Genomic DNA, 72,089 nt, shown 5'->3' on the forward strand with positions numbered 1-72,089 from the left:
CATTGTTAGTGTTGAAAACACAAATTTAACTAACTCAATATGAAAAAATGTTACTTTTAAAGACTTTTTAAAGGGGATGAAAAAGAGTGAAGTAAGATTACAATGAGACAATCTTTTAAAAGAAAATTGAAGTGTTTAGAGAAATGCTAATGTTTGAGTATAAAAGAAAGATAAGCTTATCACTCACTATTTTGAATTTAGGTTTGATGACGAAATAAAAAATATTTGTGAGGTGATGTCTATTCTAACTAATTGAGGAAATAAAAAGTTTTTTATAAGAAAATTGAGGAATTTTAGAGTTAAAATAATTAAAGAAAGAGTATTTTAGTAAAAAATATGATATTTTTATTTAAAATATTGCTATTTATAAATAATTAGTCAATATTGTAATTAAAAACTGTGAAAGATATATAAGTTTATATTTCTTTAACTTAATTATTAGTGATTAAGTATGATTTTTTAAGTTTCACTTTAAATATCTTGACTCTCTTAATAAATTATCTTTCCTAAAACTATTTCTTAGCTTCAAGCTTTTTTTAACCAAGTTATTAAGTTGTTTGAAATTCTTTGTTGGATATCAAAATATTTTCACAAACATCAATCTATTCGGATCAATTATTAAACTAAACTACACTCACGCGTGTTAGTTGTCCCTATCAAAAAATGTGATTTTGCAATAATTGAAACAATTTTTAATCATGTAAAAATGTGCAAGATAATGTGTTATCTAGATTTTATTTCTATTAATATTTTAGTTTATCCATTGCATAAGTTAAATATTAATTTTATATACTTAAAATTTATAACAAATAATTTTTATATATCTTTTTTAAGAAAAAAAACTACTCACCATTTTATTTTCTTTTTCTTATTTATCTGTTTTGTTTTCACTATACTCTTTATTTCTCACCCTGACTCCAACCTTCAACATGCAACTTTTAGCATCTCTGCAACTTCGAAGGCTTCTCTTCCATTTCGTTTCTTTTCATTCAAATCTCCTTCACCTGTTTTCATCTCTTCTGGTATTGGTGGTGGTGTTCAAGTTGAGATAGGGTTGGGTTAGATTGAGAGAGAAAAGGTACAGGGGCAAAATTAGGAAAAAAATAGATAACTAGAAAAAGAAAAAAAAAATAGCCATCGGAAAAGATTATTATATTGAGTGTACTTTTAGAAAAAAGACCAAATTAAAATATATAAACAGTGAAATGAAACTAAAAAACACAAATAATAATGAATCAGTCTAAAATATATTTTAAATTGATAATAAATCATTTATATTTTGATATATCATCTAAATCATTGATCACTTCTTTTTTAAAATATTGAATTTCAAGTCAAAACTAAACTATAAAAAAAAAAAAGCGACAAATCTTGGTCTTTACTCTTGAAAGCCAGGATTCTTAAATCAAAATATGAATTTCGAACGGTTTATAGATCTTCTCTTTGGCTTGGAATTAAGCAATTTTATTCTACCATACTTGACTATACTTATTGGACGGTTGGTATAGGTTCTTTTATTAATTTTTGGAATGATAAATGATGCTCTACTACTTCTTTAGTAAATATTGCAGGGTTATCTGATGGTGTTAGCATTCCGGATACAGTCTCTCAATTTTGGACAGGTTGTGATTGGAATATTCCCTTCTCTTTACAGCAGATGCCTCTTTTTTTTAATCATATCATGATTAGAGAGGATCAGGATATTCATAATTGGATTCTAAATGAGTCTGGTCGTTTCACTCTTAAATCGGCTAGGACTTTTTTCTTGGAACCAGGAGTTCCAGGTGGTTGGGGTAAATTCATTTGGTCTTCATTTATTCCGCCTTCCAAAACTCTAGTACTCTGGAAAAAATTTTCATGGGCGACTTCTTACAGATCAACATATTCAGAATAAGGGTTTGCATATATGTTCTATGTGTTCGCTTTGTGAAAAGCAAGAGGAATCTATTCAACATCTATTTTTTGAATGTTCTAACGCATTGCATATTTGGAGTTGGGTACGACAAATATTTCTTACTTCTCATTTCTCTAATAAGGATGATCTACTTTCTTTTATTAAGAGTGATGGTAGTCATTTGGTTAAATTGATTAAGCTTGCGGGGATAACCTTTTCTATATGGATGATATGGCGTATGAGGAATTATGCTAGATTTCACGATAAGATTGGGGTTTCTGAGGCTATTTCGATAATTAAAGATTTAACTTGTCTAGTGGGAAATTCGTCTAAAGCTTCAATGAAGAATGATATGTTGGACTTCAACGTGATTAAGTTTTTCGGTATTACGACTCGTAGTGGTAAAGTTCTTCGTCCTCTTTCTATTAGATGAGAATTTCCTTCACCAGGCTGGGTCAAAATTAATATTGATGGGGCTGCTAGGGGGTATCCTGGTCTTGCTACTTGTGGAGGTATTTTTCGTGGGAGTATGGGAGAATTTATTGGTGTTTTTTCAGCGTTTCTTGAAGTTCAAACTGCTTTGGTTGCTGAGTTTTATGGAGTTATACATGCTATGGAGGAAGCTCAAAAAATGGGACTTACTAATGTCTGGCTTGAATGTGATTCTGCCTTGGTTTGTGCTGCGTTTACTGCTAGGACTAATGTTCCGTGGATGCTTCAGAATCGATGGAATACTTGTCTTAATTTTTGTGGGACAATCAGGTTTAAGGTAACTCATATTTTTCGTGAAGGGAATGTGTGCTGATAAGTTGGCTAATTTAGGATTTATTCATAGAGAATCTTTTCATTGGTATAATAGACTCCTAGCTAGTCTGTTCTTAGAATTCTTTATGAATAGGTATAATTTACCTATGTATCGTTTGTGTTAACATATGGGTTTTGGTCTAGTCCTCCCATATTTTTGTATTTTCTTTCTTTTTTCTTTTTTTAATAATATTTTTTTTTCATGTGATGGCAGATGATTGTTGTTACTTGAGGTGTTAGCTTAGCTGAGATGTCAAGTTGCATAGTGATGCCTAACACGAAAACTTTATAAAAAAAAAAGAAAATAAAATTTTCAAAAAATCTTTTGTCAATGTTAATAAAAATAATTAAAAGAGTTCCCCTAAAAAAACATAATTAAAAATATTTTTATTCAAGATGATTTTAAATATATAAATAATTAAAAATAATAATAAATTAAATTTATTAACTTATTACATAATATATTAATAAATTTGTTAAGAATCTAAGAAGGTTTTCATTTTAGAGTTTTTGTGATCATGTTAGGATTAAAGAAAAAAAATATGTTTATAAATTATTACTGAATGTGATTTCTAGGGAATGAGACTAACACATTTTTTCAATTGAAATCTAAGGAGTAATAATATTCATTTTAAAATTTTGTTTTCTATTTTATTTTAAAAATTACTTGTATCTTTCTCTTAATGCAATTTTAGAAAAAAAATTATAACGAAATTATTAAACTTTAAAGTGGAAAATATTTTTAATATATATATATATATATATACATGAAATAGTAAAAGAAAAATGAAAAGAAATTGTGATTCCGTATCTACTTTATTCGATTTGAATAAAATGACCTCCAATAATAAGAAAAAAAGGTTTGGAAACATAAAAAAAAGTCTTTGTACTTCGTAGGTCGTTGATGAAATATTTAGCTACTTGCTTAATCCAAGATTATTCCATCAGATAATATCACTGCACGATGATTGGGCACCCAACAACTTTAAAAACATAAATTATTTTTTAGAGAAATAAATGCATAATAATAAGTAGTATAAAAAGAACGCCATTAATGACACTGATGAGGAGAAGACACGTTATGAAGTTATCTTACTTTATCATGAAATGGTTAAAACCTCTAAAAGTCCAACATCAATTACGAACTATTCCCCTTAAAGTTTTACCATTATGAGTAGTTGAGCGTGTTTTCCTGCAACCATTTCTTCTTGGTTGATTGGTGAAGTTGCTGCTACTCCAGAGGAAGGGTAGTGTTGGAATATTAACCTTTGAAGAAATTTGCAGAAAGGTTCATGGACCTTTTCGAGAGGCTTACTTGTGGTCCGTAACTGCTGATGGCAACTGCTCAGTGGTCACAGGAAGCAACCTCCAAAGCCAGCACTTAACTTTCCTCTTCCTTTAACTTCCCTTCCCTCCCCTTCCCCCATCTGCTTATTAACAATGCAATAAGAGGAGAAAGACCAAAGCTTAAGCAATGGAACTGAACAAGCATTTTCTTTTGTGCCAAGGTAATGAAAATGGCTTCACAGTGAAAACTTTTTTTCCTCTCTTCTTAATAAACTTTTTTTTTTATGTGCATGCTAATTCTCTCTCGGATCATGTCCAAGTGTTCATCTTTGTTGTTTCTTTAAATTTTGTACATTTTGAGTTAAAATATGCGCATGCATGTCTACCCTTTTGAGCTTTCTGCTTGTCTTTTGGAGTCACGGTTATGGATAGCTTGCCAGACCCGTTTTTTGGTGTAAAGTCTTCTTCTTTTGTTTTTCTGTCATGTTTGTTTTGGTCGTCATGTCATGAGATTTAATTACTGGGAAGACATATTTGTCAGTTTACTGTTCTGTGAAAGCGGAATCAGCAATGGATATTTAGAATGCAAAAGGAGAGTCTTTGATTCTGTTTTCCGTAGAAAATGCTTGCTGAAAAAATTGGTGGGATTCTGATTTTTGTGATTTTCCAGCTGTTTCATTGATGATCAAAGGGCATGACAGTTTTGATCTGAACCTTGTTTCGGGGCTGACCTATAGGTCTGATGCCACTGTTCTGCATTTTCTGTTGGCTATTTGGGATCTGTTTACCATTTTAACAAAATTGAGTTTGCAATGGATTTTTTTTGTTTTGTTTTTAAATGTTATGAAGTCTTATGCTGAAGCCTAGCCAACTGAATCAAGCTTGTGATCTCATGGTTGTGCTGAAGGAATTGGACTTTGATATGCGGTATTGATCTTTTACTTTCTGGGGGAGACTGAGAAACGATGCCAAGCCAGCTATGGTTTTCACTGCCAATGATTTACAAGAATGGAAAGATTTTCCCAAAGGACTCAAGGTTCTTCTTCTTGAGGGAGACAGCATTTCTGCTGCCGAAATAAGGGCAAAGCTCGAAGCCATGGACTATAATGGTAAGACTTTTTGGATTCCATCTTTTTGTTATGGCATGGCTCACTTCTTTATCTACATCTAACAATTCCCACGTATGGCCCATAGTGGGTAAGTTGGTCCCCATCTTTCTATCCGATGGCATCTTGTAAAGCCGCATTGCTTTACAATCCTTATATGGTCAATTGGTATAATTGTGGTTCAGATTTTAGTTGCTCTTGGAGCCTAGAAAATTTGACAAAATTTAGTTGCCCTTTGGAGCCTTGAAAATTTGGAACAATACCTTTATCTTTTCACATATGGTATTTCTTTGCACCTTATGAAGCTGATATAAGTGTTTTTAAAACTGAATGTGGTCTAAATCGTAAAGATATAAAGTATTAAAATTTGTCAGTTATCTTACTCGTATGGGTTAAATTGTAAAGATCTGAAGTGTAAAAAATGGTCAGTTAACTGTGTCTGAACTATCGAATCTACACTAATTTTGTACATTGGCTGTCATTTCAGTTGCCTAGACAGGAATTTAGTAGTAAAAAAAAGTTTCATGAAACAAGTTTAACTGGAGTTATATCTTATGTCTTGGGGATCAACCTAAGTATAATTTGGTCTTTATTGAAGTCACATGGTTCTTTTACTCTCTGCTCCTTGTCTCCCGCATCTCTCCCATTCTTGTTTCCCGTACATGCTTGTTCTGTCTATTAATTTGTTTAGTATGTTTCGAGTTTCTGTACAGTTTCTACATTCTGTGATGAGAATGAAGCCTTGTCAGCAATCTCAAGTACACCTGAAAGCTTCCACATTGCCATAGTAGAGGTAATGGATTTTCATTTTCTATATAATGAAAAATCATTATGATGTAATTGCAAAATTTAAAATTAGAAAAAGAAGGTCCTTGTTGCTGCCAAACTTAAGAAAATAAAATACACTTCTTTCTTTGGTATAACTTTAAAGTTCTTAAATCTAATCACAAGGGATGACTGTAGTCATCCTGTATATTTTGCTCTTTCTGAGGATACTTGTATCTTTGTTGAAGTTCTATATCTGAATCTCATGATTGGTACAACTTTGATGAAATCATTTTTAACCGAATGTATTCATCCTAATTGCAGGTGAGTTCAAGCAGTAGCGAGGGAGGTTTCAAATTTCTTGAGAATGCCAAGGACTTGCCAACCATTAGTAAGTATAGAGACCAAAATGAATTTGCTAGTTTAACCTCTGTTAGATCTTTAAATCTCCAATCTTTACTCTATAATAATGGTCATTTGCACATCAATTATCTCGTCTGAATGCGGAACCAAAACCAGTTGCAGATAAGGAGATAAACATCAATATGCCTTTGAAGTCCAATTCGGGAGAGTTTGTATTGCATTGCATGCTGTTGTTTTCATACCTGCAACTTGTCATTTTTTTAGTAGCTTTTATCAATTTAATTTATGAATGATCTGGAAGAGAACATGGCATGGAAAATGTGGGGTAAAGTTTGCTTCAAAGCTGTTTTCTGCTCATTGTAAACTTTCTTACGAGTGATACTTCCAATTTTTCATGTAGTGACTTCTAACAACCATTGCCTGAACACAATGATGAAGTGCATAGCGGTAAGCTTACATCCCCATTGTTTAAGCTATATTACTTGAACTAAGCTAAATGCAATCTTGTTTGTCATTGTTTAGGATTTTTTCTTAATGGTAGTTAGTTAAATTCAACCATTTGATTCATTCAATATTTGCGCAAAATATGATCTTTAACTCACTAGACACAGTACGTTTTCCTTTTGTTCTGATTGGTAATGGAAGCTTCTTGACTCTTTGCTCCATTTTGTTTTTAAGCTTGGTGCAGTTGAGTTCCTCAGCAAACCACTCTCCGAGGACAAGCTCAAAAATATCTGGCAGCATGTGGTTCACAAGGTCTGTGATGTTGATGATACTACCATGGTATTTACTATTAACTTAATATCAGCAAAATAATTTCTCATGTGATTGAACTCAAGCAGGCATTCAGTTCTGGGACAAGTATCCTGTGTGAATCGCTTAAACCTGTCAAGGAATCTGTAGTGCCCATGTTGCAGCTCCAAAAAGACAATGAACAACATGAAAGTAGCGTATCCATTGATATAGAGAAAGTATCCAGGTTTACTGATAATGATCATGTACTCTCTCCTGGAAATGATAAATATCCAGCTCCTTCAACCCCACAATTGATGCATGGGACAAGATTGTTAGACGATGGTGATTGCCAAGAGCAGACTAATTGCTCAACAGAAAAAGAAAGTGGGGAACATGATGGAGAATCTAAATCTGTCGAAACTACATGTGGAAATTTGAATGCTGAAACTGAAAGTACTGCTCAAGAGAGGAAATCGGAAATTACTTTGGCTAGGAAGGAAGTGGATTTAGTTGACACTTCCAAGGGTGAGAGTGTTGCTTCTCTACATACACAAAAAAGAAAGGTTGTAAGCAACACTGACAAAAATACAAAATCTCCAAATAAAGTAGGTGTTCGTAGTGATTCATGTGAGATAAGACCAAGTCGGAAGAAGATGAAAGTAAGTTGCTTTACGACTATTCATTGATGTTTCGGTTCCTCTAACCCTCTTGCCCATGCTGCTGTTTGCTTGAAAATTACAGTGACTGTCTGACACATTTTGAAAAATGTTTCCCATTTATTGTGCCTGCATATCCTGGAGAGTTGATGTAGAAAACTCGGACATGATTCCATTTGATATTCATAATCATGAAGTGATAATTAACTGAAAACTAGTAATGGAAGTGTCAAACTTAACTAATCTATGATTGGAAATCTAGGAAATACTCTTACAGTTTTGGTACTTGTTTTGGTCGCAGGTAGACTGGACGCCTGAGCTGCACAAAAAATTTGTGAAGGCAGTTGAGCAACTAAGCATTGATCAAGCCATTCCTTCTAGAATATTAGAATTAATGAAAGTGGAGGGCTTGACAAGGCATAATGTGGCAAGCCATCTTCAGGTCATTTTATACATTACTGAGAATTATGGTTGATCAATTTTGTATCCGCAATACTGAAACAAGTTTTTAAATAAACAGAAGTACAGAATGCACAAGAGACAAATCTTTCCCAAGGAAGAAGATCGGAAATGGTTGAATCAAAGAGAAAGGAGCTATTGTCTTCAAAGACCAATTATGGCCTTTCCTCCATATCATTCTAATCACACACTTCCTCTGGCTCCTGTATATCCTATGTGGGGACAATCTAGCAGTCAAACGGCTGGCATGCAGATTTGGAGCTCTCCTGGTTATCCCTTGTGGCAGCCTACTGCTGAAAATTGGCACTGGAAACCATTTCCAAGGGTAATATTTTATTTTCGGAATATGATGTTTTTCTTCCATGTTATATAGCTCTCAGGCTTGTGAGATGTCGATTTTGCGGTTATGAATGTAGTTTGACCTATGGTTACTTGATCTTTCAGATGCATGCAGATGCATGGGGCTGTCCAGTGTTACCAGTACCACCACCTCCTCAAGCTCCTTTTCCCTACTCTCAGGTTAGTATCAGCAAAACGAAGATATTAACCTAGTATCTGTAGTATTTTGCATGTTAATGATTAGTGTCTCTCTATGCATGATTCATTTTTTCTAGTTATTTATCTGTGATACTAATCATATATTTTTCATCAAACCTCAGAATATGCCTGCGTTGCTCAATGCTGATGCTGCAGATCACACGTTTACCATGCCACAAAGTTCCTTAGAGCATTATCCGGTATGCAACACTGTCAGTTTTTTTCTACTTGATCATGGTGGCCACTGGCCAGTCACTCATATATACATGCATTCTAATTGGCTCTCAGGAACTTCATGTTGAGATGAAATTATAACTGAACTCAAAAGCCTTAGAAAGATGACAATGAGGAAACTTAAGTGTATTGTACTCAATCAGTGTAGAATTGCATGAAATAGCTGGGGACGTTTAGAAGTAGGTTGGAAATAGATTTCTAACAGGCATGCATGTTACAATAGTTAAGTCTTTGATAAACTTTTGTATAAACACTAAGAAGAAAATAAAGAAATAAAATGGATTAATTTCTCTAATAAGATAAAAAGTTATACATAATATTGTGTCCAGTCAAGCACATGTGATATGAGATCATGATGGATGTTGTTCTTGTAGTGCTAAATCAAGTGGTGTAGTTCTAGCTAAACTTGAATGCAACAGGGATGAAGTCGTTGAGTCTTATAATAATTAACTAAGCCAGTTTTTTAGTGAAATCCAAACAAACTCAATGATCTCTCACCATGTAGTGTGTTATACCATGCATGCATGCAGGCACAGGAGGTGGTTGACAAGGTTGTGAAAGAGGCAGTAAGCAAGCCATGGTTACCCTTGCCTTTGGGCCTGAAACCTCCTTCCACAGATAGTGTGTTGGCTGAGTTATCAAGGCAAGGCATTTCAAGCATCCCTCCTAGGAGCAGCAAGGGTTCAAATTCAGGCTGACATGGATGCATGCACCAAGAGTTGTTATGATGGTGACCAACTAGAAGGGGGTCTACCTGATCAACAACACCCTGTTGTAGCAATTATTTTTGTTTTCCCAAGTGTAATGAGGTTCCAACTAGGAGTTGTTGTTGGGACTATTTTGTTTTACCTCATTTGGTCCCATCACCCCACCTACCAATTTTAGGTCTCTCCTATTCTGCTGTCTGGTTACAGATTCCATGATGAAACCAACAAGTAGACTTTGTTTGTTCCTATCCAAAGACACATGCCAAACAAGGCAACAAATAATAAATGAAGAGAAAAGTCAGCTGCTTTAATGCAGTGGTGAACACCCGTTAGGCAACTTAGCCGGTTCAGAATTTGCCACGCATCCATTGATGCTCTCTTCAAAATTTGTGGCTGTAAATACATTATGAGCTCAACCTTGTGACTGGGATATTAATTGTTGTGAATGAGGTACTTTTGGGGGCATAAAGTGTACTCTTAACAGTGATTTTCTATGGGGGGGTGGGGGTCCGTGGGATGCCTAATAATGATAAAGAGGATGGGGTACACTTCGTGAATAAAGTTGAGTACACAACTTTCACACATGCTTCCTCTTCAATTTGTTCTGGTTTTACCAAATCTAGTATCCACTTGTGTCCTAACTATCTCATCCCTTATTTATTCTTCAATTTTACTTTTTTGCCCTTTTGACAAAGACAATCCTTCATCCTATTGCAAGGCATTAAGACCCTCTTAGGTTCAAAAGGAGAAGTAATAGAGACAATACCTTCTTTGTTCGGACCTAACACCACATTTCTATCCTTCTAAATAGGGTCACATTTTTATCCTTCTAAATAAGATTAAATATATTTTTGTCCTTGTTAAGAAATTAATTTTATATATTTTAGATACTAATAAAGAAATTATTGAAATGAGGTGTTGGTAGTTTTTTTTATTTGGCAAACAGATTTTCAAAGTAGAGGAAGGACCCATTCTATTACAAGTACGGTTTAAAGTTTGAATTAGAAAAAAAAAACAATTTTGTATTTTAGTACAAGATACAAAATTATATTTAAGCGTTCTAAATAAATATTAAGAGTGGGGAAAATTGAAAATTATGAACAATTTTTTTCCTCTTCTGGTGGAAGGTAGAGAAAGTAGATTTTGGTTTCTTCATTTTATCCTTTTCCCCAAAATTTTGAAATGAATTAAGTTAAATTTTAAAAAATATATTTTTCATTTAAATTTCCCATTTTAATGATTAAAAATTTATTTTTAACATCATTTATCTCAAAATTATTTGAGTAAATAATTATACATTATGGTTGTATGAGATGTTTAAATTGCATTACTTTCCTTTCATTTTCGAGTTTTGCGTCATGAGTGATGAAACATTATATTTAAAAATGCTTTAGTGAAAATAGATTTGAAATAATATTGAGCTAGAGGAAATCTCTTACTTATGTTTGCATCTAAGACAGGGTCTCTTTCTTTATCTGAATATATTGTTTACAAGTAAAGATACGAGGCTATATCTTTTATTTGGATTAATAATTTTATAGAGAAGAGAATGAGAAATACAAATTTAAACACTAAATTTTTTTCTTTTAAAATAAAGAGAATCAAAGGAAAAAATAAACATCTGAGTCTTATTAATAAAAAATAGATTTCATTACAAATATTAGTTATTAAATAAATTTAGCTAACTCAAATATTTTAATAAAATAAAATAATAATAATAATAATAATAATAATAATTAATAATAAAATAAAATAAAATTTTAATACGAATATATAGTTATTTATAATAAACAAATTTTATAATTATTATTATAAATATATTATTATTATTTACATTTAAATTTTTACATATACTCAAAATTCTACATATTGTAAGGTAAGGGTAGTTTTATCCCTTTATCTCTGTACCTTACACAATTTTCTGAACATATAATAGTGCAAAAGTGATGCTAAAATACTTTGAAGTAAGATCACATTTTTTCTTTCTCATGATTCAATTGTTATAATTGTGGTACCAGTGTATTAAACTTGGTGGTCGATGTTTAAGGTCCTTTTAATTTATTGTGTCAGGTTTCCTTCAACGTCACTCATGGAACAAGTTTTAATAATGAAGACGCATAGTATTATGATTGCTTTCAATTATTTTGTCTTCCAGTACTTTAGGTCTCATTTTACATTTTATTATTTTGAGAATAACTTGTTTACTCACATAAAAAAGAATTACAATGTTTATTATTTTAATTATAACTAGTTGATAATTAAAGGAACATTTAGATAGGGGAAAACTTTTGCAATAAAGTCAAAGTCAAAGTCCATATTTAAAAAAAAAAAATTCAACATCATTTTTAAATTATTATTTGTATCTATTTAATTGGTCTTAAAATATTTCCATTTAAAAGTTTAATTACTTCATGATTAATCATTTTTCCATTTAAATTTATACTTCATCTTCTTAAAATACAAGTAGGGACACTTTGGTAATTGAAAATATAACCCAAATAGTTTTAATATATTTTTTCATATCAATCAAATTTATCACAATTTTTTCACTTATTTTCATAAATTTTCTTATTCCAGAAAACTTCATTTTTCACTCACTTTATCCTATTTTATTTCTCTTTCTATCTCAACCTCAGTCCAAACCAAATCTTTTCTTGTCATTAAATTTTGAACATATATAGTGGGTTTTAGGAGTTATGAAATAAAATTTTAAATGCTTTTAAAAAAATTGAAACGTTTCTCATGGCCTCTATTTTTTAAAATTTTGAATTTTCTTAAATCTATTCATAAAATTAAGTCAATTTAACTATTTGTGAATTCTAAAACTTTTCATATTTGTTAAGTTGACATTGATCAAAATAACGGGTAATTAAAATTAAAATTCACAATAAAATAATGTTTTAAATAAGTAAATTATAATTAAAAAAATTAAAAAAATTAAAAAATATATACTTAATATTTTTAATATAAATTTATTTCAAAATTAAAATAAAAAACAATAACAAAAATCAAGCATGGAAGTAAATATAAAAAGATGGTAGTTTAAGAAGATTTTTAGAAAGATTAAACATATTTTGAGCTCTTTCCTCTAATACGAAAAATTGATTTTTTTGTCTTTAGTTTAAATTTTAAAATACATGAATAATTAATTATAAGAAAATTATTAAAATAAATCATTGTTAATCAACAACGTTAACTTTTTTATGTGACAAATAGACTTTTAATTTGTATTATATTATAATATTGTACTATATTATAATATTAATATTCATGATTTATGTCACCATATTGAAATCAATTTTTAAATATTTTAATTTTTTTATATATAAAATAATTATTTGATATAAATTAAAATTATATTTATAGATTGCTCTTTCAATCACAAAATTCTGTCTAAAATCTCATTTTAGATTTTAGTGAAGCATGACAACGGCAGCAATGGTGGATTGAGTAGGACTTAGTTTTTAACTTTTCTTCAAGACTATTCTAGTCATTCCACACACCTTTCACACTGCATGTGGAAAACATGGGCTCGGGAAGAAAGAGCACAAATTGCTAACAATATTGTTCGAACACCTAATTAAACAAGAAACACGAGAGAAAGAGAGTAGGGGTGAAAAAAGAACAATAACGGTGGGAATAGTAGGGACCAAAAGGTGTTGTCATATGATATCGTAAAGAGGACCCGTGGCCCAATATTTTGGGTTTAATTCTATCAAAGTGTTTTTGAAGTGTAACAAAAATTAAAATTTCTTCACTCACTCAGAGATTGATCACTAGAAAATGATAAATAAAATAACGTAAGGTGGTTGGTTGGTTGAGATGAAAGCCTCCATGCAAATGCCTTTTAATAAGTATTAAGATGACGTCACGGGTTATATTAAAAACTCTAAGAAGGCTCTGGAACGTTATTAGAATTATTGTAAAGCTGTGCAGAATTTAGAACATAGTTGGAAGTGCTCTTTAATTTTAGCATCAAATTTCGTATACCACACATGCTAGTGGCTCAAATCTCACGTAATATATTATATTGATCTTGCAACCAATAAGGTATTGTAATCTCACGTCACATTTCCATAATAATATCTAATCCGAATAATTAAAAAAATGGGTAAAAAACAAATTAGAGACATTATGGATAATACCAACATTGGAGTGAAAGGTTGTGATAACTAGGACGGTTGTGGTCGTCAATATAAAATAACAACAATTTTGCATGGGAGTAAGTGGGATTAGTTTCAGTTAAGGTGTCTCTTTTAAGAACTATTAATTAATTATAATTTATTAGTGATGCTATTAACTAATCTAGCCAATGTAATGCGTTTGATGCTAATTAAGAAAGTTAAATAAATTACTGCCGCCAATGCTTCAAGAGAGAACGAAACCTGCCAATTATAACTCTTGGTATTTTTCGAAAGACTTTTATGTTTTGGTAATTAATGTTAACTATAAAGATATTTATTAAATAGTTAAAAAAAAAACATTGAGTAAAATATAATTTTGATATAAAACGTGTTTTTAAGTGTTAGAAAGTGCAGGCAGTTGTTGAGATTTATGTTATATTAATACATGTTGTGTTTGTTATAGGGTGAGGTGAATCTAAGTGATTGATTCGGCTTAGGTGGTCACTGTCGATACCCGTCAAAGAGTGAAGATTATTATTCTGTACGTGTGGGTTGCAAGCATCCAAAAAAAATGTTAGTGCATCAAACAATTTTGAAGAAAAACACAGAGGAAGATAAACCAAGTTGAATTAATGATGTCCCACCTTTTTCATCCGTACAATATATTAAATATCTGATATTAGTGGTGATGATTAAGTGGCCTGAGTGTACGCGCACAAGGGAAGGTGCCTTTCACCTCCATCTACTGTTATTGGTATTTGGTGTGAGGAAATTAAAGAAGCCTTTTGTGGTCCATGTATATCAATTAGCCTCTCTTTGGTTTAGTTGGAGAATATCACAACTATTTTTGCTTCCTTCTTTCTCAAACCTACACTTCTGGCTCCTACATTTTGATTCTCGAAAACTTTCTCATAAAGCTGTTGTGCTGTTTTCGTGATAAGGATGCCATCACAAACCTTCGTCAAAACACCTTTCCAGAAGTTAGATAGATATATGGTTCATGTCCACCACATCATAAAGAAAACATCTAACTTCATGGGTGCTATTAATTTCTTACTTTTGAATTTAGTACGGGTGTCCTATTAATTAGAGATAATGATATTTTATATTGTATAAATAGATGTAAATTTTATTTTATAATTTTATTTTATAAAATTAAATTAAATTTGAAATCTATTTTTTAATATAATAAAGAATCCTTTGAAATTTGTCTTAAGAATTTGTAAGTATTTTATTAATTATTATGTTAGAACTAGTTAGAGTAACACATTTTGCTTACCAGAGGATTATTTAGTACAGAAATCATTAAAGAAAAAAAAAGTCATAATCTATCATTACATATCCAAAAAGAAATGCATCTAAAAGCTGAAAGTCAATAAACTATTCCAAAATTCTCATGTGTCACATTCACGGTTTCTTTAAACGATGGATCAATTCCTTTGAAACTTTCGGTTTCTGACATAATGAACAAGAAAAAATAAATTCAAACTAAACTTGTTCATTGCAAGCAAAGAATTTAACTTGTAGATGGATAATGTAAGTTTTTTTTTCTTTTACTATTTTCAATTACAAATTGATTTGTCTTATAATATATAGTTTTATTAAAAGTTATAATAATAGTTGTTTATTATTATAATGCATCTGTAAGATAAGGTGTCATATTGGTTTTGATTCCCTTCTTCGGATGGGTATGGGTGTCTGAGAAAATATGTTCTAGTTTATAGGTTTGTATAAGGTCAAATTGTTGAGTTGAGAAAATGTTTAGTAAGTGGACTTAATCATTGTATCTTTTTATAATCTATCTTTATTTAAAGAGATCATTGTATTTGTAATTAGCGTGCAACAGGATAGAATAAAAATCTAATAGTTGTCGGTGTAGATGTAGGTTGTAATTAGCTACCGAACCACGTTAAATCTTGTGTCGTTATTTTTTTACAGTTGATTCGTGATTGTGTGTTGCTTTCGCGTGCATTTTTTTCCATCATGAACCACCCTGAAGTGGTTATATTTATTAATTTTTTATTATTGATAAAAAAAAATATTTATTAATTGATCATGTAATAAGAACTTATATTAACCATATATCATATTAAAATCTTAATTTATATGTATTGTTAGTGTAAACTATTTTCACCAAGACGGTATGTAAATTAAATTCTACCAAATAATTCACTTATAATTCAAGAACTTTTATAAGAAAATGTACTCGAATATTACGAAGAAATTCATTTTGTTACCTAAATTTGACTTTTCTATGCTAAGTCTGCTTAAGATTCCCCCTACGGACAATTGTGATCATACGAAAATTTCCAATTATATAAACAAAATTCTAATGCTTTTTAGGTTATAATTTTCATTATTTTCAATACTTTTATTCTATCAACTAATTAAAAATTATGCTAGACATAAATTTAAGTAATTAATGTAAAAATTAACAAATTTTAAATTTTAAGTCTAACTCATATTATAAAATCAACTTATATAATGAGATTTTCACCTATTTATTTATTATTAAATGTCATAGTCTTTAATCGATGTGAGATTTCTAACACCCTTTTCATGTCGATATTACTAATTTGTGTGTGAAACTATATATTTATGGATGTTTAACGATTTAATAGCATATAACACGATATGTCCAATAAACTTTCATTAGAATAGGTTTGAAATGACTCTGATATCATATTAATTTTGTATATTTCATTTTAAAAAAATTATTATTAATCAAATAATTGTTACATACTTACTTATTTACATCTTTACTCTATTTACATGACATAATAAAATAAATGAAAATAACAAATATTAATGAAACAGTTATAACGATCTCATTTTATAAAATCGATTCGAGAGATTTACACATTTATCTATTATAAAATGTTTAATTTATGATAGAATGTTTAATGAAACTGAATTTTATTTTTATTTCTCCATCACATCACAACTAATTATTCTTGTGTGAATATAATTTTATTTCTTTTCTTATATGTACGAGGATATAATTTCTTGGTCGAATTCTTTGAAGACGAAACTTTAACCAAAAGTTGAATCTTAGAAACTATAAATACTAATAATTTGATTTTGAAGAAGCATAGGTTTTAGATTAGTAAAGTAACCCTCTATTCGATGAATGAAAGCCATTGCAGGAAGTCAACAACTTTCACTTTCAACAGAGTGTAATAAGGTATTTTGGTGCGCGTCACTGCAGTGGAATTCTGATATTAAATTGATAAAATAATTACTAATTAACAGTTGAAATATGAATAGATATTTTCATTAATAATTTATTTACAAATATCTCTGTAGACAGTGGAGGGCAGCGATAGAAGAGCTTGAAAGAAGCCAAAAATAGGAGAAAACGTAAAAAGATAAGTACGCCATTGAATGATGGAAACAGACAGCAGAAGCCAACAAGTTATGATTACTAAAATTAATGGCATCACAAATCACAACATCCAAATCTCACTCTTTGTGTCAATCATATTTTAAATGCCAACAACTACTTCTTTGATTGATTGATATTTGTTTATTTCATAGTGCAAAGTTTTTGAAGTTATAATCAACAAAATTCGTATTTTGGTGCATAAAGTTTATGATAGGTTAAGATTAATGATATTTTCACAATTATACACTATATTATAATTTATTATAATTTATAAGATTTGCACACTTCTCTTAAATTACATAATATATTTGTGTTGAATAAATGTATCAGTGTCGATATTCGTAAGATATTTATCAGTAAAGTGTTTAATTTAAAAAATATTTGTGAGATTTTTAACAATTCTAACATAGTTGTAACACAATTTTAAAAAAAAAATACAATAATTTTTTAAAAACTCAAATTTATTATATAAATTTTTATTATGATTATAAAAGTAAGGAACAAATTCTTTTAAATCATTCATGAAAAACATTTTTCTGCTTCCAAAAGATTTGAAACATACTTGCTCACATAAATATTTATTATCAATTTACATAATTCATAATTATATAATATATAGATCTGTGTCTTTCTATCCAAAATTTTGAGAAATTATACATATTTTCGTGTCTATATCCATATCGTGTTAGTATCTATATGTCTAAAACTATCTATCAGTGCTACATAAATTACAATTAAAAATATAAGTGATATTTTATAAAGTAATTTTAAAATAATTACATCATAATTGAGTTGTCAAATAACATTTTTCAACTTAAATGCAACTCCTAACTCTACCTCTTCTTATTGGCTCTCACGTCCTCTCTTACCAACGTTTTGCTGTAGTTTTCAAACTTTATGACTCATCCTGTAATTATTTGAAGCATAGATATTTATTTGAGGATTTTTATTTCTATATTATGACACTTTATATTTTTTAAGTTTAATTATTCATTTCGTATTTACAAATATCATTTATATTGCTTATTGTTGACAGTTATATATTGTAAAAAAATAGGTTCTACATATTAATGTTTTAAAACTAGGTTGGTCTCTGATCTTAAAAACCATCTATCTTATACAAATTGTTCTACATATGTGTGTTATTTTATGTTCTTAAAAATCAATAAAATAAGAGATAATTGACTTTAATAGTTCGTAATATTTTGAAAATTTATATGTAGACATCTTAAATCTCATCTAAATTTAGAAAAATATAAATGAGAAAGAAACGATCAATGTAATAGAGGACTGTAAGAATCTAAGGCATCACTTACATTTTTAGAAAACATTGAAATAAAAAAACACTGAAATTAATATTTCATTAAAATTAAAAAATTAAATATTTTCCCTTCGTTTTAATGAAAAAAAAAATCTCAAATGACTATTATTTGGGAACTGATAGAGTAGTTAACACATCAACTAATTATCAATAAAATCAATTATATGTTCCTAATTATGCATAAAGTAAAATTTTTACATCAATTATAATTACAATTAATATAGAACATGGAGTTATTATATCGACTATATAATTATAACACGTATAGAAAGTCCATTTAAAAAGTAGATTTATTTTGTTTAAAACAAAAAATAATAATTAGAAACTAATCTCTCTCTCTCTCTATATATATATATATGTGTGTGAATATCAATATATGCATATAAAAAATATCAATACTAGTTAAGTATAATGTCTCTTTTATATTTATCTAATCATAATATAATTGTATAACTTCATTGTATTAATTTTTCAACAACTTAAAATGGTAAAATTGTCATGAAGGTTCGGAAAAAACAAGTAAAATGTGAGAGGCAATAATGACGTTTTTTAAAGCATGTGAGAGGAAGATGAAATAAATTTTAATACAATTAAAAGAACATGAAAGTAACAACAACGATGAAGTCAGTTTGAGAATGAAGGAAAACAGATGAAGTAGCTAATGTTCAACACAAGAGAAGAGAAAGATAAATCACACCATAGTAGTTTAGGGTCATAGGGACAAGAGAGAGTAACATAAATACTAAGGGTTGATTTTTAGGTTATAGCAAAATTATGAAAACAGATGAGATACAATGCTGAATTTAAGCAATATACAACGTCCATTACTTTTGTAACTTTCCAAGACTTTTAGATTTTGCCATCAAATCTATTTTGAAACATTCATTTTTCAACAATCAATACTTAACAATAAAATTATTAGATAATAATTAATTTTATATAAATCGACAAACCCTAAATCACTACCTTAATAGTGATTGAACGAAGCATAATAGTGAGTGTGTTATGAATAGCAAACAAGGACCACCTATGATCACAATGGACACAAAGAGTCTAAGATGAACCTTATCACAGTGCTAACAAAGACAAATTTTGAAGAGCAAAAATGGTGGTGGCTCTAGTTCTTTTCCCATGATGGTGCAGATGCAGGAAATAGAGGAATTGTGGGAAAAAGTATATGAATACGAAAGACAAATTTAAAATGGGATGAATCACGAAGGAAAGGATTGCGGGGAAGGGAAGGGAAGGGAAGGGAAGACAGTGTCATGTTTCCATCACAAACACTCAATAATGTATAGGAAAGCAACAAGCACATATGCAACATCCAACGTTATATGTCATTACGCATATGTCTTTATTCTTTCCTATATAATTCCAATGCTTCAATAAATCAAATCATAACTCTCCAACAACTATACCTACCAGAATATCATATACAAACTAAAACACCTTATACCTTCTAAATCTCTATGAAATTTTCTTAATATAAATCTCACGTGTGTTACCAACTATGTACACTCCATGAACTCGATAACAGTTACAAATTAGTTTCACCAATTATTTTGATGCTCACTTTTGAAACATTTTGAAGTTCAGGATATCTTCATTAATTTTCAAGATTATCGAGTTTTTTTTAACAAATTAAAACTCCTTTGAATAACAAAGTTTTGCTTGTGAGCTACAGTCCAAGACTCTCTACAAAAGATCTGTTGTTTGTATGTATATATTGAGCTGTGAGAGTATGCCATGTGTTACTTGATGTACAAGTATGTTTGGATAGTTTATATAAAGATTTTTTTTAAATTAAAAATGAGGGAAAAAAAACATTTTAGTAACTTTTTTTCAACTTCTTTACCAACTCAATCTTTTTTGTAAAACATAGTCATATATAGACCCCTATATATCCTACAGAGAAATAGAAAATTCCCTTAGTGATTGGATTGAATCAAATTACATAATTAAGTAATCATTACTTGATTAATATATCATAAATCCTCTTCTTAGCTTCCTATTGATGTCCACTGCATATAGTTGTTTCATATCTTCACATGCCATAGTAATAAAATTGCTTTTTTTTCATGCTCAACAAAACTCTTTACCAAAACTTTATCTTAAGATTATTTTAGCTTATCAGTTAATATTGAAAGTTGTAACTAACCTGGAAGTGAGTGACGGATGAACGTTCCCGTGAATCTGTTATTCCCCACCAACTTGCTCACCAAATTGACATATAATATGATTATAAATGCATGCTTTCACAGTTCAAAACTCAACTGTTACCTTCTTCACATATAGTGCGCTGGCCCTACATCATCCATGCTCTCATCACTCCCTCACATTCTTCTTTCACTTTTGTGAGTCAAATTTATTTTTTTGTTTTTTATGCTAAGGTTGTCAATTTCCCAACCTGTTTTTGCATGGAAGAGAAAATGATGATGATAATGATAATAATAATTATAATAGCAGATTAGTAGTAGTGAAAATGAAAGAGAAACAATAGGGGCGACTATGGCTTACCAATGAGTCTACAGCTGTTGCTGATACAATGAATCCTAATCAGTTTACACTGTGGTTATTAGTTGCTTAATTGTGCTAAGCATCAATTTAATAAAATAAGTCTCTCTCAAGTCACAAATCTGGTTTCGTTTATTAGATCCTTCCTTGTTTTAAAAGAACCTTCCCCTTCTGTGGGGTCATTAGCAGATCTTGGCTGTGATTGTACCCTTGATTTGTATGTATCCTTGCTTTTTGGTTCCCTGTCGTCATCAGTTTTGGTATTTGCTGATGTATTCACTTCTACATTTGTGGCACTGGTAAATCTGCATGTTTAGTAGCAGTGGTAGTAACAGATATAGGTATGCGCATTATTGTTCTAATAACAATAAAGAAGTAACCATTTGGAATTTTCAATAATTGGGCTAGATTTTGCTCTTAGCTACTTGCTTAATGGAACATGAACCATGATATAAAAATACACACATCTTTGCTCAGATATTTTTTTATGAATACTATTGGCCCAGAAGTTGTATTTGTTTACTCATTTGATTGTTTGTATAATAAAGAAAAATAGAAAGAGAAAAGCGCGTTTGACAAGTGATAATTGACGGAAAATAGTGTTACAGAGAAGTGTTACACCAAGAGTATAGTTGTTATGGACGTATCTCCTATTAAATGTGAGATTTGGTGTTATTTTGATTTTCTTTTAGGTATCTCCTGAAATTTCAATTAGTAAGTGTTTACCTTTCAGGACTTTCTTTTCCTGTGTTTTATTATCAGACAAATAAGAAGTGCTGTTAGGACCAGTATTATTATTCTTTGTTTTCTTTTCTCCTTCTGCAAGTTGTGGTTGTGGATATCTAGCTATAATGCTATATGGTCACGCATTTTCTGTCTTTTTCTTTTTGTCTCTACAGGGAACTCCCTTCTATTGTGCACTCAAAAAACTCCAACTTTGTTTTCTTAATTCTTACAATCTCAGAAGACCTCTTATTTAAATGTTGGCTGCAAAATAGTACCCAAAGCATGTCAATGAGTGCTTCCATATTTAAGAGCTAGAGCTCGGAAAATCTTGCACACTGCACAAAACAGGTGCTTGTTGGTTCAGTTATAGTATTTTGACCTGAGGCGATGAAAACAAGGAGAGGAAGACGCTCAGAGGTAAGCTTTAACAGGGCTCTCACTGCTGTTTAAGGATAAATATGTTTCTTAGAAGCTCCTAAAATTTGTCTCATTGTAGCAGGCCTTTTGGCCCTCCCTTGTGATGAAGAAATGGTTAAACATAAAGCCAAAGGTGTATGATTTTAGTGAGGATGAAGTGGACACTGAAACTGAGAGTGAAGATGATGGTATGCTTTAGACTATACTATATTCCTTTTTGCTGTTTAGCTTGATCTTTTTCTCTTTTCATTTTTTTTCCTTCTTTGTTCTTTCAATTTCATTCAGTTTGCTCTCTTAAAGACTCAAGAATGGGTGTGCGTGAAGATAATCCACTTAGAACATCATCCATATTCCCAAGTCAAACATCAGGCAATACTTTATTCCTTTACATTGCTATGGTTCTTTAAAGGAGAATATGTGCTCTTTGCTTTAATACACCTTTTGTCATTGCTTGCTCTGGTTACAAAATCAGTTATTGGAGCGGCTTGTTATGAATTCTAGAATCTAAACACAGTATTTTGCATAGCTTTGTTCTCTCCTTTTGGAAGGAGGACACGGAAAACATTTGTTCTCAACTGATGTTAAATTGCATATAGATCTTTTATGGTGAAAGCATGCATCTGAAAAAACAAAGGAAATCTGAACCAAATTCCAAATGTGTTACTACCAAAAAATATATGAAATTATTTTTTTAAACTTCAAATGATTGACTGTTTTCTCTGATTGAGTTTCAAAGTGTTAAAAGCACCATCATGCGTGATTTGATTTTGTAATTCAGATGCATCTTGTAAGGGCTATAAGGTCAGGCATAGAAGAGGGAAATCAGAAACTCTGCGTGTTCAATACATAAATACAAAGGAAGTGAGGTCTGGTGGTAATCAAGTTATGTATAATTAATTTAATGATATTGATGAAAGGAATCATAAATCGGTTATTTTGCAGGGTAACAATTGGCACCTGGAATGTTGCTGGAAGAATTCCATGTAAGGATCTTGAAATTGAGGACTGGCTTTGCACCGATGAGCCAGCAGATATTTACATTATTGGGTAAGTAGTTTCTGTTGTTGCCTAATGCTTTAATATTTCTCCCGCGTTGTTCATGGTGCACCGTGTCCTATGTTTTCTTCTTCAACATATTGACAAATATTTGGATCATTCACCAGACTTTAGGTAAAACTTAACCTGATATGCTGTACAGATTTTTTTTCTTGCATATCTTACAAATGATAAGTATCATGGAGTTTCTCTTTTGTTAAATACGTTAAACATGATTGTATTTTCCCCTATTTATGTGTTTTTGTCTGTTTGATTTATAAATAGAGCGTGATCTGCTAAGTTTTTTTATTGACAAGACCATAAAAAAGATTTAGTGATGCAATATGAGACTCATTGCAATACCTTCCTTTCCTACACAAATAGGTAAGTGATCTGATTGACCAAAAGTTCAATGTTTTTAAGATGGAAACGCCAGTTTATCTCCAAAAACAATGACTGCTTTTGGCTAAATTTAAGTTCATTCCAAGACCCTAAAACATTCGCCTAGGATTTTATTTACATCAGGTTTAAGTGAGATTCCAATATGGAAAGGGATGCTGAATTTTCTTTCTTATGGTTCATGAGAATGGATCCAGTGTTTTAAAGTCATGAAAATCTTCTTTTTCATGTCATTCTTTATGAAAGGTTTGTCAGATGTCCAGTCCATGTTTGGAATCCAACGATGAGTTTAATTCATGTAAAACATAAATATTCTTATGTTAATAGCTGAGATGAACTTCATTCATAATTACGAACTTCCTTCATAATTTTGTAGTTTTGAATAAATTCTAATAAAAAAAGTTTATATTAAGAAGTATCTTAGTAGTGCTTTTGGGCAGAAATTCGTGTGACCTTGTAACATTCAAATTCAACATGCATGAGAGGTCCATTTTTGCTTCTTTAGGGTGTTTGTAAAAATGGTCTTCTGATAGCTTCTGTGATTAACCTCAACACTAACGCATGGCTTTTAACAGTTTCCAAGAGGTAGTCCCCTTGAATGCTGGAAATGTTCTTGGGGCAGAGGATAATACACCCATCCGAAATTGGGAAGCAATCATTAGAAGAACTCTAAACAAATCTTCTGAACCTGAAAGCAAGCCGAAAAGCTACAGTGCCCCTTCTTCTCCTGTCCTGAGAGCTTCTGCAAATGTTCTAGCAGACAGTATAGATGTTAATCCACTAGACACAATGAATGAGGAGTACTTGGGAAGTTTTAACAATGTTGAGCTAGAACAAGAGGAAGTCAAAAGCTTAATTGGTAGAGGAAGGACTTTGCAGTTGAGGAATATAAATGACATTGATCCTCAGACCATACTTGATTGGCCTGAACGTCCTTTAGATGCAATCCCACATACTGATTCCAGTTCAAAATTGCGCAGAGTATTTAGCTCAGACAGAATTGGCTTTAACCTGACAGACAACAAGGGTTCAAAATATGGGAGTGTAATGAAACGGACACACCATAGTTCGGGAAATTTGGGCTTGTTATGGAAAGAACAGCAAGTGATGCCTGAGGAAGTAATTGATACCCTTGATGAGTTATCTGGCATGTTATCTGATGAGGAAGATGATGATTTTCTTGAATTGCCAAATGACAACGATGATGATGGAATAGGGGCCGTGAAATCACATCGTAAGTATGTCCGGATCGTCAGCAAGCAGATGGTAGGAATATACGTGTCTATTTGGGTGCAAAGGAGGTTGAGAAGGCACATTAACAACTTGAAAGTTTCTCCAGTTGGAGTTGGTCTCATGGGCTACATGGGAAACAAGGTAAGGGAGAATGAATGTTTTAACACTGAATTTTACATCATTATATAGCATAGGTGTACATGTAATGGCAGTGTTAACAAGACTTGATAGGACTTTTAAGCTGCATGGTATACATTCCATGATAAAATCTCACTTATTTATGATAGAACTTTTCAACTTGACTCTTACCTTTATGAATGTGAGTGATAACAAACTATGTCTGATGCAGGGGTCTGTTTCAGTTAGTATGTCTCTCTTTCAGTCACGTTTGTGCTTTGTTTGTTCGCATTTGACTTCTGGTCAGAAGGATGGTGCAGAAATAAGACGAAACTCGGATGTTCATGAAATTCTTCGCCGCACTTGCTTCTCATCTGTCTTTGATACAGATCAGCCACAAACAATCCCATCTCACGAGTAAGTTTAACTTTACGTTGAAAATTGTACTTTACAAAGGACATAATAAAATTGTTGCTAGAAAGGTGTAAAACAATAAAAGCCAACGGTTTGTGTTGAAAAATTTAACAAACAATAAGGTGTGTTTAATTTTAAGCTGGAGATATATAAGGAATTCGACATCAACAAAATAAAATTATTGAATGGAAATAACCAACCACAGTGAACTTTAGAAACTAATGGCTGAAGAAGGTACATAATTAATTCATAGAAAAGGAGATAAATAGACTGAAATGGTTATATATATAGAATATGTTTAGCGATGATTCTACGAACATCATGGATTCATTAGTGGGTTGCTCAATGCCAACAGTCAAATTTTCTGGTTTGGGGATTTAAACTATCGTATCAATATGATGGATGAGGAGGTTCGAAAGCTGGTAGCTCTAAAGAAATGGAATGAACTAATGAATTACGATCAGGTGAGAATTGTGAAACAACTTTGCATCCTACAAAATCTACAACTAGAGATGCCAAAAGCATTTTCTTGGCACCAAACTTTATTCATTTGCTGATGTACGTGATACTTTATCAACGAGAGTTTCTAATTGCTTCAATTTGCAGTTAACTAATGAATTACGTAGTGGGCACGTGTTTGATGGATGGAAAGAGGGATTAATAAACTTCCCACCCACTTACAAGTATGAATTTAATTCTGACATATATATTGGTGAGAATCCAAAAGAAGGGGAAAAGAAGAGATCTCCAGCCTGGTAAGCGCAAACGTGTTAGTGTTATGTTAGTGCATGGATCATATGATTAATGTAAACGCAGTGTGACCCTTTGTACAATTATACAGGTGTGATCGTATATTGTGGTTTGGGAAAGGAATAAAACAACTTCAATACAACAGAGCAGAAAACAAGCTCTCAGATCATCGAGCAGTTAGCTCAATATTCTGCATTGATGTTGAAGTATTTGACAACCGCAAATTACAACGAGTCCTGAATTTTACAAAGGCGGCAGTACACCCAGAGGTTTTCCTTAGAGAAGATGGAGAGTGGTCATACTAGATACCAACCCAATATTGTAATTTACAAACTAACTGGTAAGTTTACATTTTCATTCCCTCTCTCTATCTCAAGAGATATATTATGAGATACATTCAGATAATAAAAAAAAAAACCTAAAAATTTATATAATCAAAGAAATGCACTAGCTCCCCCTAACCAAATTTACAAATTTGCAATTTACTTTAATGGCTCATTCTTTCTCATCGGCAGGGTGGAAGATATACAGGCTTACAAATCGAGCCGCTAAAGAAAAGCAAATGTACATAGGCATACTTTGGGATACAGTGCCACACTTTCTGTTTAATTATGGGTTGTATGAAAATAGTTTTTTATTCCTTTTCCTGTATAATTTTGATCTTCAAGTATCGACAACGGTTAGCACATACTACTGTATATAGGACCAGTTTTCTTCTTCAAATACCTTTCAGAGATTTCAAATCATCTACAAAATAAGCAAATTCATATCAAGAGACGTATTATTATTCAATATACATAAAAACATAATATTTAATCACATTAAAGGTTAAAAAATTGTGGGCATCAGTTCTCCAAGGTGATAGCATCAATTAAAATTCAGACGCAAATTACCCATTTGACGATAAGATTCATCATATGCCCATTCTCAATTTCAATTTCGAAAAACAAACAAATTTGGACACTCTTCATATAGCTTAATCAATAGACAACCCAGCAAAGAAAAAGTCCAAAAAAATATTTAGAATTTTGAAAGAGGGAATAAAGACAGCGATCAGAACCTGTCGGGATTCATATAAACATCACGCAGATATCAGCGGATTGACAGACGAATGAATTTCTATCGTCACTTCGCATTACTTTTTTCCCTCTAAACTAAACTCAAAAAACTAATCAGCTAATTCTCAACAGAATCGTATAACTCAGCTAATCAAAACTACATGAAATTTAAATAATATATTAGTGAAAAACAATTAAACAGTAACGATATCAGATTTAAAAGGTCAAATGTTGAGCTCAGAACTTCTTAGAGGTTAATTGCGCCATCATCGACGATCACAAAAAGTGACGCCTCCAGCACGGTTATATATTCATCACAGGCTCACCACTTTCCCAAATACATTACATATCAGCAAAAGAATCTTCCGGAGAGAAAAACATCGCAGGGAACGGGAACGGGATAAAGTAGAACAAACTATATCTAGAAGTAACAAACAAGAATAACAAAATAGCTAGAAAACACACAGGAAACGAGAACAGAAGCGAAAACTACAATTCGTCGCAGTAGAAAGATCTTCGATTAGAAGACTGGAATTGGCGATAATTTATAGATGCAATTTAGGGTTTTTATCATTTTAGGCAAGACTAGGGTTCCGCAGGGCAAGGTGACCCGGTTGGGTCGGGCAGTACATTTACCTGCGCATTTAGTAGGCCCAGTAAGTAGTGAATACTACAGGGCTTTTACTTCCCCCACCCAATCAATTCAAAAATACACTCCATAAATTTCTGAAATTTCAAAACTGTCCTTGTACATTCTAAAATTGTTAATCCAGAATTGAGAAATACATTCCGAAAAAGTGAACGGTGGAACCAAATACATTGTTAGTTTTGGATTGTATGGTGGTTCTTACAAAACTAATCATCACAAATACAAAATCAAATTTTAATTTTCTACTAAAGTAGCTTTAGTTGAAAATGATTCTGTGTCTTTTAAATCTTTTCATCATGTGTCTACTTATATTATAATTCTGCTTACTTGGTGGGTAAATATTTGATAATTAAGCACATTTCAAAGTCCCTTTCTAACTATTTACAAATTCATAAATGTCATGGAGGTTTTAACGGAAGTTGGAACAGATAGAGCTTGAAAAAAAAATGTGATTAAGACCAAGTTAAATATTATGCGTCTTTTAAGTTAATAACTAATTATTTATCTATTGAATTTACATTTATATCCTATTTTTAATATTTATTTAATTTTTTGTGTACTAAATGTAGGATAGAATGTATTTTTTAAGAAAATATGTTAATAAGATAAACTCATTTATTGTTTATGAAATAGTGCATGTGATTCTTCAGGAAAAATCCAAAGTTTCTTCGTTTAGTTTTGTAATCTTAATTTTTTTAATATTTCATGAGTATGATGTATATTATCCTACCCTATTATATTAAACATGGTAGATTAGCTCTACCTCTAGAATTGTGCTCGGTGTGTAGACTACTTTTCAAAACAAATTTGTCCAAAGGTCTTACAAAAATTACTTTATTTCTTCTAAATTGTATACAACAAAGTGTACTTTTTTTTATTTAAAAAATAACTTAAGATGTATGAGAACTTGGAATTTCCTTCATAAAAATTGAATAAAAAACTAGTATATCCTCTTGACAAAAAAAATTCATGAATCTATGATATGGATAAAGTTTTCTACCGTTGATACATATGGTACTTTAGACATTTTCATCATCTCTACTTCATTGTTAAGACTCGTACTTGAGTATAACTTGTTAATAATAGTTGGGGTTGACATTTTCCTACAATTCTATATGTTGAAGTACTACAAGATTTACTAATTTTGTATGTTAACTGATCATGTTGTGTAAAAAATAGGAATGTATGTTATGATATTTCGGGTACTCATTTGTTGTTGTGGTTGGATGGTGATAAGAGATTACATAATGGAAGAGACACTACCATAATAATATTTGTTGAGCTACCTAATCCAAGTTTGTATCTAAAATTGGCTTACCGAGATTTCAATGTACAATTGTTTCTCTTTACTGACTTAAACATCAAAATGTACTCACAGGTACCCTATGTGATTGAAGACCGAATACTCAAGGCTGAAGATTGAAGACCAAGAAGACATAATAGTGGTAGAATTCAAATATCTATATTCGATCTTGTAAGAACATTGTGACACTCACTATGAGATCGAATAAAACCTTACAAAAAAGTCACATGGTAACCAAGCGCAACACTTTGTGCGCAAAGAATGCCCGATGAGGCAAAAGTTAGAGAATGGCATGACAACCACTATCTGAGTCGAACAAGAACATCGTGATCCTAATGGATCCAACTTGCACACAACACCAAACAAAATGAAATGTTCTTTTAAGGAATCATCAGTATCACTTGAGTATGGAGGCAAATGTACTACTCGATTTGTTGGTATTTCGATGTACGAACATGTCGACACATACTTCAAACATCGTCATCTCAACTCTCTAGGTTTGTGTGCAACTAATTAGTCAACACTAAGGATTATCACCTAAATATTTTGTTTAACGCTAATCAAATGTAAAACTATCACAAAGCCATATTAAGAATGTTTGGGCCTACATGGGCTTAGGTTACACCATTTGTGCAACTACCAACCCAATTTAGATAGTATAAAACATGAATGTCCTAAGGTAAAAGAGAATGACTCTTTGATAACTAAATTATTATTATTTTTCTTTATCGACTTGAATGACAAAGAATAATTCCAGTACTCCTTTAAAAGTGAACACCGAAAATCAAAGAATGGAGATCAAATACCAAATGTCTAGAACTGAAAGTTGAAAACAGATCAAATATTAAAATTATAATGTTTATTCTACCGCGTAAAAACGTATGCACAGTTCATGTGAAATTAAAAACTTAAATAACGTTGTATAAAAGAAGGAAAATATTGAAAATAGTTTTAATGTTCAATTACCATAAATGAAAATGTTATCCTTATTTTCTTTTATTTTTTTTAATGTCACCCCAATATCACAACTCTTTTAATAAGATATCAAGCACATAAAAATATTGAATCATGCAAGAAAATCAACTTAATCAAATATTTGTTAAAATTTGTGAATAAAATTAGAATACAAATTAGGAACAGGTCAAATAGTTTAGCAAAATCAATAGATGTTGATGAAATTAATAAATATTATGAGTGTAGATATTTATCACCATTCGAATAGTGTAGAGATTTTTTTATTTTTTTTAATATTCATCATCTATGATGATCTTAAGTCAAAAAATTGACATTTCAAATTTTAAATGAGAAATTGTGTACCTTTTAAAGATGATGAAAATAGATTCTGTTGTGAATAACAATAAAGATGTAAAAACAATACTTGGTTTGAAGCTAATAAATGAATTGTTTTCTAACGTTATAAACACTAGTTTCTTCGAGACTTCAATACATAAATTACCTTTTATAACCACTCCAGTACAATACATAAGTTGGTGGCGTGTTGGTTAGAACCTACCAGCAGTAAATTGTTCACGTTCTTTTGTTTGTAACCTTGTCTAATTTTAATTACTTATTTACAAAATTTGAATTCAAATCTTAAAAATACAATTAGTTAGTTCCGTACGTATTACGAGTAAATAAACTTGTATTTATACATTTTCTATCTTTTGCGGATATATTAATGTTTTATTTGAACTAAGAAGTGTTAGATGCAATAATGTTTCGTATGAAGCAGTGAATTTGAAGTAAAAGTGTAGGAAAAGTTAATTTATTTGGATTAATATATATAGAGAGAGTGAATAGTCACTCTAAAATTTATGAAAAAGATTTTGGAAGTAATGAATGTGATTAAAATTGTAAATTTTTTAATTAATAAAAACCAATATTATAAAATTGTTTTTGTATTTAAAAATAATTAAAAAACAAATATAATTGATATATTTATGAGTTTTAATTGCTTATAATTGAAATATTATTTCTAATAATTATAAGAGTTGACTTTGAAAAAAATATAAATTATGAAAAATTGTAACATATAAAATTATCAGAAAATTAACTTGTTTTAATTAAAATACAATTTTAATTGCTTGGTTATTAAAGAAGTTTCCAAAAATTTGAAAATGCAGTAAACATTGTTTCCAGTATTATATAAGAACGGAATTTGAAAATAATATAAATTATGTAAAACTGTCATAACATGAAAATTGTTAAAAATAATTTAATGATATAATTAATTATTATAATATAATATTAATAATATAGGAAGGTTAAAAACATTGAAAAATAAATAAAGAGGCAAAATGAATTGTATTTATTTTAGAAGATCATAAAATATTTGTTAGGTAATCAAAGAATATTCTACATAACTTAAAAGAACAAGTTTCAATACCAAAGTAAAGGAAGAGAAATATAAAGTATATATAACTTGATCATATCACTTTTAAAGTCATGCTGATGCAATTTTAATTTGATTAGTATTGTTTCTTCAGGTTTAATTATCTGCAGGAGAAGGTGGAGCAGATTTGTGGTTTCAATGACTGAGGTTGAACATGGATGAAGGTGAAATGAAGTATGAAAAACATGTTTAGAAGATTGAGACAAAATTCTAAGAAAATATTTACTAAAATACTCATAAAAGTGCTAACTAAGATGGAGTTAAGAGACAAATTGAGGTTGAATTTCTGAAACAATTTATTAGTCAATTAAAACTAATTTACAAAGAGGCTAACACCTGTATTTATAGTGTTACGGGAAAGTCAATGTGCAAACTTTAATCCTAAAAACTCTTCACTCATAAAAGAACAAGTGACTCTCTAATTAGAGCAAATCCTCTCAAATTAGAGGTTGACAAGTGTTCTCCTCTAATTGAAGAGAATCATTTTCATTCCCATGAAGACAAATGACCTTTTGGCATTGGTGAGAATCCTCTCCATTGAAGGGATGACATGTTAACATTCATGTTTTCTTTGTCATTCCATAATTTCTATTTGCACTCTAGTAATTTATTTGTGCACCTTAGATGGTCTAGAGTTGTATTGGGTCCAAAAAAGCCCAATTGTAACTCTAGTTAGACTATTTTTTTTTTTATTTACACCCTACTTTAATTGGCACAATACAAGATCCATGAAAATTGGCCCAAAACATGGATCTCGAAAATGTCAAAATAAAGTATATATTACTCTATACAATGTTTATAAAACTAGAAAAAAATGAAAGAGTAAACAACAATTGATTCTCCTTAAGATGAGAGTCTACTAAATTTATTTTTGTGCTTTGAATCTTCTTAACCAAATGTTTTGAGGTTGGATGAATTTTCATCACATGTGCTTGCTGTAACTATTTGCACATGTCATTATATGGGAAAGTTGTAACTACTTCAAATATTTCTGCACCTTTGAAAGGATGTCCATGTGCACATGCCTCTTTACATTTCAAAGGACATTCATGTACTTAAACAATGATTAAGATAATAAATTACTGAGTGTAATTATTAACTTAGAGGCGATGATAAGTTAATATAAGATTTTTTTTTATTCACATTGCTTCAAACTTGTTTTCTAATCACCCTAATTTATTTACTTAAATTGAAATAAAATTAAGTTTAATTGAATATTAATTTGATAATGGAGATTTTTAATTCTTTAAAATAAATATTAATTATTCTTTAAATCGTGTAATTTTTATAAAATGATACTAACAAAAAAATGTAAATACTATTTGTAATTTTATAAATTAATTATTTTATAATTACTTGTTTTCTATTTTTAATTCACACTTATTTTTATTAAAATTAAATTAAAAGTTATTTAATAATTTATTACAATATCGAATTTATTTATTTACTTTCACATCAATCAAACCCACAACAATTTTTTTTTTCCTCTTTACTTCTTATTCTCTTTTGCTCGTATAATGAGAATTTCACTTTTAAATCTATTTCTCTCCTTTTGCATTCCTACCCCCACTTTATTACAAGTAGAAATTCTTAAACGAGTAACAGAATTTGCAGCGTGCATCGCATGCAGAGACTTAATCAATGGAATGAGTTATAAGAGTATTATAAGTTATTTATCATTTATTATTTTTACTTTTATACAAATTTTCAAACATTAAACATATTAAAATTTATAAAATAAACAAATACTTTTTTATTCTTCTAAATTTATGTTTAGAATATATATTAATATTAATGTCAAAATGAATTGTAACAAACTAATAATAAAAACAACAACATCTCTTACCTTCAATATAAATAGTTAAGAATATTGCCGTTGCTTCTCTTAAGATGATACTAAATAACATTTCACATCATCTATAATTTTAAAATACATGTTACTTTCTTATATTTTTAATAGTTTTGTAAAAATAAACTCATCATTGATTCCATCAAAATACTAGTCAATTGTCAAACTATTAGATTATTGATTAACTAAAGATTTATATTAAAAAAATAAAAAAATATAATATATGTATAATATAATTTGACATATTTGATTCAAATTTAAAAATGTTATAATAATAAAATACCGATAGATGAGAAATAAAGTTCAAAGAATATTATTCCATAGTTTAAATGGAAAAAGGATCATTGTGATAAAACAAAATAATAATAACAATGCAACTCTATAAAAAATTTCAAAATGCAATCACATATACTTCTCAAAACACATGAGCTATTTATATATAGTTATGTTTATTCTTAAAATTTGAATAATTATTTTATAAAACACCTTTTGTCTCTATATTTCTCTTTGTGATTTTTCTTTTACGTCTTCTCTATCTCTTTTAATTAATGATTTTTACATATTCGCATCCATTAAGTCTGGGAACAAAACAAAACAAAAACATATAAACAAGCTTAAATTCATTTCCAAAATCATTGCAAATCTAAAACGTAAAAAAAAACATGGTTAAGTTTATAGTTGTGGTGTCTTACGAAAAAATAGAAAAAGGAAATGAGGATAAGAAATGAGAGAAGTAAAAAATTGAGAATGGAAACAAGAGAGAAAAGGATGTGAGAAAAGAGAGTGAAGTTTGAGAGACACTAATATTGTAATTGATAAATTTAAGGAACACAATTGAGGGAGAGAGAGCACAATTAAGAGAGAGAAGTGAGAAGTTTTTCATTGAGATTGAAGTTGTTGATAGAGAGGGAAGCTAAAAGTTGTTAAGGGATGTACATTTGGTTCTTAGATAGAATTATAAAAATAAAAGTAAATACCAAAAGAATGAAATGACAAAAATGTCAAAGATAACAATAAAATGACAAAAAATCTCTTATTATATATTTATAAAATAATAAAATAAAATATTAGTATAAGAATAAAATGAAAAAGTAGATGTGTAAAAAAAAAAAAACAGTTACGAAAATAATTATCTTTATATATAGATATAAATATTAACCATTTTCCTATTGATCCCGATGACCTAAATTAAGTTGACCTTTAATCTACTCGTCAATTATTCGTTAGACCGACCAATTTGATTTGCTTTTATATTTATGGTTTTTATTAAAATAATCATCCTAAGTTTTTAAATAAACATTAACATTTTTTTATTTTCAATAAATAACATCCATCTTCCTAATGTTTTTTATGAAGTGATATCACTAAAAAAATTTATTAAATATAAATTAATTTTAAAAATAAAAATAACTAATTATTATATTAATTGAATTATATATTATTTTATATACTAAAAAACTTATTAATATCTAAAATAATTTATATTATTAATACATAGTTTATAAATTAGTAGTTAATTAATTATTAAGGTTTTAACTATAACTATAAAGATAAATATTTTGTTCCAATAAATTAATATTATAATTAATTTGTTGTACATAATTTAATTTGTTCAACATTATTTTTAAAATCTCAAATAAAAATTAAGAAGAAAAAAACAGTCCCGATATGAATAGAGGAAGAAAGTAAAGAATGCAGATAAAGAGACGCAAGAACGTCTTTGTTTTAACTAGTAATAATAATGACTATTATTATAAACTTATTAGTAATATTATTTATATTATTATTATTATGATAATAATAATAAATTTTATCTTAATTATAATAATAATAAATTATTAGTATATTTATTATCATAATAATTATTATTATGGTCACAATTTATCTTATTATTTTATTATGTTGGTTATTATTATTATATTAATTGTCATAATTAGTATTATTGTGAAAATAACAATTATATTTATTATTATATTAATTATAACATTAATTATTACAATTATTATCTTGTTATCATTGTTATTATTACTATTATATTTATTATTAGTATTGTTGTTATTATTACTATAATTATTATCATGATAATAATAATAACATTTATTATTATAATTATTTTTCATTATTATTATTATTATATTCATCTTATTATTATTGAATGATTTACCGACAAATTTACTGACACCTATAGATTTATCAATGAGTATGGATTTATCGAGGAATTTATCAATATATATGAATTTATCAACGAATACGAATTTACCAATAGAGATGCAATATCTTTAATTTTTTTGACAGATTTACCAACAAAATTACATTACATTTTTTGTAATTTAACGATATATCTAAAAAAATAATTTAAAAATTTACAATTGTTGCAATTTGTCGGCAAAATTCTTTGCTAAAAAAAAATTATCGATGAATTTGAATATGTCGATAATTATCTATTTTGTAAAATTATTTTTATGCATGTTTTTTTCAAACAATAATAACATGTCACAAATAAGTATAGAAATTATTTTTTAAAATTGAAATAAATTATAAAATCTTTTTGTGTCTTTTATATTAAAAAATAATTATAACTTTGTCAATAACACACTTTTGTGAATTTGGGAGTGCTGCTAAATATGATCTTTCTAATGTGAATTTTGCAAGAGTTTTCATAAGATATTCAATTCTTGTTAAATATTTATTACAATCCTCATAATTTTGAGTTCTTTATTGAAATTTTAGCTACAATTGCATTAGGACTTTTTATAAATTATGTTTATAACATCACTACCATTCTTCTCTTGCATTTGAGTTAATTTATTTGCAAATAATTTACTATTTCACTTGAGTCTATTGTTTGAACAAGAGAGTTTTTTCTTTTTCGTGTAATTCATTAAATGCATCAAGCAATTGCTTATCAATTTCAAAACTAAAATTACTCATACTACTATTACTTGATGATTTAACATTATCCATCAAACAAATATTGACTTTTTCTTACTTTAATTACTTAAAGAGTTGGAAGCATTGTCATCCCATGTAGTATACCTTATTTTCTTCTTATGATAATTCTGTACTTCCTTAATTCTCCTTAAACTTTTGTTTCATAGCTAACAAATGACAACCATGTTTAATGTGACTATGTGTACCACATTTAAAACACGTATAATTTGAATCTTGTTCTTGCTTTCTAAAACATTTTCTTGGCATGATTAAAAAAAAATATACTTTTTTGTTTCTTGCATTTCAATTTTTTTTAGAATTTCTTTAGTAGTAAATTCAAATATTTCACTGTCCAAACTATTCATCTTTTTCCATGCATATCTCAATTTTTCGACTATCAATTTCTTATTCTATCATTTTTTATCCTTTTCAATCTTCCAAGTTCTAACTTGTTCTCTAACTTATTAAATAAGGTGGTCATATTCATCATAGTATTGTCTTTTGATTTAGAGATAACAATAACCTTTGGTTGTCATGACCTGTTTAAGCTTTTCAAAGTTTTGATGTTGAGTTTTTCTCTATCAGAAGTCTTCCCATAAGCAAAAAGGTGATTTATTGTGTGGGTGAACCTATTTTGTACATCATAAATACTTTCCTCTTGCAATATTTTAAACATTTCACACTCTTGTATCATAGTATTTTCTTCTTACTTTTTTCACTTTTTTAGTGACTTCACGTGTAATCTCTAAAATAGCTCACATTTATTTAGTTGAAGAGCAGACCAATACTTTATAAAATTCATCAAGAGTGAAAGTAGATGATATCATACTCTTTGCTCTTACATCATAATGTGCTATTTTGTTTTCACCAAGAGTCCACAAAGAAAATTCTTTAGGAACAAAAATATCATCAACAACTCATCGTTCAAGAAATATTTTAAAAAAATATTGAAAACATACTCAAGAAATATTTTAATTCTCATTGTTCTAAAAGGATAATTTTCTTTGAAAAAAGATGAGATCTATTTATAGATTCACCGTATGCAAATGTTTATGAATGATCAACCACTTAGGATAACAAATTGAATAACTCTCAATTTTTGGCTCTAGATACCAATTGTAAAGAAAAGTATGGTTAAAAACACAACAGAAAAGGAGGTGTATTGATTGAAGAAAATTATTGTTTTAAAAAAATGAAGTTTTAATTAGTACAATATTTTAGGTATTTTTATTTAATTTTTGTATACACGTGATTGAGATGTCCTAGGCACCTTTGGGAACATCTTGAACATATAGGTTGAACAATTCGTCAACTACCATGTTCGAGACTATCTCAACAACTTAAAGCAAAAGTGACTTAAATACGAATTTTACAAAGAAATTGTACTTAATATCAAACTAATACAAAGATCAAGTGTGATATCCTATCTAATTTAGACCCACCAACACAAGAGCCCAACACATTTATGTAAAAAAGTTGATAAATGTTAAGTCAATGTATGTATTTTATTATCCTATATTGGATATTAACTTGAGCGTTAAATGATTTTTTTGCAGCCATACTCCGATCAAGGATCAAGAACCAAGATCTATCGAAAGTTGACATTGAGAAAATCTAAAAGTACAGGTATAGTGAAAATGAGACCTTCCTTACACATACAATAACAATAAGTACTATAAAAGAATTGTCTTAATTTTTTTTATCGTTATAATTTCTCTTAAATAATTTATGTGATTCATTATAAAAAATAAAATAAAAAATTAAAGATAGATCATAATAAAACTAAGTCGAATGTATCTATATAAAAAATGTTAAAATTCGAGGATAAAGTTGAGAAGATTCAGTATTCATTTTCTAAAATAAAAAAATAAAATAAAACAAGCAAAGTTATGAAACAGGGATCACCATAAATAGATTTTCTCAATAATAACTTCACCGATGTTATACATTTAATAAATATGCATTATATTTAATTAATAGAATCAATATATTACACTTAACAAACATAGTACTAAATAATACTGTTTGTATTAATTATTTATTTCTTTGAACGAGAATAACATTTAATGTTATTTTATAGTAATTTAGTATAATCAGAGATACATTAATAGATAGAAATAAAATGAGAAAGAGCTGATATTAACCTTGATAAACGACACAAATATTTCAATTCCTTAAATTGTTAATGACTGTTAATTAAAATATTTTTTAATTAATATTCTCCCATCATACACGTTGTTTTGGACGAGGGTGGGAAATGAGAACAAAATTTCGCTATCGTCTCAAGAGTGGAACGATAATAACGATGTGTTTCAAACAATGAATGAAAAGTGTGAACAAATTATATATTTAAATTATGGGGTGTTATGAAGATCTGAAATTTTTAGTTTCTCAAAATTCTCATACTATATTTTTCATGTTTGATTTACTTATTTAAAGATACTAATTACTGTAAAAAAATATTTTCATAAACAAATTTTACATAAATTTTCATAAAAACATTCTTATAGAATTTAACTAATAAATATATAAATTTGTCTAAGAAAATGTACCATATTTTTTATTAAAAAATTTAAAGTGATAATAAATTATGTTTTGATTTCTAAAAACTCGTGTCAACATTCCTAAGAATACTTTTCATTAACTTAAAAATCATAATTTTGTAGGAATCATATTCTTGAAAATCATGATTTTGGGTATGATTTTTTCTTCTACGGCCCTTTAAGACAGAATAAAAGAAAAATGATTTTTTAAAATAAACTCATTTATTAGTATTTTTATTTTCTTTCTGATTAGATAAAGCAAAATAATATTCTTAAATTCTGTTCCGATTCATATAACACGCCATGAAAAAAAGAAAAAGAAAATAGGAGCATATTAAATAGGTGCAGGAAGGAGAGCATTTTGAAATTGATTTAGCACAAATATGGCATGAACCGATGCAAAAGCAACGGCGAATAAGGGCTCAATTAAGAACATAACATACACTTTTTAGCTTATCTTCAATCGCTATGATTTTGACTAACACAAACCTTCCTATGTCCTAATCCAAACATAACATCCTCCTTTGGATACACACTCCACCAAACCATGCCTCCAAAAGACAAATTCTTCTTCATTTTCTTCTCATTTCTTTTTCTTCAATGGATATTTCCGAGTCAAGAATATTTTTTTTTAAATTTTTTTTTTTTATAGAAATGATATGATGTTATATTCTTAATTGTCACTACAACTATTGTTTTATCATCCAATTAAAAATATCTTTAAATTAGCATTAAAACACCTATCAATTTTAGTCATTTAAGAATTCATAAAATTTCATTCACTCCATCAAATGCGTTTCAACTTATTCATTTGAATTCTAATAATAAATGTAGAATTGCATTAAATGTAAAGAGAAAATCTTTTATGGCCTGTAATAATGAATTTAAAATGTTTCAGAAGGGTCAAAAGGCTAGTCATCATATTATTGAAATTCATTTAAATCATTTCTTTAAACTATTTTTTTTTTACCTGAACTTAATATGTGTTTGGATTAGGAGGGAGATATGTTGAGATTGGAGAGAGTGACGTATGAGGATGTGAGAGGAAAGTGTCAAAAAAATGATAATATTTGGATTGGAGTATGATAGAGTGATGTGCAAAGAAAAATGATAATGTTTGGATTGAAGTATGATAGAGTGATGTGCAAAGAAAATTTATGAGAGTTTGTGAATTATGTGATGATGGTGAGAGAATTTTATTTTTTTTAAAGGTGCAAAATGTTACTTTACAATTTGATCATTACCTATTAAAAAAATTTAATAATTAAATGAGTTTTTTTTAAACATATTCATAAATTTAAAAATTATAATTAAAATAAATAAATATATATTCAATGTAAATAGGTATAATTTAAGAATTATAATTAAAAACATATGTATTGAAAAAATTAAATAAAAATAGAAACTTCACCTAATTTGTTAAAATATTAAACATGTATTATAAAATTCAAAAATAAATCACATATTATATAAATAAATAAAAATATTATTTTTCAATATTAAAACCCCTGTAATAATGAAAAATAAAAAATATAATATAATTAACAATAATTTTTTTTATAAAAAAATATAATTAAATAAATTATAACTAAAAACATAATAATTTATAAAAAAAATATTAATATAAATACAACAACAAATTAAATACAACAGAAATTAAAGTAATTCTTTAAAATATTAAATATATATTATAAAATTAATAAATAAATCACATCTTATATAAATAAAAAAATATTATTTTTTAAGTTTAAAAAACATATAATAAAAAAATATTATAACATTAGAATAAATGAAAATAAATTTAAAAATAATACATACTGATGTGACTTTTCCTCTACATCTATTCTTTTAAAAAAAAATAATATTTACTTTCACAATAATATCTTCTCCTTCTCTTCTTCACACCACTCTAAATCTAAATAATTAATATATTCTCCTTCTTTTCCTCACACAACTCTAAATCTAAATAATTAATATCTTCTCATTTCTTTATAGTACGAATATTACGTCTACGTAAGCAAACGTTCCCCGAAATCCAAATTACATTCACAGGCTGAGTACAGTAGTATTTGAATTAAATTATTTCATTTTTAGTTGTATATATTTCCCTGATAGATTAATATTATTTTATTGTGGTAAAACGACGTCGCGCGGTGACCCTCAGCCGCGAACACATAAAAAGCCGAATCTCGTGGAAAATACGAAGACCCGCCACCACTGGTAACAGAGCTCGAAATTCGCTTCGCGCTGCTCCAACCAAACCCTCTCTTCTCTCTCTCTCTCTCTCTTGCAGAGAAGAAGACACTTTACAAACCCTAACCCGTTGGTTCCTCCGTTCATGGCAACCTCACTCCTTCAGCCTTCTTCTTCTTCTTCCGCCCTGGCCTTTTCGTCATCTTCATCTTCTCTCTTCACCGGCACTTCCCATGCTCCCACTCTTCGAACCTTAGGTTTCGTCGACAGTTCGCGCGTTCGAATCCTCGCTCCTTGCAGCGTGGTAATCACAGAATCATCCGCTTTATTTTCATTATATCATTTTAAAATTATTATTTGCTCACGATTATGCTATTTCTTCTTGTTTCAATGGCAGAAATGTGACATGTCGGATTCTAACTGGAAACCGACCATTCCGGTTCTCAACGAGCGGACGCTGCCGAAATTCTTGGAATCTGCGAGGGCAGAGAAAACGGTCAGCAGAAACAGTAACCGGTTGAAATTGTTCTCTGGCACCGCCAATCCTGTGCTCTCTCAGGTTATTTTCTATTTCTTTATCATTGAGTGAACGGTCTTAGTCGTTCTGGAAGATATTTCAATTTCTGAATGAAAATTAACGTGTATTCGTTGAACAATCAGGTACTTTAGGACGAATTTGATTTGACCGATGCATGCACGTTTAAGGACCTTTTCATCATTCAACGACTGTTGACTGACGCAATAGCTTTTAATAGACTTTTCTGACAATATTTGGTTTTTCGATTGAGTTTATTGAATTCTGCTAGTGGATTGGATTGAATAAACATTCAGTTTTATTTCTGATTCAAAGGATCAATAATATTGAAAAATTGATACCAGATTTTATCATGGTGTCATCTAGCGCCTTTGTATGCGTCAGTTTGTGGTTACAAACATGATGGACAATGAAAAAGCTTATTTGTTGAATTCAGAGTCTAGTATCTATCTGTTGTATTTGTTGCTTGTGAGAAAATATAGTTGGCGTGAATAGTCTTTCTACTGATTTGGTTTTTGTTGAGTTTTGTTGTTCTCTAAACGTGTTTGTATGATTAGGAAATCGCCCGTTACATGGGTCTGGAACTTGGAAAGATTTCCATCAAGCGTTTTGCTGATGGGGAAATCTATGTCCAGTTACAAGAGAGTGTGAGAGGTTGCAATGTATACCTTATACAGCCAACCTGCCCTCCAGCAAATGAGAATCTCATGGAGCTTAAAATAATGATTGATGCTTGTCGGAGAGCGTCGGCCAAGAATATCACTGCTGTGATTCCATACTTTGGATATGCAAGAGCTGATAGAAAGGCAAGTTTTTTTTGCACGTAGCTAATTTTATTTTACAACCAGTATTTTTAATTTATACAAAGGGTCTACATATGAGATTCAGTGTGGCAGACAAGATTATCCGACTCATTGGTTTATTATATTGGTGTACTTTTGTTATCTTTCTGGAAATTTTGCGATTGTTTTGATGTTTCTGGTTGATTTCTCCATTCTCTTTTATACTACACCTTGAACCTTCCAAGAAACCTCCCTGGGTTCCCTTAACCCTTCAACCTTGAGCTAACCAAACCATTAGCTATCCAAAGACAACCCAGAAATCAACCAAGACTCACCTTCTTGGAAGCTTTGCATCTTGTTTGTTGTTTGAGGCTTGGATTGGACTTTCCATGGTACCTTTGGGAGCCTAATTTGGTTTTCAGCACTATTAAATGGGGAATTAATTTGTTGATGTCTTTGTTTTTTTTTTTCAAAAGTTATACTTTTGGTTCCCTGTTTATGCTCAATCTTATACTCAAAGCTAAGATTTTTTATTTATTTTTCTTTTACAGACTCAAGGGCGTGAATCAATTGCAGCTAAACTTGTTGCAAACCTTATTACCAAAGCTGGGGCAGACCGGGTTCTTGCTTGTGACCTTCATTCAGGGCAGTCCATGGGTTACTTTGATATTCCTGTTGATCACGTTCATTGTCAAGTAAGTAAAGCTTTGAATGGTTGTAGTTTCATTCTGGGCTACATGTTTTCTAATACTATTGTTTATGATGTCCACTAGCCTGTGATTCTTGATTATCTTGCCAGCAAGACAATAAGTTCAAGTGACTTGGTGGTTGTTTCTCCTGATGTTGGTGGTGTTGCAAGAGCACGTGCTTTTGCAAAGAAATTATCTGATGCCCCTTTAGCTATTGTAGACAAAAGGCGCCATGGGCACAATGTTGCTGAGGTAATTACTGTGACAAAATATGTGCATTATCCTTGACATTCTGCATTTTTTTTAAATTTCCATATATGTAAGGAAGTATACTCCTTAAACAAACATTATTGGGTTTCTTTGGTATTTTGTTATCAATAATTACTTTCTTTCCAGAAATGAATTTGTCCTGTACATCACTTTGGTTAATCAACACATGTGGCCATTGATAATGCCTATTTGATGTGTAGTAAGTTAAATGGTTACTTTCACATTATCATATTTTGATTTAAATTTCATCTGATACTGTACCTGGAAGTGTCTATCTTCTGTGGTTGGTTGCAATGTTGGATATTTGGGTGACATGTTACTCTGCAACGGTAGCCTATCTTATTGGTGTTTTCCAGAACTATTGTTTTTTATTGTTAGTTTTGGATGTGCCCATAGTTTAACTATTTTTATGGTATACTAATTATCCTCAGGGCTAAATTAAAGTTAATAACACGGATCTCCGAAGGTATATTTATCTGTGTTATGTTTGCCCTGAAGGTGATGAATCTGATTGGTGATGTTAAAGGAAAGGTTGCAGTAATGGTGGATGATATGATCGACACTGCTGGTATGTCAATTTCCCTGCCGTATTTTGAAATTTGCAAAGAAATGTTGTTTTCTTCTGTGCTTCTTTATTGCATACGTGGTTACTTTCTGGTTTAAAAAATTCATCTAAACAAAATTTAGCTAGATTTTTTAATTAAAATTTTAGACATATTTAAGTACTAGATCTTTTATGAATATATACATTCTCTGTAATATTATTTTATGGCTCTGGCATCCTGCTTTTCTATTTTGCCTAGTGTGTTTTCCTGGACTGGCTATATTCTAAGATTGAATTCATATTATCTATCTTAGTGAACATTTTATGAACAGATTCCAAATGTTCTTTAGCGTATTTTGGTGTTCATAAATATTTTCATTAGCTTATGTTGTTTTGAGGAACTGCTGAATCTAGTTATGGAGACAAGAAATTGATTAAATAATAACTTAATTGATGGGGGAAAATTCAGTCATATTTTAATCCATCCATTTGCCTGGGAAGATGGCTGATTGCTGTTTAAAAAAGTTTCAGCTTGCATTTCCTTCAGAAGCATTTTTGGTTTTTCTTCCTTGTTGAGTAGGCAAGAATGATGGTTGCATTAGTTTCATTTTGCTATTTTCATCATTGATATCTGTTGGTATGTATCTGATTCTAATTGTTTTGGACTGAAGGTACCATTGCTAAGGGTGCGGCACTGTTACATGAAGAGGGAGCTAGGGAAGTGTATGCGTGCTGTACTCATGCTGTTTTCAGGTATTGCCTTCGGTTTGCCCTACATTTTTATTCTTTGCTTCGTCCTTTTGTCTCCCTAGTTAATAATTGAATCTATGAAGTCTAGTCTCGAGTCCACTGCCAAATAAACTTCTTCCGTTCTTTATTGTAGTGATCTCTAGTTGCTAATTATTCAGTAATTAAAGATTGCTAATCAGCTTATTGGTCGTCGTTTACCTCTCTTTACTTTAATAAGCTTATGGATACATCTGTATGCATGTTTTACTGTATCTTCATCATTATATATGTTGCTTATGGTATTCATGTTCAGTATTGTATATAAACTAGTATTCATATAATGGTGGTTTTGTTTTATTTGGATGATCGCAGCCCTCCAGCAATTGAGAGGTTGTCCGGTGGCCTATTTCAAGAGGTGATTATTACGAACACCATTCCCGTTACAGAGAAGAACTATTTCCCGCAGTTAACTATCCTTACTGTAGCAAACCTGTTGGGTGAAACTATTTGGCGTATTCATGATGACAGTTCTGTTAGTAGTATTTTTCAGTAAACAGTCGTAATTACCTTCTGCAGTTAATTTAATCAATAAATAAATGCTGTTTATTTTGTACCCTTTGATCTTTTTTTCTATTTCGTCTAATTTTATTTTTAGTTGTCACCCCTTATTTTCTATATTTGACTAATATTTTGGCGGGTTGTCTATGCATATTTTGGATTATCAACACAAGTTAGCTCATGAATATTGTCCTTTTTCATGAAAAAACATGAGAAATTTTAACCAATAACTTTTCTAATTTGACCATGAAACAGGTAAATTTTATTAACAGGTGAAAAACTTTTAATTTATCCTTCATGAGAAATGTGACTTTTGTAGAATCATACAAAAATGACATGATTTAGCAACGGATATGAGTAAAGGAAAGTTCCTAGAACGAATAAGCAGAAGGCTCAACTTTTATTATGCACAAGGAAGATTGCTCTATGGTGTTTTGATGATTTGCAAATTTCTAAACTTGGTAATGAAAGGATTTAGTTGAATAGCGGATGCATATTCGAGATACTGTACACTAGCAAAAGCTTTATTTTATCATAATGAAGTTTAGTACATATTTTTTTCATTTACATTTTACTTTGTTTGATTGAGTCTATGTATTGTTCACGTGATTGAGATTAATTGCTTGAAAAGAAAGGAGGTGCTTGATAGGTATGATTTGAAGTGAATTGATTGGAAAGAAAGGAGAGGGGAGGAAAGAGTGTCCCCCTAAAATGAGAAAAAGAGAGTGGGAAGTTTCATTTGGGGGTATATTTTTGTTTTTCTCCCTGCATGGTATCGTCTATGTGCATGGATAAATTTTTTAAAAAGTTGACGAGTGTGAAAACTACAATGGTGTTTGAATGCATTTATGTCTTTATAACAGATTATCGAAACATGCATGATCGGTTAGAAGTAGTGTAATGACCAATTATGCTCTAGAGTGTGTGTGAATGGTTAACATTACTCCACCATTCACTTTATTACTTCACCAGTATAACATTACACTTTCCAGCATTAAGAAAATGCTGGTGACGTACTAATATTTAGTGATGAGTGGTCGGTAGTTTGAACAGTCTAAAATCACCTTTTCCTCTTTTCTGTTTCTTCATTGCCAACATCCCATTTGCCAATCGTTCCATCCATTCCTTCTTCATATATGTTATTCATTAACTTTTTAACATCTCGGAAGATTTTTTTTTTCTTTGGGTTGAGTTTGATATTAAGAAGATATATGTGAGTCGATTTCAGATCGTCAAAATAAAGTTAATTTTTAGTTGTATTGACTTACGCATGAGGTTACGCATGAGGTTACGGGGCATGTCATAAGTTGAGTCTGACATTGTGTATGAACATACTCATATTTAAAGACATTCATGTCGTATCAGAATAAATTACAGAATTTTGGATAATCAACCTTAAATAGGAGGTAACAGTTTATTATTGAATTAAAACAATAACAAAACCAGATAAAAAGGAAACACACTAGTGATAAAAAGGAAACACAATAGTTAAGAGTTGATATTCTTTGCTATTGGATTTTGGATGCACTTAGAAATGTTTTTACAGGTGACCAGATAAAAAGGAAACACACTTGCTAAGAGTTCATATTCTTTACTATTGAATTTTGGATGCACGTAGAAATGTTTTTACGGGTGTATTAGTGTAGGTACCTGAAAATTGAAACATTGAGGTTTGCAGATATAAGACCTTTTAAAAATGTACATGTCCAGTCAATATCACTATTAATGTTTTTTTAGGATTATAATCACATGACTACATAATCGGGACATAATTGATTATATAATAACATAACAAGGTTACTTGATATAATTCATGATATTTTATTTTTCTGTTACTAATAACAACAGTAACCTTACAATATCATTTTTGATCTTTTAATGTTATTTTTGTATTAAAAATTAAAATAATGTGACGATATTTGCGTAATATTAATTACTCAAAATTTATAATTTAAATAATTTGTGTAGTTTCTAAAAGGTTTTTAATTTAATTATTATAATAATTAATTATTTTTAATTTTTAAAATTGGATTCTATTGAATCCATTGCAATATTTTGTGAATTGAATTAGATAGATTTTGAGATATTAACTAAATTAGTTTTTTCTTTTGAGTAACATATTTCCACTCTTGATAACATTATCGTTGTTTAAAAAATATTACAAAATAAGAAACCAAATCTTAAAAAAATATTAAAATACAAAAGAAAAATGGGTACTCTAACTTAAAATGCAGAGGAAAGGAATTGATTTTCATAAGAACTGATGATTCATCATGATTTATACTTGGATTTAGTTCACAATGAAACAGTTAAAAAATAGTCCAGTACCCATGATTTTTGAGTAAATGCTTAAAGACAACAAAGTATAACTTCATTTGTAAAACGATACTTATTTTAAAAAATAAAAAATCTTAAAGATAGGAAATGACATACAATATAAAGATTAAATTAAAATTATAGTATATAATAAAGTGTGTGTGTGTGTTTTGCACTAGATAAGAAAGTGCTTAATAAACCATTTCAATGAAACGAATTTTTTTTTATAAATTTAATTTCTAAACATTGTACCCCAAGAAAAGTTAATATTGCATACGTTTTTATCCTAAGCCAAAAAATACACATATAGCTTTACTAAGAAAATATTATTTACAATATATTGCAAAATAATTAACAATAACTTACGTAACTCTTTGGTTCATACAAGTGGGTACCATACTAAAATGCAACTTACTCAAATATTATTATTTATCATATGCAAGTGGGTAATTGACACCTAAATTCTTATAGATATCTACAAGACATTTTGAACTTAATATGATTTTATAATGTAATAGTTGTTATGGCCCAATAAGATACTCAAGCACGACAATTTTTTAACAATAACATATTTGTCGTCGTGTGACTTTAAATATGTTTTTTTTTTTCATATAATTATTACTTTTAATTATAGAATATGACATATAGAGTATATGATATTCAATGAAATGTCTTTATAAGTATCCAAGAAAAATAAAAATAAAATAAAAAATGGCTTTTGAAATTTTCTAAGTAATATTATCACTATCATATGCGTGCGTGTGATGTGATATTAGCGAGATCAATCGCATAATGTGGTTTCACTCACAAACAAAATAGCTTTATAATTAAAATTCTCTCCCTATAATAACCACATCATATATTTTTCTCTAACTTTTTAAAAGGTTTTCATTTATATATTTATGGACAATAATAAATTTTTAACCCTTTTAAAACAATTTGATGTATTTGACAATATATTTTTTCTATTTATGACACATAATAAAATATTTAACTTTTTTTAAAATTATTATATTTTACAGTATGTTTATTATTTGAGTCATAAAAAAAATACTTTTTAAATGTTTTAGTATCTTTTGATTTCATTTTATAACTTACTATAAATTATATTTTAAATTTATAATGGACAATTTAAACTGTGATGTAAATTTGTTTTAACTATTAGACAATTTATTTTTGAATATATAGTTTGTGTACTAATAATATAAAATATTCTTTTACACTTTTCATAACCACAAACTCATTTTTTTTTGGTTTTATGTTAATTATTATAATATTTATACCAATAATAAATTCTAATTTAGTACCCATATAAATTCTTTAAATTGACAATGCATAGAAATAATATATTTTTTTAAAATTTTAAGGTAGAAATATATTAAAGAGTAAAACGTCTCTGTTGATTTATACTTTTATATGATATTGTTAATTTTTATTTGCGGTGTAATAGTATGATATGCACAAGTTACTTAATTAAATTAATTAATATAAACAATAAAAAAACAAGTATTTTTTTAAAAAATTGGGATACAACGACAATTCTAAATATAATTTTAGTCGTTTGTGGACCTACAACAACACTTTTTATTAACAACTATATTTGTATGTGGTTAATACGATGACTCAATTAATGTTAAAATATGCAAGAATGTGTCGTTAAATTTTTTTTTATAGTAGATTTTTTTATTTATTTTGATTTTTATAATTAATTTTTACTAACTTTTCAGTTTAACTATTGATATTGACCACATAGTCTTAAGTTGATTTCCCCCCTAATCAACAATGAAAAAAAAAATCTTAGCTAACTTTGGATAAAAAAGTGTTGGTAATGTGTTAAAAAGTCTCTACAAACATTGAAAAATATTAAATGCCAATTAAAATATTCTAGACAATGTTAGCTAAATACTACATACTACTGAAAATCAATTAATAAACATCACTAATTATATAATTGAGAAAAGAATGTTGATGATGTTAAAAAATAAATAGCTACATCCTCACTAAGCTAAATTGAGGAATCTTAGTTAGTGTTGAGTCAATGAAGGGAAGTTAAGTAATTTATAGTCAAGTCAACGATTTTCCGCTTGAGTTCAAGATGAAAAAAAAAAAAAGTATGAAGAGAAAAAACCTGATTATAGAGAAAACATATTATCAAAATTTTCAAATTCTAATATTTTAGGTGAAAAAAATTGTTTGTAATATAATTTTTTCTTTTAAATTTATAGAATTTCATATTTTAATTTTATTTCCTCAATAAAATAATCATTTTAAGAAATTTCGTTCATTCAAACACACTATTTATGGAAAAGCACTGCAAACAACATTTTCAAAATTATCGAAAAATGTTAATTTAGTTTAAATAAAAATAAAATTGATCCAATTTTGAGAAAAATATATTGAACCTAAATAATAATTTTAATAATAAGAATAATATTCTTTATAATCTGGGACTGGAGTGATAGCTGGATTCTTCCTGGGGATAGCTGTTTTCTCTGTTCCCAAACCCTTCTCTGTTTTCACTCTTTGCTTCTAATCTGCCTTCGTTGAATTGGAGGTAAGTTCCAATTACCTTTTTATTTCGCTTCCAGAGACTTCCATTTTCTCTCTCTTACACCTTTTGTTCACATAAACATTGTTGAAACCTTCACTCATGAATTTATCATGCATTTCCAAAATTAACAATCTTCTCCTTTGGAACAGGGTCTTTGTATGGGATAGGATCTTGGTTATAAAAAGATCATTTCTGAGAGCGGCTTTATGGAAATGATTAATGCTTTTTATAACTAGAATATTGGTGATGTGCAGGTACATGCCAACATGGCCTTAAATTTGGAGACAAAGGAGTTGTTGAGGTTGCCGTTGGCAAATATTGCTGGAATTTATCCTAGAGAAGCAAATGTAGCTACTGATTTACTGGCAAAAAGGGCATACCGTTTTGGCTTAGATTCTGTCAGTTGTCTTTTTACTTCCTTGTGTACCAAAAAAATGTGTGTCTCCTTATTCCATTTCTACTTGGGGGTATCATGGCTTCCTTAAGTGCATTTTTTTTTAAGTTGCTGTTTGTGTTTTTTTGTGTTAGTAAGTGTTTTTGGGGCTGGGTTCATGGCTATGTTAACTGTATTTTCACAATTTTTTAAGATGCTGGTTATGTTTGTTTTTGTTTGTGAAGATTGGTTCATTGAAATCATGACAGGTTCCTAGACTGTCTAATTGCATCAGACTGTCCAGTAGAAGATGTGGATCTTCTAGTATTAGTTGATAGTTTTAGTAGAATGTCTAGTCTCTTGGTGTCTATTGAGATTAGTATTGTATGGATAAGTCGTCTAAGTGTTTCCAACTCAGTAGGAGGATGCATGGTTCATGTGTCTTCTTTAATTAGTTTAGACGCGTTTCACGATAGTTAGTTATGGTTGTTATGTTGTATATGTAGGAATTTGTATCATCAACTACTATTAATTGAGATTTTTTGAGTGAAAGTTCATTGAGAGAGAAACTTCGATTGTAATCTTTGTTCATAATGGATTCTGTAGTGGGTGTAGAAGCAAGTTCGTTAACACTTCAATTGGACCACGTTATTTGTGTGTGATTCTTTCTTGTTCTTCCTTGTTTATCTTGTACCTATTTCGTTTGTGGATTCTCTATTATCGAATTGTCGTTTTTCTGGTAGATGCTTCTGCAATGAATTTGATTTGAGCTATTCCACAACAAATTGGTGCAGTGAACGTGGATTATAGGTTGGTAGGTTGTAAATGGATTTTCAAACGTAAAGATGGTAATTCAGGAACTAATGAACGAAAATTCAAGGCGAGACTGAGAGTGGTGGCTAGAGGTTTTACTTAGAGAGAAAGAGTTTGTTATTGTGATGTTTTCTCTCTTATAGTAAAGCATAGATCCATACGGATGTTGTTAGACATGGTTGTTGAGCTTAACCTTGAGTTGAAATAGATGAACATTAAGACTGCATGTCTATATGGAGACTTGAAAGAGACCATCTCCATGAAGCAACTAAAAGGATTTGAGGTAGGAGACAAGAAGGATTATGTTTGTAAACTAAAGAGATCCTTGTATGGTTTAAAACAATTCTCGAGATAATGGAAGAAGTGGTTTGACAACTTCATTGCAAGTATTGGCTTTGAATGGTGCAAGTATGGTACATGTGTCTACTTTAAGTTTCTAGCAGAAGATCACTTCATAGTATTGTTGTTGTATGTTGATTACATACTGATAACAAGCATTAGTAAGCCTATGATTGAGAAAAATTAAGGCTGAGCTGAATACTGAATTTACTCTGAAGGATCTTGGAGTTGCTACGAAGATTTTGGGGATTGAGATCATTAGACAATGTGATTTGAAGCATACCTCAGAAAAATGCTTGACAAGTTTGGGATGACAAACTTAAAACCTGTTTCCACACCTCTTGTTTCTCACTATAAGTTGAGTGATGAACAGTCTCCTAAGACAATGGAGGAAGAGTTATATGCATGATATTTTGTATGCAAACATCGTTGGTTTTATGATGTGTGGTGGTTTGTACTTGCCCCTATATAGTGAGTGTTGTTAGCAAGTTCATGTCAAATCCTAGACAAGCTCCTTGGCAAGCTCTTAAGTGGTTTCTTCATTATCTGAAGGGATCGCTTGTAAGAGTTTTAGTTTATGTTGGAGTTCGGTGGTATGCCAAAGATGCTCCCATAGAAGGTTATGTTGACTCGAACTATGTTGGGTGCTTGAACACCAAAACATCTCTCACAGGTCATCTTCTTACCTATAAAGGACTTAGTGGCAAGTAGTGATTATTGCTTAGAAGATTTGTGTTGAACCAAAGTGGAGACTTGTGAAGATTGATTTAGTAAAATCTCAACAAGGTTCTTAGACAGTCTAACTGTCTAGTAGAAGATATGTATCTTCTAGTATTAGTGTGGATAGTCTCAGTAAAAGGTCTATTTCCTTAGTGTGTACTAAGATTAGTTTGGAAAAGTCGCCTAAGCGATATTCCAGCTCAGTAGGAAGATGCACTATTCACGTGTCTTCTCCATTAGTTTAGACGTGTTTGACAGTAGTTTGTTATGGTTGTTATGTTGTGTATATAAGAACTTCAACTATTGTTAATCGAGAGTCGTTGTTCACTAAGAAAAACTCAGTTTTAATCTCTGTTCATAGTGGATTCTATCGTAGAAGTAGATTGAAGTTTGTTAACATTTCAATTAAACCATGTTATTTCTTCTTGTGATTTTTTTTCTTGTTCTTCTCTGTTTATCTTCTGTCTGTTTTATTTGCAGATTCTTTGTTATAGAATTGTCATTTGTGTGGTAGACACTTTTAAAGTGAATTTGATTTAAGTTATTCCACAATACTGTTTGTAAGTTGCCGGTTGGTTCAGATATATTGAAGTAGTCATGCACAAGACTCTTGTTTGAGAGTAAGTCGTGAGACAATGGTAAAGTTGTGTCTTCATGACCAGTTGGTTATGCGTTTGAATCTAGAAACAACATCTTTACATGTTAAAGTGAAAGATGATATCAATTACTCTCTCCTATAACTTTGAAAAGCAGGGAGCCCCTTGAAAGTTAGTTTTACACCAAACTCTTGTTTTTTTTTGTATATGAATGTTTATTTGTAAGTTATTCTGTCTATGCAGCCACTCATCTAAATTAGAATGCATAAGAAGCCCCTTAGTTTTTTAGTTAATGGATTGCTCATGATTGCAATGTTTGTCCTGTTCCACTTCCAAGCATCAATGACAAAAACATGTGTTATCACTGGGAGGAGAGACATATAGTACGTAGGATTGGTAATAAGAGAATAATACTTCACACCCGGAAATTAAAATAACATATTCAGTGTTAACAATGGAGCTTACAAAGACTAAAAGAAAGGACACTTGAAGTGGCCCCGAAACTGTCATTGTCTCTTCAAAACTCTAGTTTTACACAACCTAGATACAAAAACAGAAACTGAAAATATAGGGCTTTGTTTGGTTTCTTGAAAACATTATTGTTTTTATGTTCAGTTTCATAAATAATTACAAAAATGCTACCTTTTTTCCTCTTTATTTAGATTTCAAAATTTTGTACAAGAACTGGTTATAAACAACATTATGTTGCTTTTACCATTTGCTATACAAAATTTTGAAAGCAAGGATACTAATTGGAGAGAAGGTAGCATCTTAGTAATTGTTTGCATAAACAAAAGTGAAAACAAAAAGGTTTTCTCAAACCAAACAAACCGTTAGCAGAAACAAAAACAATGACTAAAGTTACAAGAGACTCGGGTAAAAGGGCTTCTCTAACCGAAACCAGCCACCTTTTCTTCCGATAGCAACTACAGCTCAAGTTAATTTGACTAGTTGTTGATCCCTTCTTTCTATTATTTATATATGCTGTTATCGTAGCCTTTGTTGGTTGTTCATCGCAAATTATACTTTATAGCTACCAGGCATATCATTATCTTCGTATTTTCCTTCCAGCTGTATACTCTTGAACCACTTTGCACATAGAATATAAACGATCAAGTCTATTGATGTCAAGGCTGCTAAGAGGAAGTAAAACCTATCTAGGTGACCTCTGTTTAAGTTTCCAGGGATCCATCCTGGCATCTGATCCTCGGTGGAGATCTTCATAACAATACTTACAAGTAAGCTACTTACATAGTTCCCAAGAGAGATGGACGTCATGCAAAGGGCACTTCCAAAGCTTTTTAAGCCATCTGGTGTTTGAGCATTGAAGAACTCCAACTGGCCTACATACATAAAAACTTCAGAAGCTCCAATAAGTGCATACTGAGGAATTTGCCAAAAGATGCTTAGAGAGCTTGTGCCACTGCAATGGGGGCATCCTACTTTTGCATATTTAAGCCTGTAACATTCAACTATTCCTGCTGAAACCATTGCCATTACAGCTATAACAAGCCCAATTCCCATTCTCTGAAGCTCAGTAAGACCCTTTGAACTTGTCTTTTTAAGTCGTCCTACAAGTGGATCAATCACTCGACGGTAGAAGAAAATGAAGACAGCTACACTAAGGATGTCAAAGCTAGACATGCTTGCAGGTGGTATTCTGAAATGGGATATTGTAGTTTTCATGGCAGCCCCTTGCTCTACAAAAAGAGAAGCCATTTGTGTGAAAACCACCGAGTATATTATGGTGCAGAGCCAAATTGGAAGAAGTCTTAGTATACACTTCACTTCTTCAACTTGAGTTATAGGGCAGAGACGCCAGGGATTATGAAGGCCTCTTTTTTGGTCTTCTAGATCTCTGGTAGATATAAAAGCTGCTCTGTCCAGAAACCTGCAAAGCAGATGATAAATGTCAAATTAATCAATTTGTTATAGCTTGGCAGAATGAAAAATGACCAATTATTCAGAAAGTGTTTGGTGTTTAATTTTAAGTTGTGCCATGGTCTTAGCAAAATGATTAACTGATGGCATCAATGCAGTAAAAGCATTCCATGCAACCTCTGATCTATAACTACAAGGTATTAACATGGATTATATTCAGAAGTATTTAACTATGTGGTTTCATATGGAAATAGCTTCTAATACTTACTTGAATCCGTCGGTGTGAAGAATCTTTCTGTTGCCATTAGTGGGAGATTCATTTTCATCCTTGACATATAGGTCCTCTTCATTTGATGTCACATGAGCTCCCCATTTCCTTAATGCAGCAACAAGGACTTGGCCGAACCTTGAAAGAGGATTGCCACTGGGTTTGAAGTGTCTATATCTTGGGGTCCCAAGAAGAAATAAAACAAGGGCGGCAAAAGCAGAACCTGCAGACACCCAGAACCCCAGTGTCCACAATCCTTCATCTTCAAAATAGCCTAGAATTGTGTTTGAGAAGAGTGAACCAAGGTTTAAAGCCAGATAGAAGTAGCTAAAGAAGGCAACCTTTGAGTAACCCTCCTTTGAGTGCTCCTCGTCAAACTGGTCAGCTCCAAACGTGGCAATATTTGGCTGATACCCTCCATTTCCCAAAGCAATGAGATAGATTGAGAGGTAGAACATCCCCATCTCCAAGCTTGAATTTTTCCCACATGAAATAGTTCCATTTCCACAACCTTTTGGCCTAATCAAGCTGAGGTATGATGAAAGGGACAAGGACACTAGGCCCTGAACCATAATATTAGTTAATAACCGGAGGAATGCATTAGCTTGAAACTAAAGAGGGAGAATAAGGAAGTGAAATGAAATCAATAGGATAGTACTTACTATTACAAAAATGACCTGAAAGATGGCACAAGTTTTGTATCTTCCCCAGTAAGAATCACTTAGGAAAGCACCCACAAGAGAGAAGATGTATACTGTGCCAGTCCACTTGCTCACATTGTTTGCAGCATCAGCATTGTTCTGCCCCATCACTCTTGTCAGGAATAACACTAGGTTCACTCCTACACCAAAGAATGCTAAGGTTGCCAGACCTTGGTTCACTGATTTGATACAATTAAGAAAAGAAACAGTGTCAACATAGTTTTATTATTATTGTAGATAGTGTTGTTTAATACACTCACATGCATCCTTGTGTAAGTGGACTAAAGCTGTAACTTGTTTGTGTTATCCCATTAGTTCTATTAGTGTTTAATTACGTATTTTCCTGAGAGACTTTCAAACTGTTGCAAATTCAGCTAAGAAACATGCAAATTTTATTCTCAGTTAATTATTTAATACGTATCTAAGGTGTTATAAAGGTATGTGCAGAGGGGGTAAATATAGATGTGCTAATATGCATGGCTAAATCAATCAGGGTTACTACAACTAGCAAAGGGTAGCATATATCGAAGACCGGTTATAATAATAATGACAAGTCCCCAGAATTTTCACCGTGAATGGTGCATTACCACTAACAAGCTTTATGAACCACCACAATAAATATGCACACATGATACTTAATAATATCATTTTAGGTATTACAGGTTTTGCTTTTGTAAAGCACACACTTATAGGTCATGTATTGATAATGGTTTCAGACACGAAATAACACTTTCGAATTTTCTGCTCTAAGTAAATCTTTTTAGCTACTCCTGTTAATAATATTCACAATCCGACGTTAATTCAGTAATGAGAGAAGTGTTGTGGGTAGAAGAAGGGATTCTCTTTAGGTGTAAAAAAGACTTTATATCAAGTGTTTGGTTTTGAGATTTTACCATTTGTTTTCTAAAGGAGAATATATTATAGTGATAACATTTATTGAAGAGTTATAGTGGATCTTATTTGTAAAAATATATTTCTGATTGTGACTCATATTTCAGTAGTAGCAGGATGGTGATTTCTATTTTTTCCTTTCCACACAAACAATAATATTCATAAAAGGGTATATTCTGTATAATTTAAAATTGAAATTATTTATTTATTATGAATTATCTTTTATATTTCTCAACTAAACTATTTATAAATTAATAAAAAATCGTTTTTGTGAGATTCCTTGCTATGTCATCCCTATAAAAACAAAAACAAAAAAGTAAAAGATATATTATCTCAGCATGTGTGTACTTTTGCATCTAAAAAGCAATCACATAATTCCATATATGTACATGCACTCACGTTACTCATTTCCTCACTTCTCTGCACCAAAAAGTTTCAGAACTTACTTAACAATTCCAATCATACTTGGCTGATTCTGACCTACCAATCTCCCTTCACCTTTAATGCTGTGTTTATGTTATATTTGAAACAAACTTCTGACTAAGTCAGTAGGCATTTATCAATTATTCCTTGCCTTTACTATTATACTATCAATCATTCCAAAAACAGTTGCTAAAAAAATCAATAAATGAAGTATTTTTCTCATAAAATATTTATATTGATAATATTAAATATTGTACTTCCTAGTTGCTGTACTAATAATTATCATTCAAAACGAAAATATCAAAATTAATTCAAATATTTGAAGTAATATTAATTAAAATATAATAAAAAAATGAATTAAAAATAGAAAAATACCAACTAATTTAACTAGCTGCAAGTACTCTTATAAGAAGTAATGTTAAACAAATTTAGTAAATAATACAAAAAATACATTAAAAAGTATGATGTTAATATATTTGTTACTGGTATAAATGTTATAGCTTACCAAATGTGTAATTAACATTGCTTTCACACATTGGTTGGTTCATGGTCACACATCCATTGCTAAGGACACGTGGCAATGACTCACGTCATGCAAGATCCTAGCAGTGGCTACGTGTCAGGGACGTATTCCCTTAAAATGCATGCTAATTTCTTCACTCTCCCTCTCCCTTTTCAATTATTGTGTTCTTTTATCAGGATTCAGAATCTCTCTCACTCACAGCTGGATCAAGAAAGAGTACATCACTGATCCAATATGATATATAAAACCTCTGATTTTTGTAAATTTGATGGAGCATGATGTGTCCTTTTCCACTGACTGAAACTGATAAGATGACCAAGAACCCTTGTTTGTTTCTGAACCATCCTAAAGGCAAAGTTATAGACTTCTTTCACTGATAAGCTATCTAAAATACACACATTTTTCATCAAATTTTGTGCTAGCTGGACAAGGTTCTTCAAACTTCTACGGCTCCAACTGCTGCCACGAGTCACCCCTATCATCAGCTACCATACTTCACGTATCTATCATCATCTACTTCACTTCACGTATCTTTTCTCTCTCTCTCACACACACACACACAATTGATGATGTTGTAATAAGCTCAAATCATAACAAATTTAATTCACTCATAAGATTTAGATTATCTAAAGCATTACAGTACCATGTCTGTAACAGAAAACAAACAACAATAAAACATGATGTTATATTTGGAACTTACATAGTACAATGGTTCCAGCAACCCATCTCCCAGATTTGGCTCTGATTGCAGGGCGACCATGCCAATCAACACTTCCGTCAAGAGTTACCTCTTCTGTGTCATCTTTGAACTTTACCTGCAGATTGATTTCAACATTTGAAAGAAATGACACCGGTTTTAGTACTTATTCTTGTAACACATTCATAGTTTAATTCCATAGATATGTTTACAAAATCTTGAAGCGCATGCTAGAGAATGCATGCATGCAACTAGAGATGAAAGGAGTATAAAAAGTGAAAAAAGGGTAAGGTGAGAAGGAAGGATTTGAAGGCTATGATACCTCTTTGGAGAGCTCTAAGCAGGCCATTGGTGATGTGAAAGTGATGAAAGTTAAAGAGAAAGATAAAGAGAAAGTTGTATTAAGTTCTCAACCTGCTATGGAATGCAGGTGAGAGAGGTGAAGCAGAGGAAGGTGTTGCTGTTGTGCAGTGAAGGCTGAATAGAAGAAGAATGAAATTTACACATGAAGCAGAGAGGTTGGGTGTATCCAATAAATAGGGGAAGCAAAGGTGCCTTCAACGGTCCAGATTTCAGAGTACAGAAGTGGGGACATCCCACGTGTCATCGTCCAAAACTTTATAAAAAAATATACAAAATACACTCAGTTTATTTGATAAATTATATCAATACTTTTTGTACAATAATTGTCAATTAATATATATCTCAATAACCAACGAGAACAAAAAAAAATAAAAAAATAATTAAAATAATTTAGGTGAAGTGATCAGTTTTAAGATTTCATTGAGATAATTACTACATGACTCAAAGAATGCTGATAAATATATAAATATACTTACAAATTATTCATCATCAATGTATAAATGAAACTGAGGTTCTTGTTTGATATGCACCTGTTTCTTCATCTGAATTTGTTGGTTATAACTTTATAATAGTTTTTTTTTTTCATTTCCCAAGTTGTTTCTTAGACTAAAGTTGTTTGATGTAATACTACATGCACTGCAGACATCCACATGTTATTTTCTTTTTAATATTTTACAATAAAATTACCAAGAATAAATAATCAACAAACTAATTACACACTTTCATTAAATTTTTAAGAAAAAAAGCTTATTTATTCTCAGTGATGTAAAAAGTATAAATTAATTTGTTATAATATTACAAAACTAAATCTTATGACATAACTATCAAAATTCTTATATATTTAAAATTAAATCAACATTTTTTATTTAAAAAAAAAACTAAATTTGGTATTTCTCTTATACTTAGATACTTATAATTGACCTTTCAACCAATTGTTAATAAATAGTATAATTATTTAGCTTTATTAGAACATTTGAAAAATGAATATATATTCTAATATAAGGTGGTTATTTTATTATATGTAATGATAACTAAAATTAAAATAATTACACTTATACCAAATCAAAATACAATACATATGGAATGGCAGCTATCAATAAATGCAAAAGAATTTCTTTTGGACTGAAATATACGGCAAGTCCATGTCATATTTAGCACCCACAAAAATTCTTTTTTAATTTTCTTTAATTTTTGTTATATGTTCATTTTATTTTTTTATCTTCAAATTTATAGATATATTTTAATTAATTTATTAGAAGATTGGTATTTTTATTGCTGTTAAAGTATTTATTAATAGTTAGTTTTTTACTAAAATATTTCAGTCTCTAAACTGTTATTAAATGAAAACTTCCGAATATTGAGTAATATATTAATAATTTTTTTTAAAAGGATAAATTACTCAATTGTTTTCATACTTTCAATTTTATAGTTCAAAATTCGTTTTGAATTTTTGTTGTTGTACTTTTTAAGTAAAATAAATCTTCATTAATTGTGTTTGTTTTCTATTATGAGAAAAGCTATAAGAACATATATAAAAAGGAATTGGCACCTTTACTTTGTTTAAAAATATAGATATTATATATATATATATATATATCCATTTCTAAAAATCAAATATAGAATATTATCCAGAACAAGATTATAAAAACTCAACTATTAATAACGTCTAACCTAATGAAAATAAACGCCGAATTTAAATAATTAATGAAAGTTGTGACCAAGCATTATGCCCTCGTGTGGTCAATTATTAGTAGTTATTGTTTGACGTTTAAGATTCATAATTGGTCCTGTTTATTTTAAGGTTAGACATAATTTATTATTTTTTAATAAAATTGATATTGAATATTAGGATAAGTTTTGAGACTACTTTCAACCATATGTTTATATTAGAATACACATTTTTATTAAAAGAATATAATAATTAATTTTCTAGTAGTGAAATTAGATATGATAAAGTGGAACATCACTTTTCAATCAATTTGTTTTATTTTTAATCCAAATTTAATTGGACTAAAATAATTATAAATTTGGGTAAAGTTTGAAATCAAATACAGACGAATAAGAACTTGACTTCCTCAAATTAAACATGTGATTAGTCAGGTTGTTCATCAATATCAATATGTGATAAAAAAATTAAAATAAATTTCTATCACAATCCACAACCCAACAATTAAAAAAAAGAGGTGAGGGGGAATATATACTGTCTACAAGTTTTCATTCTCATTTCTAACTTTTCTTTTTTTAATTCTTTCTTTAATAACAAAATATGTCAATTCACTTATTCTTTTTTTAGTTTGTTGGAGATCACACATCAACTAGAGATAAGAACACTTATATTCAGGTTTATAAGGTTGAATTAGAATTTCACTCCTCAATATTGTATTATAGTCTATCATAGCGAGAGTTTGTTAGAGTTATTATGTCGCTACCAGAACACTCATAAATATATAGTCTCATGCATGAGTTGACATGTCTCAGTGTGAGGGAGTGTGTTAAAGATCCCTCATTGGCTAGAGAATAAAGATATATCATATAAGTCGATTTTATAAGGTTGAATTAAGTTTAAAGTTCATTTCTTAATATGATATTAGAGTATATCCTAGCGAAAGTTTGCAAGTTTATCAGGCCACTATCAAACCATCCATAAATATATAGTCTCATGCACGAGTTGACAGTCTCGACGTGAGAAGTGTGTGTTGGAGATCCTACATCGACTAGAGATAAGAACATTTCATAGTATATAAGTTGGTGCACACCTCACCTTATAAGTCAATTTTGTAAGGTTGAGTTAGACTTAAAATTCATTTCTTAATACTAATATATATGAGGCTTTAGATCTTATTTAATTGTTCTTTAAAATTACCAAGTAGTGTTTATATTTGGTATGCATATTAATATAATATTTAGAATGATAATCTATCTATAGATATAAACACATGTAATGATTATTATATACATATTACTATGATAATTTTTTTTTGTCAGTTTTTCTATTAATTTAAAATTTGGTTCCAATTATAAAGAAAAAAAATATCAACTAAAAAACTACATATTTTGTAAATTAAGTGAATTGACCTTATCAATTTACTAACTCGTGATAAGTTCAAACTCATTTTTAAAGTTCACTTATAAGTGATACGAGTTAAATTGACTCACCAACCAATTTATGATGAGTTAGGTCAAATAACTTTTTTTTACAACTCTAACTAAAATAAACATGATTTCAATAATTTCTCAACCAATAGAGATATATTTTTTTCAATTAATCCTCTTCAAATTAGTACAAAATTTCTAAAGTTCTTCACATCTTGCATCCAAAGAGGTTCCATATTAATAAATTTTAAAAGTTCTTCTAATTTTTTTTTAATCAACAATAAAAAGTTCTTCTAATCTTGTATTCAAAATTTCTATGAAATTTTTATTCCAATATGATTTGAAAATGAATTAGACAGATTTAGTTTTGTATAAATTATTTTTATTTAAATCATATCTTGAATAGGCATTATCATAAATTTTTAATAATTTACATAAATTAGCTATATAAATAGATAGTTAGTTTAAATATATAGATAAATGGATAGGTAGATAGTTTTTTTTTTCCATATATTATAAATAAAACTTTTTGTATATAAATGTAAATAGTGAAGCTTTATGTAATTATGTTAGTTATTTGGGGTGTTAGTATACAATAATACCACGAATTACAAAATCACATGATCTAATAATCTTATGGAGGAGTATTTAGTTAATAAAATACCATAAATATCGTTTCATCCATGGACTTTTATGGTTAGTTTTAAGGAAAAAAAGAATAATAACGTAGTAGACAAATACAGGGGAAGCTTACACAGAGAAAAATATCCATTCACATGGGATTTATTTTGCACATGTTTGGTGGCAGCAGTGTCTTAAATTAATAATATAAACATTATGCATGCATATTCACCCAATTAATTGTTGTCTTAATAATTTTATATAAACACCAGCTTTTTGCACACAATCTCTAAAGAAAAAAAAACGTAAAGTTAATATACTTTTGTCATTTTTCAAATTTTAATATATATATTGAAATAGTTATCGTACTATACAACTTCTATAATATAATGAATTATCAGTAAAAAAAAAGATTCTCAACGAAAGTTTATGAATTTTAAAATATTTGTTATAAAAATTAACAGCTTTATGATGCATGAAAAAATAATATTGTGAAAACACACTACACTCTTAATATATTTAATTTAATTAAACTTGTAGTGCTTTAAAACAAAGCAAAATAGGATACGTAGAGTAGGAATTTATAATATTTTATTAAGAGGCTCTATTTAAAAAAGCGTAAATCATATTAGATTACAATTTCTTATTTTATGTGCATAACAACATTAATAAAATTTAAAAATTCAACAATATCACCTTAACATTCAAAATATAAAGAATTTAAAGAGATCCTTATATAAGATAAGAAACATATTACATGATTTTAATAACTTGTTCAACAAATTTCCTTATTATTTAAATAGTTACATATTCCTAATTTCTTTCTCAAAGTTTTAAATCTAACTTTTAAAATAACTTTTGCTAAAAATTTTGCACTTTGATTTTTATTGTACAATAAATTAGTTTGTCTTTTATTTTATCGCACATTTCTTTAAGAAAAACAATTTAATATGATAATATTTAATTTAACTATAAAAAATAGATAGTTTCAAATATAATTTTCCTCTTTCACAATTTCTTTGAATTATCCGGGTTTTAGGACAATAATATTGCACCAATGAATCTCAGATAAAGATTATGTTATTATATATGAAATGTGAATTATAAGAAAATTACTAAATAAAAACTAAATTTAAAAATAAAAAATAATTAATCTGACTAAATTAAATATTATTTCATAACCTACAAAATTATTGGTATTTAAAATGATTTTTATTATTAATAAAAAATTATAAAATATTTTTTAAATTGATATCTAAATTAGCTATCAAGGTTTAAGCTACTAATATTTTAGATTATAAATTAGACTCTAAAAGACTAATTTAGAGTATAAAGTAGTTAGTAACTAAAACTTTTATAACAAATGATTAAATACCAATTTATAAATTTTTATTAATAATAAAAACTATTTTAGATACCAATAATTTTTTTAGTTTATAACATGATTTTTAATTTAGTCAATATAATAACTAATTATTTTAGTATCTAAAATTAATTTAAATTTAATGATTTTTCTGTAGTAGTCATTTATATAATCATTAAGGAAGTGTGAAATTTTGGACAAAATGCTTCCTTTTTAGTTCTTCGAAATTCTAGATCTTCCATAAATTTAACATCTTTATATTCACAATATTTTTTTCATTTTGTTTTGTGGTTGTAAACTTTGTAAGCTTTGAAAGTGTTGCTATATTCAATGAAAACTTCGGGTTCAACTTATTGTAAAGTTTATTACTTTTAATCTATGAAATATATGAAAAACAAACACAAAGATTATCAAATTTTGTAAAAATTTAGTTTATGCTAAAGCTAACTTTCAAATGAAGTTTTTTTAATTCAAAATCTTGATTGATCATATTCAGCAAAAAATACAACTGTGTTTACCACAACTTTTTTGACAAACCTTTTCTTGTGTAGCATACACATTGTCATCTTCATGATGTTTTTTTTCTCTCTCTCAATAACAACATTTTGTTGTGGTGTAAGATATATTGAATTGATGCTTAATGTGAACTTCTTTACAAAATTTTCCAAATGTGTCATTTACATATTCTTTCACATTATTTAATGTGTCATTTACATATTATTTCGTATTATTTATTGCTTGTTGGAGCCTTTTGATTGTATGTTCTTCTATTTGTTATTTTTTTTCTTTAAAACCTCTTGAATTTTATGCTTTTAAGTGAAAAACACTTTGTATTATCTCTTTCTATCTCATCATCATTCTTCTTTGATCATGTAAAGTAATTGGTGAAAAATATTTGTCACTTATTTAAAATTGATATTTTCGGTTCATATTTTTTCGAAAAAATGACAATTTTTTTTTGTATAATTCTTTCATATGAAAAGTTCTTACAAAGAAATCACACTTTGTTCAATATACTTAAGAGTCAGACAACATAACCTCTGATGGTTTATGTCTCTTTCATATTCTGCATCACGTATTCTCTGATTAAGTTGAAAGCTTGTTTGTCTCTGGTTCTTTCACAACCATGATATTTTGATTTAAGATACTCCAACATGGCTTTCAGAGACTTCAAATTCACAATTCTTGTAAATATTATTTTTGACACAAAAAATAATCTTTAGATTCAATTTTTCTTATCTTTATATCTTTGGGAGTCTTTATCTAAGTTGGGGTAAGATTTTCGAAAACCTTAAAATCGTCTTCCACTGTCGGTCAAAATACTGCTTCAAGATGAGTGGTCATCCTTATAGTCCACGATTTGTACTATTTATTATCAAAAGTTGATAAATTGTTTGGGTGTGATGTATCTCCTAATCTCGATACCAATTTGTAGTGTTTTGTTTATAAAACATAGACAAAAAAAATGAGAAACCTAAATTGAAACATTTATAAATTTTACTAAAAAGACTAACATAAATCATATCAAATTACAATCTCTTATTTTATGGGCACGACAACATTAATTGAAATAAAAAAAAAATAGAACCATACAAAATTAATATTCAAAATGCAAACAATTTAAAGAAATCCTTATAAAGTAGAAAACTAACCAAACTCTTATATGAATTTGAGTATATTAGTCGACAATATATATTTCAATTAACAGAGGTTAAAGTGTAACACAAGAAAAGTGTCATGTGCATTTTTATGCTTTAAGTGGAAAAAAGGTTCATAAGTTCACCTCACGTAAATGATTTTACATTAAACTCGATTTTGATAAAAGTGGCAAAGAATCAGAATTTATGCTCCCTTGTTCTCAAACAAAAACAAAAAAATATCTAATCAGCTATTTGAATGAGATTATGATATTCCTAAACTCATATAACCAGCTGGCATAAAAAAAATGATAGGCAATTGTCATATATTTTAGGTATATGCAATTGTTTATAAACATTTAGTCTTTTGCTTTTTGCTTGTTTTCCATCTATAAAACTGACTAATCCCTGCATCTTATATAATTATCCTACTATTTCAGATAATCACGTTTCGTTTTGCGATTTGCTTGTTATAGATTTAGTGTTCAATTATTATATGCGATGCGATTCCATTAATATATTGCTTATTATTATTCCTCGACAAAAAGCAAGCTTTACAAATGGTAACATTCCAAGTTTTTTGTTTCCCTAGCCAATGGGAAACTGCATATGCCTAATTGAATATAAATTCTGATTCATCATCATCATTATTACTATTATTATTATTGTTATTATATAAATATATGAGACATTCTCTACGAGCTTCTGAATGCAGTAAGAGTGTGATAGGGTCACATATTCTGAAACAGCAATGCAACTTGTGAATTACGTGCTTAATTTTATTAGTTAAAGATATCATATTATAACTATCGTAAAAGTTTAACTATAGATAGGAAAAGTATAATGAATAAAACTCCTATTGCAATAATTGCTTTGCTTTAAAAACCAGGTTTCCCAGCCAATATGACCCAAACAACAAGAGTTTGAAAAGTTATGTGTACCAAACGAAGAGTTTCAAAAGCAAATAATTTCTCCAATTAATGCCAATGTGCATTTAAACAACCCTTGAGTAGTATCATTATGAGCCCAAATTGGCTGCTATTGCCAAACTAAAGCTCAAAATATTCATTGTAGTATTCATTTCATATTCTATATTCTGTGAGTGAGATATAAGTATATATATATAAGCTATATCTGCAACGGAATTTTTAATCAGTGTGCCAATTTTTGTATCCAATAACAATAACTGATAACTGCACAACTAACTGTCCAATAGCTACTCTAACCTAATCACAAAAACATTCAAAAATAATTATGAAATATAAGATATTACAGTAATGTGTTCCACTTTGAGTCCTAGTAATTTTGTGTGCATGTGTTATAAGCATAGGTTTATTAAGAAAATAAATTATTTCTAAACTTAGTTATGGTATGAGAGTTTAAAAATTTTATGTCAAAAATTTATTAGAAGGTATGAACTAATTAAGAAGTGGACAAAGTAATAGAAAATAATAGAGAATATCCAGGGACATGAATGGGGGTAGGCAGCTCTGGTACTTTGATTAATAATTATTTTTTATATATACAAAGGAAAAAACATTTAATTTACTCATTGTACACGTGACTCCACCTCACAAACTTACATCAGTTTATAATTATCAAGTGTGATTTAAAAATAATCTAAACAAATAGTTTTGATTACTTCTGATATTGGTTGATAAAAAACATTTATCAAATAAGTAGATACATCAAGAAAAAACAATACTAAGTTGTTTAATTTGATTAATAATCACACACACAAAAACACATGGCATTTTACCTACAGGTAAATTATGTTTTACATTATTAATGAATCAAGTAAAGACATAAACTTACTAACCTAGTTGAATAAAAAAAGTAGTGATAAATTAATTAATGGCTCTTTTCCTAATTTAAGCTAGGTTCCATGTACTTTAACCTTCATCCATCCCTAGGTTTGATTTGAGCATACAAACTAATACTTTATTTTTTTTTCAGTGTCCAGACAGGAAGTACATTGATGAAGAGAAAGGTCGCAAATGTCCAAAAAGAAAAAAAGTATTAGTTTTCTGAGTAAATAAAAATATGAAGCATGTTACAGCTAGCATATTAGGTCAATATGCAGTATGTATCAGCATCATGTACAACAGTGATGATATAATCAACTTGAGATATTGCTCCTCTTATGATCAATCTCCCCTATCCCAAAAACAAATGGAGAACAAAAGTGCTTGTCTTATTTGCCAACTTGCTCTTTCTAATAATCTAATCAGCTCACTAATTCAATTCTAGCATAATTTTTGTTCAGACAGACACTGCATTAATGCAATACCCAACCTACTCACTAAGCTAAGAACACACAAGGCCTTTAATGTTGATCGTGTTACATAAATGAATATTTTCTAGCTACTGCGTGCTAGACATGTTAGATTCATTTCTTTCCATGGAACTCTCTTCCCACGTCTCATTCAAAGACCATTTGTGCACAAGATGTCAAGTCTCTACAAAGTAATAAAGAAGCTTGTAACAGGATTACAACTGTGACGCACGCGACCAAACAATACAACAATCTCACCCTTTTGTCACAGGTGGAAAATGATATAGAAAGAAAGGGCTGTGATAAAGCACGATGACCATTCATTTATATCACATTTTTGTGTGTGGTGCAATCCAAAAAGAACAAAGAATAAACCTAATGCAAGAGTAACAAGTCAATTTTGTGTTAAAGACTCTTTAGTTGAATTCACTCTAGCCACCTAGCCTGTTCATTATTTATTTTTTTCAACATCTGCTTTTAAAAGACGATGCCAAAATGAAAGGTGAAGATTTTTGAAGTAAGAACACGTTACAGGATTTGAAATAAAGAATTATCCCATTATGATAAATATGCCAGTGACATTATTTCACTCAATTTGAGTGTGAAATGGAATTGCTCGTATTGTGTGTATATGCAACTGACTTATCAACAGCAACTCCATAAAGCAGCAGATTGTGGATTTTCTCACGCAATGTAGCACTATAGATGATAGATCATCCACAGCCCTGCAATAAAATCTGTGTCTTATCACTTGTTTCCATATGATTTTTTCCACATAATTTTATTCTATAAAGTCTAGAACAACACTTGATGCCATGTAGTTTTTCTACATAAATTTATTCAAAAGTCTATTTCAATAGTCAGATCCCACCATTGCATTCATGAACATCAACATCGTGACCAAAGTTTTTATGATTTGGTGGAACAATCTCGAATGTATCATGAGGATTGGATAGGTGAGGAGACAGTGACCTGTTTTTAGTCCATGTTGACAGCCACACTTGTACACATTCATTGGTTGCCCTTGTGTGGGTTCTTCTGTTTGGCATTTATCTGAATTTCGACCTTAACAGGACAAGTCAAATGTTCTACTGTTGGTGTTTCAATCTTTGGATTCACTTATCACTCTTCTCGATATGCTATGTTGCTCATATTTGAAATACCATTAGTACAGTGCTATAGTCTCTCTGCTCAATATATATAGAGTAATATACCAAATTCACTGTTTTCTTTCATAAACAAACTATGGTGCATCTTATGGCATGAATTAACCTGCAACACGTGTTTATAATGATTGATTTGGATGTTTTCTTTCATAATGATGGATACTTAGGTTTCCAGAACCATACACCTTCCTCTATTTGGCCACTGGGAATAAATCGTGCTTTATTACTTCAATACTTTAAAAATGGTAAACATCCATGACTCTTAATTGTCCTTTAATTTTCTGAAACGTCATTTGATTTTTTAAGCATAAAATTAATGACAGAAATCCAATACAAAAGTTAAAGATTAAAAAAGTACAAACTTTATAAAGTTACATTCTAGAGTAGCTAATGCTATAATTATCATTGGTGCCTTTGATATAAACCGAGAACATCTTATGGTATCTGTCAATTTGGACCATATATTACGGGTTCGTAGATTTTTTAGTAAAGTTAGGTTAGATTAGTTTAAAGGTGGATTGAAATTTTGCTCGTTTTGGTCGACCACGAGCTAAATTCATACACTATATATTTAGCTTCAAAATATAAACAAATTAAAAATACTTAACAAAAAAAATTAGAAGTTAAGAAAACACTTTTTAATCACTGTGAACTAAGACAAACATAATTATCATTTTGTACTATAAGATAACAAAATTTACTCCACAATAATGAAAATAAAATAGATTATTGCATTTGATTACGAGGATAAGCCAAAAATATAAAACAAAAATCAATTATACACTATCTAGAAAGGCAAGGGATGATGGTTTTGTGTTGTCTGTATGGGAAGGAGGAAGAGTCTCATCGCCATTTGTTCTTCGATTGTAGTTTTGCTTGGCGTGTTTGTGCTTTAAGTGGCTTGGAGTGTCGTTTGTATTTCACATTGATCCCAAGTCCAACTTTGCTCAGTTCAGGATGAGTCAAGCTTCTGATTCGGTTAACATTGTGTGAAGTACAATTTGGGCAGGGGTTGTGAGTGAAATCTGGAACCACAGGAATTTTATCATTTTCAAAAGGGGTGTGGCTGATGTGTTAGAAGTGTTTGCGTTGGTGCAAGTAAAGGTTTGGTCTTGATTTTCTGCAAAATCTCGTTATGCTTCGTTTTCCTATTCTAATTGGTGTTTGGAACCTTTGACGTGGATGAGGATGGTCTCTTGATGTTTTTAGGATTGTGTTATTAGGTAATACTTTTGTTGGTTAGTAGTTCTCATTTATTTATTGTTTATTGTTGATAAAAAAATTATAAACAACACACATAATCTTAGAATTAACACATAAATTATTTTTATCGATTACAAAAAATTAAATTGAACCAACATATTTTTTTGTAATATTTTCTTAACTCAATCCTTACACTACGTTAATTAATCAGACCTACTTTTGTATCACACCCATTTTGACGGTGACCACAATATTGTGTTTGTAAAAATGTTGAAACATGGAAATTTACTAAATTTTCTTTCACATTTTGTTCAAATTAATATTCTAAACTTTCTTATATTGCTTTCACGTTATTTTTTTTTATTCTGGTAAAATATTAAATGTATTTAATATTTTTTACAATAATTTGTATTTAATATTTAGAAATATTTATAACCATGCTTATAGAAATATATAGCAACACTCGTGGTTACTTAAACGAGTAAACATGTTATGACATTAATACAATGTGTTGTTTCATAGAAAGTTGGCCAGCAGCGTTGGTCTAAACCTCAAACCTTTTCACAGTAAGATTCTAACCAATTTTTGCACGAAAGGATATTCAGACCCCCTCTTCGGTGGAGTTGAGGTCAGAGAATATTAGTCATTCCCTTTTTAAAGTGCTATTAGAAATTGTAATAGGTTGTTTTGGATGAAAAATGATGTGGATGAAGCTCAGAAAATTTGGAATTGTGGAAAGGAGATGGGCTTTTCGGTTAATGGTGAGGAGGATGTAGTCCTATGTTCTTTACAAGCCTTGGAAGCCTGAGATTCTATCAGAAGGAAGGAAGACAACCTTTCTGATGATGAAAATAATTAGTCTGAATATTAGGAGGCTAGAAGGAAGCATTAAAAGAAGATATCTAAGAGAGTTAATAAGCTTGGAACAAGTAGGTATGGTCTGTCTGTTGAACAAGGTGTTTGATGTCTCCAAATTCATGAGGAAAACTTGAAGACCTTGTTGTTGGTTGTGTGTGTTGTCTAATAGTCTTTGAATTGTTAATTCACTCCTTAAGATGATCCAAGTTCATTTGAATCTTAATCTTTTTTTAAAAGATGGGTTTTCTAAAAGGGTATCCTATTTCAACATGTTGAAATGTCGATTCAACCTGTTGTTTGACACTTAGTGGTTTTAAAATGGCTTGGAAAAACTTAGCTTTGTTTTGACTTTGCCGTCAAACAGATTCAACCGGTTGTTTTGAGAAATCAACTGTTTTTTTTTAAACCTTAACAAAATTCTATTAAGTGGTTTTAATATGTTTTAAATGATTCCAACAACTTTTGGTTTTTGATTTAACTGACCACTTGATTGGAGCATAAAAAAGTTGTTTTACGCTCCTATACATTAACTAAGAAAGAGAGATTAATAAAAATAGTTTTCAAGATTTCAAAAGTTTTGGATCATTTCATGTGTGGAATAGGATTGAGTTTTGTACTTCTGAACTTTAAGTTTTGATTTACCCATGTGTATTTTGTTCCTCTCCTTTTTTTGACATTGTATTTCTGTGTGTTCTTGGTGCAGTTTCAAAAGGTGTTTTTGAAAACTATGTGGTTTGTCATATGTCTTCTTGAAGGGTTCAAGATCATCACTTTTGGTGTGTGTTTTGTAATCTAGGTTTGATTACATAGTGAATTCTCAGTAGTTAGTTGTGGATTAGATGTAACTCTTGGTTAAGAGTGAACTAATATAAACATCTTGTGTGAATTTCTCTTTCCCTATACTCATTGATTTTCTGGAATCAAACTTAAAAACAGTTTCCTTTTGGTTGAACAAATTTTCCAATTGATTGATTCTTCATAACTTTTCACTCTACCTTCAATCTTTGCAAAAGTCTTTCATAAACAACACCTCTCTCTTGTTTAAGGCCTCTAATTTTAACATTGTATGGTAGCAATTATTTAGATTCTAAATTTAGTAGCAAAAACCTTGGTTGCTAATTAGATATCAATTTAGAAACCATTTACAATAATAGAAACTAATTTAGAAACCATTTTTTTTTAGTTTCTAAAATGGTCTCTAATTTAGTCACTATAACAACTAATTATTTTTTGTCTCTAAAATTAATTAGTTTCTATTTCATGATTTTTTTGTAGTGTCAATTAAGGTCAGAGTGTTATTAGCTCAACAAATATAAAAACTTTTGTATGTTAAACTTGATATTTTTGAATTATCGGATATTTTATTTTATGTTAGTTGAGATTTTTTTTAATCAACAACGATCTAAGTTAT

At 29.6% G+C, this 72,089-nt stretch overlaps 4 protein-coding genes, 2 long non-coding RNA genes and 3 other non-coding genes across 18 annotated transcripts; 4 read left to right on the forward strand and 5 right to left on the reverse strand.

Moving 5' to 3' along the window:
* The first annotated feature begins 3,759 nt into the window (after positions 1-3,759).
* APRR2 (CheY-like two-component responsive regulator family protein) lies at positions 3,760-10,129 on the forward strand. Of its 4 annotated transcripts, none has more exons than XM_068609125.2 (12): positions 3,760-4,206; positions 4,893-5,094; positions 5,805-5,884; positions 6,181-6,247; positions 6,620-6,666; positions 6,898-6,975; positions 7,062-7,613; positions 7,912-8,052; positions 8,131-8,394; positions 8,514-8,588; positions 8,729-8,806; positions 9,371-10,129. In XM_068609125.2, exons 2-12 carry the CDS (start codon positions 4,965-4,967, stop codon positions 9,536-9,538), a joined length of 1,680 nt encoding a protein of 559 aa, XP_068465226.1. In that variant the 5' UTR covers positions 3,760-4,206; positions 4,893-4,964; the 3' UTR covers positions 9,539-10,129. The 4 variants fall into 4 exon arrangements, with proteins under 4 accessions (XP_068465226.1, XP_068465230.1, XP_068465229.1 ...); XM_068609129.2 differs by having other exon boundaries at positions 3,764-4,206; positions 4,835-5,094; XM_068609128.2 differs by having other exon boundaries at positions 3,764-4,206; positions 4,835-5,094; positions 8,514-8,583; positions 8,724-8,806.
* An 11,456-nt stretch (positions 10,130-21,585) lies between these two features.
* LOC137808161 (type I inositol polyphosphate 5-phosphatase 2) lies at positions 21,586-26,728 on the forward strand. 5 transcript variants are annotated; one of them, XM_090299645.1, is made up of 11 exons: positions 21,586-22,034; positions 22,117-22,222; positions 22,320-22,403; positions 22,813-22,900; positions 22,977-23,081; positions 24,044-24,842; positions 25,051-25,235; positions 25,588-25,696; positions 25,839-25,987; positions 26,074-26,322; positions 26,498-26,728. In XM_090299645.1, exons 1-10 carry the CDS (start codon positions 22,005-22,007, stop codon positions 26,285-26,287), a joined length of 1,869 nt encoding a protein of 622 aa, XP_090155771.1. In that variant the 5' UTR covers positions 21,586-22,004; the 3' UTR covers positions 26,288-26,322; positions 26,498-26,728. The 5 variants fall into 5 exon arrangements, 3 of the variants coding, with proteins under 3 accessions (XP_090155771.1, XP_068465235.1, XP_090155772.1); XM_068609134.2 differs by having other exon boundaries at positions 21,605-22,034; positions 22,114-22,222; XR_016519230.1 differs by lacking the exon at positions 25,588-25,696.
* On the reverse strand, positions 26,285-27,631 carry LOC137808163 (uncharacterized). The gene is made up of 2 exons (XR_011080674.2): positions 27,506-27,631; positions 26,285-26,729 (listed from the first exon to the last, which is right to left on the reverse strand). It is a non-coding gene; the product is annotated as an uncharacterized LOC137808163 (long non-coding RNA).
* On the reverse strand, positions 26,820-26,908 carry LOC137808899 (small nucleolar RNA Z101). The gene has a single exon (XR_011080772.1). It is a non-coding gene; the product is annotated as a small nucleolar RNA Z101 (small nucleolar RNA).
* On the reverse strand, positions 27,032-27,116 carry LOC137808842 (small nucleolar RNA snoR14). The gene has a single exon (XR_011080741.1). It is a non-coding gene; the product is annotated as a small nucleolar RNA snoR14 (small nucleolar RNA).
* LOC137808901 (small nucleolar RNA U61) lies at positions 27,274-27,364 on the reverse strand. The gene has a single exon (XR_011080773.1). It is a non-coding gene; the product is annotated as a small nucleolar RNA U61 (small nucleolar RNA).
* A 13,205-nt stretch (positions 27,632-40,836) lies between the features above and the next one.
* LOC137808160 (Phosphoribosyltransferase family protein) lies at positions 40,837-45,062 on the forward strand. Of its 2 annotated transcripts, none has more exons than XM_068609133.2 (8): positions 40,837-41,204; positions 41,298-41,459; positions 41,993-42,241; positions 42,769-42,912; positions 42,991-43,158; positions 43,675-43,744; positions 44,392-44,473; positions 44,822-45,062. In XM_068609133.2, exons 1-8 carry the CDS (start codon positions 41,046-41,048, stop codon positions 45,000-45,002), a joined length of 1,215 nt encoding a protein of 404 aa, XP_068465234.2. In that variant the 5' UTR covers positions 40,837-41,045; the 3' UTR covers positions 45,003-45,062. The 2 variants fall into 2 exon arrangements, 1 of the variants encoding a protein (XP_068465234.2); XR_016519228.1 differs by having other exon boundaries at positions 40,895-41,204; positions 43,608-43,744.
* A 4,698-nt stretch (positions 45,063-49,760) lies between these two features.
* On the forward strand, positions 49,761-50,538 carry LOC137808165 (uncharacterized). 2 transcript variants are annotated; one of them, XR_016519231.1, is made up of 2 exons: positions 49,761-49,877; positions 50,024-50,538. It is a non-coding gene; the product is annotated as an uncharacterized LOC137808165 (long non-coding RNA). The 2 variants fall into 2 exon arrangements; XR_011080675.2 differs by having other exon boundaries at positions 49,769-49,877; positions 50,129-50,538.
* A 2,605-nt stretch (positions 50,539-53,143) lies between these two features.
* On the reverse strand, positions 53,144-58,607 carry LOC137808164 (protein NRT1/ PTR FAMILY 7.3). Its single transcript, XM_068609139.1, has 5 exons — positions 58,422-58,607; positions 58,103-58,217; positions 55,527-55,744; positions 54,865-55,427; positions 53,144-54,606 (listed from the first exon to the last, which is right to left on the reverse strand). Exons 1-5 carry the CDS (start codon positions 58,446-58,448, stop codon positions 53,736-53,738), a joined length of 1,794 nt encoding a protein of 597 aa, XP_068465240.1. The 5' UTR covers positions 58,449-58,607; the 3' UTR covers positions 53,144-53,735.
* Between the last annotated feature and the right edge of the window lie 13,482 nt (positions 58,608-72,089).

The sequence above is a fragment of the Phaseolus vulgaris genome, chromosome 3 (assembly GCF_051622355.1).
Source record: "Phaseolus vulgaris cultivar YP4 chromosome 3, ASM5162235v1, whole genome shotgun sequence".
NCBI classification, from domain to species: Eukaryota; Viridiplantae; Streptophyta; class Magnoliopsida; order Fabales; family Fabaceae; genus Phaseolus; species Phaseolus vulgaris.

What these genes read in the sequence shown, in the direction of transcription:
- APRR2 (XM_068609125.2), top strand. Translation starts at nt 4,965, where the DNA reads ATGGTTTTCACTGCCAATGATTTACAAGAATGGAAAGATTTTCCCAAA. An exon ending in CAAGTCGGAAGAAGATGAAA is followed by an intron (nt 7,614 to 7,911) that starts GTAAGTTGCTTT and finishes TTTTGGTCGCAG; the next exon opens with GTAGACTGGACGCCTGAGCT. An exon ending in ATGTGGCAAGCCATCTTCAG is followed by an intron (nt 8,053 to 8,130) that starts GTCATTTTATAC and finishes TTAAATAAACAG; the next exon opens with AAGTACAGAATGCACAAGAG.
- LOC137808161 (XM_068609134.2), top strand. Translation starts at nt 22,005, where the DNA reads ATGAAAACAAGGAGAGGAAGACGCTCAGAG. An exon ending in ATAAATACAAAGGAAGTGAG is followed by an intron (nt 22,901 to 22,976) that starts GTCTGGTGGTAA and finishes GTTATTTTGCAG; the next exon opens with GGTAACAATTGGCACCTGGA. An exon ending in GCAGATATTTACATTATTGG is followed by an intron (nt 23,082 to 24,043) that starts GTAAGTAGTTTC and finishes GGCTTTTAACAG; the next exon opens with TTTCCAAGAGGTAGTCCCCT.
- LOC137808160 (XM_068609133.2), top strand. Translation starts at nt 41,046, where the DNA reads ATGGCAACCTCACTCCTTCAGCCTTCTTCTTCTTCTTCCGCCCTGGCC. An exon ending in TCCTCGCTCCTTGCAGCGTG is followed by an intron (nt 41,205 to 41,297) that starts GTAATCACAGAA and finishes TTTCAATGGCAG; the next exon opens with AAATGTGACATGTCGGATTC. An exon ending in TGATATGATCGACACTGCTG is followed by an intron (nt 43,745 to 44,391) that starts GTATGTCAATTT and finishes TTTGGACTGAAG; the next exon opens with GTACCATTGCTAAGGGTGCG.
- LOC137808164 (XM_068609139.1), bottom strand. Translation starts at nt 58,448, where the DNA reads ATGGCCTGCTTAGAGCTCTCCAAAGAG. An exon ending in TGCTGGAACCATTGTACTAT is followed by an intron (nt 55,745 to 58,102) that starts GTAAGTTCCAAA and finishes GTATCAAATCAG; the next exon opens with TGAACCAAGGTCTGGCAACC. An exon ending in CTTCACACCGACGGATTCAA is followed by an intron (nt 54,607 to 54,864) that starts GTAAGTATTAGA and finishes TCTGCTTTGCAG; the next exon opens with GTTTCTGGACAGAGCAGCTT.